The sequence below is a fragment of the Rhinolophus hipposideros genome (genome assembly GCF_964194185.1).
Source record: "Rhinolophus hipposideros genome assembly, chromosome: 9".
Lineage (NCBI taxonomy): Eukaryota > Metazoa > Chordata > Mammalia > Chiroptera > Rhinolophidae > Rhinolophus > Rhinolophus hipposideros.
The window spans coordinates 87,170,339-87,233,530 of record NC_138055.1 but is presented as its reverse complement, the minus strand read 5'-3'; the positions used below and the strand labels follow the sequence as shown (position 1 = coordinate 87,233,530).

The window sequence follows — 63,192 nt, the reverse complement described above, 5'->3', positions numbered from 1 at the left end:
AGCTATGGGTTTATGCTTATCCAAAACACGGCTTCTATTTCATTTGTGGTGATTTGCTTTGGCTCTGGAATTGACTTGTCGCCCTGGTCCCCCACCACCCTCTGACCTTTGTAGGACTCAACATGGAAGTCTAATCATCGGGCGCTTCCTGAGAAGTCCACCAGGTGGCACCAATGCCATAGAAGGTACAACAGAAAAGGGAGCGGTGCAGCCAGCCAGGTGTAGGACTGCCCAGAACCGGACACCTCTCTTCCGCAGAGCAGCAGGACCAGCAGTCCCCTTACCTGCTTCCTTCTCAGCACTGCCACATCCTGACTCCATCTGGGAGTGGCTGCTGTGATTCATGACTTCTTCCGATTCTTTTCAGTGTGTATGTCATCCAGAGATGGCAAACTGGCCGCCTACAGACCAAATCCAGCCTGCAGAGAGGCATTTAGACTCCCACCGTGATTTAAATTGCCTTGGACTTTATTGCAAATGTAAGATGAGAGCTTTCACATACATGTCAGGATTTTAACTACTCGGGAAATCTACGTTCTGGCAACAACGGGCCTGAGAGGCAATAGGGGCTGCAGCTGAGGCCGTCCTGGCCCGTTTTTAGGCTCCCTGCCCCCAAGCACCTACGAACCTGCTTCACTGGCCCGTTCCTTAAGGAGTTTGCATGTCTGCAGCCTAAAACATGTCTCTTACCTCTCTGGCCGTGAAGTAGGACTCCTGTAAGCCCCAGGTGGAGCGGAAGGGCCTGAGACCCTCCCTCCACTTTTCTACCCCAAATATAAAAGACCCGCACTCCCCACTAGGCTTTGTAATCTCCTTTATCTCTTTATGGGTTTTCAGTCATTAGATAACTGGGGCCTGGGCCAAATTTTTGAGATTCCTTTGAGAGCAGAGTCATCAGCTCACATTGAAGTCACCAGGTGGAATGGGTTAAGACCAGTTTTTTTCCCCTCTATTTGTTTGTTTTTGCAGTCGCTTTTAGTTCTCATGGCACCTAATGAGTCCATAAGACAAACCTGTGAGATTTTTGCATCTGTTGAAAAAATACAAATCCCATGGCTATGCATGCATCAATCATCCCATCCATCACGAACGATGACTTCTCGTTATCCTCTTCCCCATATGGGCTCCTGGGCTCGGCTCATTCACTCAACAGAAAAGGGCTGGTTGTATGCCAAGCACTGCACCAGACACCTCATTCAATAAATGTTTCTTCAGCTCCTGCTTTTCCAGGCACTCCTTGATTTCAAGGGCTAACGGCAGAAACACAAGAAATTACACAACGACTGCTACTTAATGTGGTAGTAAAGTGGACTGCCTGCTCTAGACACGTTACTTAGCCCCTCAGTGACTGGTTCCTTCATCTGTAAAATGGGGTTAAATAATAGCAGTACCGCCTGGGTTCTTTCATCTTAGCACTTCCACGTACTTGGATATAGCCAGAGCTGGATAAATGTTACCTGTCGTCACGGCTAAAGCAGAAGGCCAGAGAGGCACCTAATTCAGTCTTTTTAAAAGTTAATTTTATGGACAGGTACCAGTCTTTTAGCTGCTCAGTACTGCCAGTTTAGGCATTGAGGTGAGGGAGTCCTTTTAGATAATTAGCAGCGAAGTGCATTTTGTAGTGTTAAAAGAGCTTTTTCACAAGCATTTCATGTAATAAAACCCCCTGATGAATTTGAGACATCATTTTGTAGCTGAGTAAATTGAGGGTCATGTAGCTCACAGTATGGAGTCAGGCTGGGACTGGAACCCAGATCTGGCTGACTTCAAATAATATGCATCTTGCACCACACAGGAGTGCTTGATTTATTTGTACTTTGTTTACTGAGAATTGAGCCGAAAGAGTGACGTGTTCAGCTGAGGTGGGGCAAACTGGATGATGATATCATTGAAATCATCGGAAGATGGAACATCACCTTCAATGTAGACAAAGTCCAAGAAGAAAGAAAAGAGCCTTACAATCTAAGGAGAAGTTTGTCGGTGGGTTTATAGTCTGGAAGTAGCATTTTCTTTCCCGGCATTTTCGCCTTGCTTTTTGATTATTCTTCACAGTAATTCTGTTCAGGTTTCTTCCAGGACATGTGGCTTATAAATGTGTAGCCACTATGATTCTCAGCCTGATCTCACATGTGCAAGAATGTCAATGTAGGGACAGAGTTCCAGAGAGCAGTTTCCAGGCTCTCGGCTTCACGTGGAAAGGTGCTGGCTCAGGTAGTAGATGGCTGTCAGCTATGATTGGATGGCCATCAGCTGCAAGCAGTTAGCCAATTAGCCACTGATATAACTGCCGCGGCTGCGCTGGTTGGTCAGTCGGTGGTTGGCAGGCAGAGAAGCGGACAGCAGGTTGCAGGTCCTGTGGATCCAGCCTCCAGTGAGACTATAGTGGTATGACTCCCGTACCTATGGCTCTGTGGGTGTTCCTTTTTGGTCTAGCCATATCCTGCATTCTTATGTGGGGAGCGGGACCAGAGACAAATGGCGCAGTGAGCAGCGTCCCCCGCACGACAGTCACTCTTTTCCCCTGAAGTTCTTTTTGACTGGAAGAATCTGACTCTCAGGCCATTCACAGTTTGTCCTCCCTTCTCCCCAGGTCTGCATTCTAGTTTGGGTTCACCTGGCCAGAGCACTCGCAGTGGATGGAGGAGCTGGGGTGGGCATCCACTTCTACTGGTGCCCTTTCTGTCATGTGAGATACAGGAGAAATAGGCAGCCTGTAATCGGAAGAGGGCTCTCACTGGAACCTGACCCTGCTGGCAGCCTGATCTTGACTTCCAATCTCCAGAACTGGGAGAAATAAATGTTTGTTGTTCAAGCCACGCAGTCTGTGGCATTTTGTATAGCGGCGCAAGCTGACTAAAGCAGCATCTAGGGTATAGCTTATCTAAATCACCCACATAGCTATATATTCTGACATATTTTAAAGAAGATTGCAAGCCTGGAGAGCGCCTTCAGGCTTTTGTGTGCTGACATAAGTAAATCCTTAAATTCTTTTGGCCGGTATTTGTAGTGACTGAAAAATTTAAAGTGGGTGAGCATTGGCCACTCCCTCACAAGTTTGCTGTCGACTTATAATGAAAGCAAAGCTGAGACTTCATTTGGCACAACGTCCCTACAGACTTGTAGCGGACCAATGCAGGCCCTACACAATTCACACCGTCTGTGCCCTAGTGCTGTGACAGCCCAGGGCTCTGTCTCCACCACCACCTTGTATGAAAGGGTCACTCCTCCAGGCAAATATATTTCCAAGGTAGGATTCTCTTACCTTCAGAGTCCAGCCACAAGTAACCAGAAGGCCTCCTGGTCCTGTGGCTGGATGGAGGGCTGTTAAAGAGACAGGCTCAGACGGACCCGAAGGCTGCAGGCCAGTGTCCCTAGATTCTTCACCCTGTTCATTCAGAGGTCAAGCATGGCTCCACAATGTCTAAGGAAGCCAGTACACCCATCTTGATTTCATTGAGGCCAATTTCTAACTTGCATCGTGAGAGTTGACGGACTACTGTTTTCAGCAATAAAATCTCATTTCTGAAGTTTAGGATACTAATTAATAAAGTATCATCAATCAAGATACAGATAACAGAAGTTCCTGTAAACTTTTGTTTAGGACACCAGTGGACCATCCTTAGATTGTACATTCTTGGTCAGAATACGTTATGAACTGAGTATTTATGTCCCCCCCAAATTCATATGTTGAAAGCTAAGCCCAGTAGGATAGTGTTAGGAGGTGAGGCCCCTGGGATGTGATTAGGTCATGCGGGTAAAGCCCTCATGAATGGGATTAGTGCTCTTATAAGAAACCAGAGAGCTAGCTTACTCTCTGTCATGTGAGATACAAAGAAAAACAGGCAGCCTGCAACCAGAAGAGGGCTCTCACCGGAACCTGACCCTGCTGGCAGCCTGATCTTGACTTCCAGCCTCCAGAACTGTGAGAAATAAATGTTTGTTGTTTAAACTACGCAGTCTATGGCATTTTGTTATAGCGGCCCGAGCTGACTAAGGCAGAATGCTTGCAGCATTTGGGGTATAGGCTGTGTATTCTGACATATTTTAAAGAAGATTACAAATGTTGTAACGGTGGCTTTCTTGACTTTTTCCTCTTGGATGTAAAAAGCATATTCTGCTGCCCCCACATCATGCTGTGACTGGGAGACCAAAGGTTGTCCCAGTTGAGGATATTACACAGCCACCTTTAATCTGGGGTCTTGCCATCTCCAGGGGAGTGCCATGTGGGAAAGGGGCATGGGTTCTGATTTCCTCCCAAACCGCAACATATGTCATTTAAAAAAAAAAATTGCGTCTCCAGTTTGTCCCTGTTGCTCAGGGGCCCACCAACATCTATGCTCATATCAATTCTTTCCCAACACAACCCCCACCACCATTCAGCCCAGAGACCTGTTCTGGTCCAGGGGGCAGGGAAGCCCCTTGTTCTTCTCATCCCAGTCCCCCAAGCCTTTGTTTATGTCAAGATTCCTCTCATTATCTTCTGGGGAGACAGATTCTTTTCCTTGGCTCTTTTATTGTCACCTTCCCTTGCCTGAAAAAGGGGATACAGAATAAAAGGGTGAAAAAATGCAGGGCAGACATACTGGAGGAAAAACACCGATCACTATTTCAAAAAACATCCTACAGCGGATGTAATATCCTGAGGCCCTGCAAGGGCTCATGCCATTCTTACTTTAGGATCGTCCTGCCCATGGAAGCGTTAAAGTAGTTAGAGAACGCTTGGCTTCCACAGGTTTCCATTCATGACTCAGTTCAATGAGCCTCTGGTCACCTTGGTCAATAGTTTCCTGGAAAGTCTCAATGCCGAAGATGTGTAATAATCGGCGAGCATTCACTTACATTTTCCGTATGTCTCTGTGAAATCAAAATGAAGGCATAATAGGAGATTTGCTTTGATATGGTACTTCCTACCACCTTACTTGCTTTATTCCCTAAATGTTTTCAGGAACTAGGGCCAGGGGATCAGGATTTTAAGACCCTAAAGCTCTTCTCTTTCCTTAGCATTCTGTCAGGGCTGTGGCAAAAGCAAGGGCCTTAGCCTTCCCAAGCAATACCCCCCAGTACATGCTATCTGCTTGGAGTACTGCAGACTCTCTCCTGCATTTATGTATTACATACAAATTGTCACAAATACTGTGACAGGGAGTCAGGAGGCTGTAGTGGAAAGAGAGTTTAACTTAAGCAAGATCTGGGTTTGAATCCCAGAGCTGCCACTTACTGGCCTTAAGAGCTCTGAACCTCTGCTTGTTCTTTTATAAAATAAAAAACCTCGCTGGATTATTAAAAGGCGTAAATGACGTAGTCTGTGCCTCATTTAGTAAAGTGCCTAATACATAGAAAGCTTCCACGAGAATATGTGCAAACACATCAAGTACTGTGTTAACTATTTTTAAAGTAGTTATGTATGCAAACGTTAACAAAAAGGCAGAGGTGGAGGGGATATCGTTTGTCTGCGGATTCTAATGGAGGAGACTGCTTTTGATCCCATGAGAGTAAAGCCATAAGCATTTACTACTTTCGTAGTATGCCCTTCATGCTTTGACCATGCTTCCAAAAAGCAATGAACTTGGGCTTGGGGAGAGATCTTTTTTCCCACTAAGTGACAGGCTAAAAGGCAAGGCATGAAAAGGGATTAGTGGATGCATGTATTCAAATAAAGGGGAGTTCCCCAGAAGCACGTCAGGCCGAGAAGGCATCCTTCGACAGTCCATCAGCAGAAAAGCTGTTTGACTGGCAGATATGAGTTTTTGGAAGTAGCAATAATGGGGAACTATGGGTGACAGATGTCAGATGTTGGCAGGGTGGCTGCCAAAACAAATCTCCCTCCACCTTCAGACAAGAAGCTGATGGAGCACTGGGCACAGTTGGACTGGCAGCCCCTTCTCGCTTGGATCATTGGTCACATTATTATTTCTCAGCCGCTGGACAAAGCAGATGGTTTACCATGTATTTGTGATTTTCTGTTGGCCAAGAAATTCTGTTCTTCCCTCAGAGTACAGCATGTAATCAATTATGACAGTGGGTAGAGCAAGAAAATCCCTGCCAGTAAAAGTCCAAGACTTTCCCTTTTGTTAAATCTGCATAAGCCACTACAATTTCCAACTTAAAAGCAACAGAAGAAAAAAGCAGAGGAGCAGTGTTAGAAATAATTTGGGTAATTGCAAAATCACAATTCTCAGTTGGTCCCAAAGACTCAGTCAATACGAATATCTGATGTCAGTTTTGTCTCCATTTTTAGTCTTAAACTTAAAATCTCTTTGTCTCTATCCTTGTGAGTCTTAAAGAGCTTTACCTTTGGATCATAAAACAACATACTCAAAAGTAAACAGAACAAATGCCAAGAACACATACCCATCAACTAAGAGTTTTTTTGACTATTCAGAGTTGTACTCTATTAAATGGTAATAACAATAAGTTGGTTTGTGTTAGTAGTTATGAGTGGTCACATACATAGAACAATATATGTATTCTTCCCTCTCCATCCTCTAGACAATTTTCTTTGTGAAAGAAATCTTGCTTAATTATATGCATATATCACTGGAAACAAACCCTTCAGTAATAAAACAGCACAAGCCTTTTGAACATTATAAATATTATCTAGAGAAATCCTTGACACAAGTGACGTTTATTTCTTGTCTTTTAAAAAATGTATGTATCTTTTCTTATAAAATCAGCCTCATAGTGAATAGGTTTTTGTCCTACCTTTTATTTTTTCATTTAGTCACATATCTGGGGAATGCTATCATATCATTAAATATTATTTAGAAACATGATTTGCAATGACGGCAAACATTGATTGGGCTCTTACGGTGTGTCTGGCTCTATTCCAGACACTGAAGACATAGAAGAGAACAAGACAGTCCCTACCCTCAAGGAACTCACATTCGAGCAGAGAGACAGACTCTCTAGCAGAGAGACTGTGCAAATAGTAAGTAATTGGCATAATTTAAGATCTAAGTGTATAAAACAGGAAGACAGTGACTGTGCAGGCTACTTTGCTTGAGGACAGGCCTTTTGAGGAAGTGACTTTTGAGTTAAGCTCTGAAGCCTGGCGGGAGATAACCATGCAAATACCTTGGGAAAGAGCTCTGTAAGCAGAAGGAAAAGAAAATCCAAAGGCTCTGAGATAGGAATGATCATGACGTGTCTAGGGACAGAGAGCAGCATTATGTCTGGAGTTTGGTGAAGAGAAGACGTGAAGAAGGAAATGGCACTGGAGACCTCGAGAGGCACCGTCACCGAGGCCTTATAGGAGTTGTGTAAGGAGTTGGGACTTTATTCTGGTTGGCAGCAAGAATCCATTATAGAATTTTCCAGCACATAAGTGACATGATTATAGAGCTATCACTTTGGCGGCTGAGCAGAGGATGCTTTATAGGGCACGAGAATGTGGGCAGCAGAGCTGTGTTAACAGGCTGTCACAGTCATTCAGACAAGAGATGATGGAGGCGTAGCATAGGGGGTGGTAAGGTACAGGAGCAGTAGTGGATTCAAGACGTAGTTTAGTGATAGAGCCCACAGAAGCTCTCTCTCTCTCTTTTTTTTAGTTTATTTATTTATGAATGAAGGTTTGAACACCACAATAAAAAAGCTTGGTTTTGGACATATATAGAACTCCGCACCCAATAATGAGTGAATCACACTTTTCCCACCCACACATGAAACATTTCTACAAAATGACCATGGACTAGCTCACAAAAGAAGTCTCCACAAATTTCCAAGATATATCTTTAAAAATCTTTGAAGTCCTGGAAATATAAGTCTATAATAATTATTTTAGTCTCATGATCGGAATAAGAAGAAAACTTTCAGTTAAAAATGATAAACAAGAAGGATAAAAATTTCACTGACTGTGATTAACCACTAGGCCAGAATTTGGTCACAACAGAGTTAATTTCACCCTTACTGCCATTGTTGAAAGTATTTAAATGCCTGGGGCACTGGTGCCAACCCACACTCTCATCCCCAGTCCCACATTCCAAATAGATCAGGTATTTTCATACTTGGCTTATCTTCCGTGAAGACTATAATTAAATCTTTATTGGAAAACATGAGTAAAAGTCCAGCACTCACTGCATTATTGAACCTACAGAAATCTGTGATGAATTTGATGGGGAGTGTTAGCTTAAGGTGAAGAATCAAGGATTACATGAGCAGAGAGGGAGATGGTTTTGCCGTTTCCCAAGATGAGGAAGACTTGAAGAGTGAGCAGTCTTTGGAGGTAAAAACTGAACTCTGTGTGGACACAGTTAGCTTGGGATGCCTACTAGAGATCACGTGAAGATACTGAGTAGGTCACTGAATAAATGAATGAGGGGATCAGGGGAAAGTTGCAGCCTTTGGCTATAGATAAGATCTATGCACTGGATAGGATCACCTAGGAGACTGCCTGACTGAGGAGAGAAGTGGGCCCAGGGCAGAATCCCACGATGTTCCAACGCACACAGTATTTGTGGCATTGTCTACTCACTGGACATTCATGTGTTCCCCCCACGTCCCATGACTTTTGCAGTTAGGAAGGGCCATGTGAGTAGCTCTGGACAGCAAATAGAGGAAGCATCTAAGGACTGGTTCGAGTCATTCTCCTCTCCTGCCCCAGTAAGTATGAGTCTATGTATTGATGTCAATGTATCTGTCAACCCTAGTCCCTGAGTGACTATGTGGAACAAAGCCTCTTTTTGATCCATGTCAGGCATGTAGCATAAAAGAGAAACAAAATTTTATGTGTTAAGCCACAGAAATTTCAGGGTTAATTTGTTACCCCCGCATAACCTGGACTATCCTGACAAATTCAGATTTCCATCATATGAGGTACCACAACAAAGCACCGTTTTTCATTAAAAAAAAAAAAGGCACGTGATATGATACCTTGCCCACAAAAGTGTATCAGTGGTTATTTCTAGCTTCTATCTAAACAAAATTTAAATAAACTTCCTGGTCATTTTATAAGCTGAAAGAAATCCCTGAACCATTGTGAATAATGCAGGATAATATGCCCTCTTTCAAAGATCTTCATTTCTCAACTACCCACCCCCGTCCCCAATTTTTAAAGTTATGAAGACATTGTTTTTATACATATTTCTTAAATAATTTTTAAAACGAATATTGGTGTTTGATAATTTCCCAAATTTCTCCTAAAGCAATCCTCTCCTATTTTATCAGCTCCTTTTAGATGTATAGTTCACTTGACAAATTGATCATAACAGATATTCTTCATTCATTCATTTAACAAATTTTAATTGAGTCCATCCCTACTATGTTTCAAAGTTTTGATTGGAGCCAGGGAAATAATGAAACAGAGCCAGTACTTAGCCTCATTGTTATAGTTTTGCTACCACCTGGAGCATACTTACCTGGGGCCAAACACAGTTCTGAGATCTTGAGAGATGGGAGATCAGTTAACCTTTGTGTGCCTAATTTCTTCATCTGTAAAACTGAAATAATTCATACCTTGCAGAGTTATTGTACTAAATAAGACAAAGTGGAAGGCTGTTTTTGGTTAGGTTTTAGAAATGCACTCAGACCACCTTAAATAGAAAGGTGTTTTATTGTAAAAACTAGAACTTACAAGGTGTCTGGGCCTCTGGCATCTTGAGGGACCAGGGATCAGGTAGTCTCTGCATTACTCACTTGTATCTGTTTCTATGTGTCTACTCAGATCTTCTGTTACCTTTGCTGGTCCTTACCCTCCACTCTACAAATCTGTCCTCAAGCTTGTATTATTTGTGGTTTCTGTTTTTGAATTGCCTCAGTCTACATGCTCCCTCATAGCTCTAATATGCCTTCTTTCTGTTTTAGACCTCACAGATAACTGCCTAATTAATTTCATTTTTCTAGGTCAAATTTCCAGGAGAATCTGTTTGACTGGTTCATTCATGCAATCATTCAGAACATGTATATGGAGTCTCCACTATGTACAGGCAGTGTACCCCATGGCAATCTGGGCCCTACGATTTAGGGGCCCCTGAATGATCCCTCCACCTGCATCCTGAAAAAGCCTCATTTCCCTAGGACCTTGTTAGAGATGCTGCATTTGGCCCCCACTCCGGACCTCCTAAATCAGAATCAACATTTTAACAAGATCCCCAGGGGATTTGTGTGCGTGTTCAAGTTTGAGAAGCACTGCTTCAAACTTCTAGCTCTGAAAACTGGCTGCACATTGGAAACAGCTGGGGATTTTACAAAAATTGCTGATGTCTGGGTCCCTCCCATTGAGGTTCAGATGTAATTTTTCTGGGATGTAGCCTGGAATTAATAAGGTCCCAGATGATTCCGGGGTGCAGGTAGGTTGGAGAACCTTTGAGTTAGTCCTGTGTCACCGCTGACTGGCTTCGAGCTGGCTTCGAGCTTAGACAAATTGCTTAGTTTTACTCTAGGCCAGATTTCTCGTGTCTTAAGCAAAGATAATATAGCCTGCCCTGTCCTCCTCGGAGTCGTTCTGAGGGCTAAATGGGATTATCAACGTGCAGCTGTTTTGAAATGTGTGCCTATCGAAATGTTCCATGCATCACTTAAATTCTCTAAGCCCATCTTCGCATATAGAATTGGGGATTCAAGGAAACGAATGTATTACTAAATATGAGGATCTAGGTAAAAAACAAATGCCTGGAAGAGAACGTGAAGGTCGCCTTAAGCCTCCCCAACGTGCAGCGCGCGTGATTAAGCTTTACCTGCGTGGTGAGTACGGTTATCCAGTGGCCGACCGTGCAGCTGGGGGTGTCACAGGGTAAGGGACGCTCCCAAGGCCCTGGAAGCCGTTAAAGAGAACTTCTTCACTAGACGCTCTTTGAAAAACGGCAGAAACAGGGAGGATGCTACTCAAGACCACTGCAATAGGGGAAAGAGCGAATTTAACTCCGGGTACCACGGGGACCGGTGGGAATTCCTAGCCAGGGTCGGGGTGAGGGAGAAAAGGGAACCCTACTCCGAGGAACTTGGTTCAAGATCATGGCGGAAGAGGAGTTGGCTTAGACATCAAGGTTTGAAGAGGATCCCAAGTGGGAGGGGATTCCCAATAAGCTGGCTTCGCAGGACTCTTTGGGGAAAACCGGGCTCAGCAGGCCAAGAATGAGGCCCGGTATTTAGAAAAGGGCGCGGAAGAGCCAGCCTGAAATTTGCTCCGGGGCCATGCCCGTCACGGCGGATTGGGGACCGAAACTGGGTCCACGGACCTTGCTGAGCCGACGTGTCCCGTGTTGGGGGGGGACAGCTAACCCTCCCAGGACCCAATTCGTCTGGCGCTGGACACCCACGAAGGAAGAGTACTGGCTGCGTCCCAGCCTCAAATCAGATCACCCCCAAATCCGAGGGTTGGTTTCCGTATCTCTACGGAGCCTCCAACAGACAGGCGTGGTGGGGCAAGAGTCGCCTCCACCGCGGACTACAGGGCGGGCCCCGCCCGCATCCGCCGCGCGCCAATCACAGGCCCGCGCGCAGGGGCGCAAGCGCTACGGCCCTGGGCGGGGCCTCAGCTCTCACCAGTCTCCGACGACCTGCCGGCCCCTCCCCGCTCTGATTGGCCTTCCAGCGATGACGTGAGCGGGCGCCTCGGCCTATAGCAGCGGAGCCGGCTGGCTGGCGGGGGTTGGCGGAAGTGGTGTGGGCGAGGTGAGCCTGCAGTGCAGAGAAGCGGCGCGGCGTGCTGCCGGGTACGCTGTCCGAGCTGTAGCCATTGCTTCTCCTCGCTGTGGGCTCCACGAAGATGACGCGCTTTGCTCTGACCGTTGTCAGGCAGTGAGTATTGCTGTCGCCGGGTGCCTTTCTCTCTGGTGCGCTGAGTGTGTTTTGGAGTCATCCCTTGACTCTTCCTGATTGCGCCCCCCTCGGAGACCTGGCTGGGACCGGCTATTTTCTAGGTGTTTTCGTCTGTGCTATTTCATTTCGACTCCCTCTTTCCCCCAGCAACGCTGAGCGTGGAAGGCACGTGTCAGAGACCATCAGTCCCGGGTTGCAGACGCGGAGGGTGAGGTCTGCATACGTAAATGGGCAAGGTTCCCAGCCACTTGGTGGCAGAGCTCAAGTCCGGACGCTGCCTTGGCTCCGGACTCCTCGGCGCACCATTTTGGTTCTTAGCAGATTCCGAAGAGTTGGCAGAATAGCTCGTCCGACGCTGACAGTTGGGACGCTGGCTGCCTCCACCATCCCCTTTCTCCGTCGCCGCTGCGCCCCCTGGGTTCCCCCTGGTTGGCCGGGGCAGTCAGCCCCACAGACAGGCAGCTGAGATTTACTTCCTCCCTGCAGAGGTTACGTTACTGGAAGAGAGAGAAGGGGCCCTCGCCCTCCTCTCCGCCGGCCGCATCACCCGGGACAAGTAGTTTTCATTATAACATTACACGGAGCTGAATGTGGATGCGTCTTCATGTCTTTTTCCTTCGCAAACAGTTACTTGCCTCCTGGCAATGGGAAGTGAAATCAGGGTGGTTAGGAGCAGATTTTTCAAGCAAGATAGACCTGGGTGAGGATCGGGGCTCCAGCGAGGGCCTTGTAACCGGGCCCTCTGCTAACGGAATCTTTCCGACCTCAGTTTCCTGATATGTAACACGGGGAAAAGGATCTATAAAACTCACTGGGTTAGTGTGAGAATTAAATGGGAGAAAGGTAAAGTGTATGTAGCACAATCGTGGGGAAAAAACATATCTGAGAATTAAATAACTTCTTTTTCTAGAAGGACAGCTCTCGTAAAAATACAGCTAATCTCCAAATATGTATGTGTAGTTTATCAGAGCAGCATTCTGAGTAGGTACTATGTCCCAGTGGACTGGGTTACGCAGGTAAATAAGATGCCATTTTTGATTTCATGGAGCTCACAAAAAACACTAATGTGGTTTAATCTTGTCAAGCTGACTTTAACTGCTCTCTTTTCTGTCCTGTTCTTTTACAGGAAGATAATCTTGGGAATCATCTGAAATTGCCCCTTTAGGATTCACAGGATTTTAATGAGTAAACTAGAAATGGAGTTCCTCTGTATCTCCTCTTCCCCATCCCTCTTCATTTTATAGAAGACTTTCCAACCATTTATCACCTACTTAAGGTCATATAGCTACTGCAGAACAGGAACTAGAGTCCCGATTGCCCTTTCTCCCAAGGTTGGAGCACTTTCTGGCTCCTTTGATCCAGGCAGCACAGTAGCTGGCATATAACTGAAGCTCAGAAGTTGTAGGAAATCTAGGCTAAATCACCCCTTGAAAAAGCAGGTGATCTCTGTTTAGATTTTTAAAGACAATACTTATATGAATGCGGATTTTATTGCCTCCATGATTCTTAAAAGGGGCTTGGTTTTTTTTAATTGATTCATTGTAGGAGTTCTATAGACACCAATTTAAAAATGCCTTAATAAATTATGTGCCAGGCACTGTTGTAATTAAAATTTGACAACAATCCAGTGAGGTAAAGGTTGCTCCTCAATTTGCAGGTAAGGAAACAGGCACAGAAGGCATGTAATTTGCTTAAAGGCAGGATTTGAACCAAAGTAACGTGACTACAGCCCATCCTTTTAACCACTGTACTCTTCTTCCTATTAAGTTAAAGACCAATATTTGTAGATTACTTGACTATCACCAGCCATTTTAGAAGCTACTTTTTATTTCTCTTAATATAATTATGAAGGATGATAAGAATAGTTTGCGATGTTCTGTTTCATTTGTGGGAAAGTGGAACAAAAGTGTTGCTATAACTGATAGGGTTAGGGTAAGCTGCCTTCCTGTCTGGACCATCTCTCTTTTCTCCTGCAGAATGCTCAAAGCTGAAAAATTGATGATTCTTTCGAGAAGAGAAATTATTTAAAACATAATTGATAATCACCATAGGAATAGGCACTTGAGTTTTCTGTTACCTGATTCTGTATAACTCTGTAAGATAAACACCTTGAAATACCATGATGGCATGGTCGATATTTTATAACAGTTGGATAATTTTATTCCACAGTACCTCTTCAGGTAAAGCAAGAAAGCTTTTTAAAAGCAATTTCTTTAAGTTCAACCAAATCCTTTATGAATCTTGTGTTGTTCCTGTATGTGTGTTTACCTTTCTTCATTATACTTGGAAGTGAAAGTACGTTGTGTATCATTTTTGAAATAGAATGCCCAAGATTGCAAACTTTTGGTCTACTAATATTAAACGGTAACTTTTCATCATCTTACAGCATGGCATTGTTGGAAACTCCAGTATGTAGGTTGGCACTTCTTCCATCACCTACACTATGTGTTGAAGGCCCTCGTTCCCTTGAAATGTTATTTGTAGGTGTTTGCAATCAGTTGCCTACAAACCATCCCATTTCACTTCCATGTTTAACTAGCTCTTAAAACTTAAAAATTTTTTACAAAAAAATATAATGACTTAAAGATGATGGATTAGTAAACTTATTTATAGAAAGACTGATGTTTTCCTTACACTAGCATCAGTTCACTTACTTTTTGTTGAATGCTTATCATTGTTCTGGTCTTAATAAAGCAAGCAAAATAAATGTTAGATCACCTGTAAACTATTATAAATATAAATTATAGTTGTTATGTTACTGTGATATTTATGTCCTGCGAATGGGGTTGATCCTAGTTTTTTGCACTTAGGACCCATCTATATATAAACAAAAATATATCATGAATTGGGTATTATGTTCTTTCCCCCTCTTAAAATATCGAGGGAAAATCTTCATGTTACACAGGGCTAGTAACATGAAGATTTTCCCTCGATATTTTAGGGGGGGAAAGAACATTTTATATATGTGTGTGTCTTTTGTTTTTGTTTTTTAAAAAAATTTATTGGGGAACATTGGGGAACAGTGTTTCTCCAGGGCCCATCAGCTCCAAGTCGTTGTCCTTCAAACTAGTGGAGGGCGCAGCTCAGCTCCAAGTCCAGTTGCTGTTTTCAATCTTTGGTTGCAGGGGGCGCAGCCCACCATCCCATAGAACCGGCAACCTTGTTGCTGAGAGCTCTCACTCTAACCAACTGAGCCATCTGGCCACCCTCTGACAGCTCAGCAGCAGCTCAGTAGCAGCTCATGGTCTTCAATCTAGTTGTGGAGGGCGCAGCTCACTGGCCTATGTGGGAATCGAACCGACAACCCTGTTGTTCAGAACTTGCTCTTTAACCAACAGCCATCTGGCTGCCCCTAAATCTTCTATATTTTCAAATGAATTACTTGGTGTAGAGGACTCAGGATAAAGCTGTTCATGATTAATATCAGGTGAGGTTTTACATTTCCATGTATGCTAATGAAAACTTGCCCCAAATATGCACTAACTTCCCATGATTTGTCTCTTTTGGCACACTGAGTGCTTGTCTGTTGAATTTGAATTCTTTAAAAGGATATACTTGGGAAATTAAGGTTTTTATAAGATTTCTAAAGAAATGCCATAGAATATAAACCAGAGCTAACAAAATCAAATACCTTTTTAAGTGAAAAATAGTGTCATAATCTACAAAGTGAATGATATGTATTTGTAACCTATAAATGGCTGGTCATAAGACTTAACTTCTTGGCAGAAGCGTTGAATTCTTGCAGAGTCGGGCGTTCTGTTTTGGAAATGGATCACACTGCAGATTTTGAAAATGAGCGGTGTTATTCCTGACTCCTTCAAAACATATTCCTCTGACCTTTCAGCTCCCTCCACCTTCTCTGCCGCTGTCACAAGCCAAACTTTGGTTAAGGGAAACAGCTTAATAGTAAAACTATTTTATCCACCTACTTTTTTTTCCCATTCCCAAAACAAACTAAACAGTTGCTTCAAGGATTTATATAAACCTCTTGATAAAGCTGATAAAAGGTGTAAAAGTAAACATTTGTGAACGTTTTTGGAAAAAATTCTATTTCTGGATTCCTACTCTGTAATATTTATAAAGTGACTTGAAGGCACAAATGACCAGTAGAATGCTAGTAATTGTTAAAAATGCAATAATGTCTGCAGCAGTCTCTAGTGACTTATAGCTAAATGAAATCCTTCATTATATCATAACTATAGTTTTTTCTTTTTGCTAAAAATGGTTTGATGGTGGGGCAGTGCCGTTGCAAAACTGTCAAAGTACTGGGATTCCATTTTTTTTGCAGGATGGCATTTTGATGATGGAATCTTTCATTCTGAATTTTATCATATCAGCTCTTGGGATTAAATTAAAATCTTGAGTTATCTTTTTGGCAAGCATACAAAAAGTTATCTGAGTTTGTGATTTGTAAAGACATAGGCTGGCAAAATTATTAAATTTCTCCTCACCATCGATTTTAAATTTACAAAAATGAGTAAGAGAGTTTGTGATCCACATAAACTAAGCAAAACCTTTTGAGGTTCCTGTATAAAACTAAATATGGGATGAGGGGGTTCTTTGAATTCTGCTGGACATTGAATTTGGCTACAAAGTCACTGTCTAAAGAGGATGTCACTTGTGTTTAAACAGCAGTTCTTTTATTTTTGGTCTCAGCAAGCTTACGAGGCTGGGACAGGAAGTGAATCCAATGTTTGAGAACCATTTTCTGTATTTGAAATGACAGTTTCTAATGGGATGTTTTATGCGTCTGAATGGTAGAGGTTAATATCCTCTTTCACATCCATTTCACATGGTTCTGAGTGAAGCATAAGAAATCTTTCATTAGTATCAATAGCAATGCTAATGGTAAATCAGTGGTAAATCGTTCTGTGTAATTTCATTTACTTGTCATAATATATTTTTTAAACTAATAAAATCCACATATTTGGAAATCCATACAATTCTCCCTAGTCTTCCTGTTCTCTTGCTCCATAGACTACATTTATTAGTTCCTTGTGTAGCCTTCCAGTATTTCTTTGTGCATATCCAAATGTTTATTCTTATTTCCCTCCTTTCTAAAAAGCTGGATTTTTAAAAATTCTGCACCTTGCTTTTTCCACCTAATAATATATCTTGGTGACCTTCCCATGCAGTCTTTCTCTCCTTAGAGGACACAGTTACATAGTATTCCATTATGTAGATGTACCACTGTTTATTTGTTAATGTAACCAGCTCTGTTAATAGACATGTAGTTATTTATCATCTCTTGTTGTTAGAAGTAACACTGTAACAACTATTCTTTTAAGTATGGATTGATATAGGTATTCTCAGTAATAGGCTTGCTGGATCAAAGGGTAAACAGATTCCAGGTGACCCTCCAATGGCAGAGTACGTTCACTGAGGTTCTGTTACTTCCCAGGATTTTCTCCATTAGGATGATATAGCATCTGGCTGCGTCTTTAAGGAAATGGAGCCAGGTAGACAGACAGGTAGAAAGTGCCTTATCGTACAGATGATAACTTACATTAGTAGTGCCATGGTAAAATGGGAGAATGGAGTTGGGCATTTAAATGGGATGGTAGGTGGGGGATGGGGCCGGAAGGGAAGCCCTAAAGAGCTAGCTGCCTGTGTTGGGTCTTGAAGAATGAGCACATGTGCACATACACACACGCCAGGTCTGTGTTTTAGTAAGCCCATCAGGGGATTCTAATACACACTCCAGTGTCAGAACCACTGCTCCTGGCAGAGGCTGGCAACTATGTTTTTGTGAAGAAGGACAAGGTTCCAGGCAGATCTCAGTTGTGATTCTGACTTTAAGGTCCGTTGGAGTTCCTTTCTGGATCTGAGTAGCTCAATCCCATGTGAGTTTTTTTTTGTTTTTTTTTAAACTAGTGCTTCACTTAAAACAAAGGAGTTACCAGCCTTCATTAGTAATCAGAAAAGTATAAAGTGAATTTAAGGTGAGATCAATTCTTCTGGTGTCAGATTGACACAAATTGAAAGCTCTTACAATATTAACTGATGGTGAGGATGGGGAACACTGCAAAGTGATATAAATTGGTGTAACCACTTCGGTGTTATCTAATGGAGCTGAGTATTGGCACACCCCATGGCCGAGCAATTCTAGTGCTAGGTATGTATCACGAGGCGTGGGTGAGCAAACTTTTAATTAAAGGATCAGGTAATAAATCATTTAGGCTTGGCAGGCTATGCAGTCTGTTTGAACTTAGCTCCACTATTATAGTGTGAAAGTATATATAACCATATAGGTATACACAAATGGGTGTGACTGTATTCCAGTAAAACTTTATTTACAAACAGTTGTTTGCCAGTCCTTGAATGGTTCTCAAACATAAGTAAGCATGCATCAGAATCATTTGGTGGGTTTATTAAAATACAGATTGCTGGGCCCTAGCCTCCGAGTTTTTGGGTCATTGTGTTTGGGTGGGGCCTGAGACTACATTTCCCACAAGTTTCCAGGCAGTGCCAATGATGCTGGTCCTGGGACCACACTTGGAGAACCACTGCCCTTGAGAATCTGATGCACTGTGTACAAGCATATTCCCAAACTGGAAACACTCCAAAGATCTACCAATAACCGACCATATAAAGGGATTGTGGTCAATTCTTACAGTGGAGGATTACACAGTAATGAGAATGTAAGGACTCGGAAATATTGATGTATCTCAAAATGTTGAACAAAAGAAGAAACACACAAAAAACAATATATAGTAAGAAGCAATTCATTATAAAGTTCAACAACAGCTAAGCTAATCTGTGCGCTACATGGGTGGGAAGGCTGTGAATGAAGAAAGGCAAGCACATGAGCAGACAGACATCCAGATAATGGATCCCCTGGGGGTGGGAGGACCCTGTGATTTGGACGAGGTCTGGGAGGCTGGCAGTGATCTGTTACTTCGGGGGTGTTATGTGGGTGTTGGCTTTACAGTTATTTGTTCACTGTTTATTTCACGATTTTTAAAAGGTTAGAGAAATGCATTGTTAAATCTTTGATTTCTATGAAGCTATGAAAATCTTTGATTTCTATGTGCAAAAGTAACTTATAAATATAACAACTGAGTGTTTACTAAAAGCTAAGCAGTATTCTAAACACTTTACCTATAATTCACTCAGTTATTACAAGAGTCCTGTGAGATAGAGACTCTTAGTCTCCTTGTTTGACAGACAAGAAACTGAGGCACTTGAGCTAAACCCAGCTCATAAGTGTGGAGCCAAAGCACTTTTGTTCCTGAGCCCAACATATGCAATGAAGTTTACTTTAAAGATATTCACCTCTCATTGACATAGAAGGCTATAAATATGGGCTGTAGACATTTGATTCCAAATGAGAAAATAACTTGTCCTGAAGAAATCTGTCTCCTATTTTTACCACCCATTCCCAGTTCTGTGTCCAGTGTCTGCACAAAAGAAGCCAACTCCTTTCTCAAGGGCAGCCACGGACCATCTCGTCACCGTGCCTAGCTCTGTGCTTAGCGCATAGAAGAGCTCACTGAGGTTTCCGGGAATTCTCCTTGACAGCTTTTTGTGTATTTGATGATGGCTTTACTCTAGTTCCTCCTGTCATTCACTCTTGTCTGAGTACCCCTGCATTCCTCCCCACCAGCCTCCATTGACTGATTTTGTGACAGTTTCCAGTCCTCTGACCCTTCTGGTTGTTTCAAAATTGGTTTGTTTTTTTTAATTCTTAAAAATGTATTACCCAAACCTCAGTTCTTCAGCGGGGCCTCCAAGATACAAAATAGATGACCTAGGCCCAGGAGGAGAGGAGGCCGGGTCTGCAGGCTTCGGCGCTTCTTTCCCATGCTGCTCACTGTCGCTGCACGTGCTCGCTTTCGTGTGTTGGTCCTGTGGCCTGTGAAAGTCCTTTTGGTCAACATACTTATTTTAACAAGGATATTTAACAAAATTAATATATACGTATATGTTTTTTAATAGAATATTCCACCTGCAAGTCACCTAAGATTGATTCATGGTCTACACATTTTAATTTCGGCAGTTTGAAATTCTTAGCTCCTCAGTGAAGTACATTAAATGATTGCAAATACTAGTTCAGAATAAATTTCACAGGTTAGATTATGAAGCATGTTACAAGGTTAATCTCTATCTTTATGAATATTGTTAACGTTTCATTGCAGATGCTTTTTTCTCATCTCAAAAATAACCTAATTTGGTAATAAAGGTGTTTTTTCCCCCCACCCTCTCTGTTTCAGTGGAGAAACAAGATTGAACAAGGAGAAAATAATTCAAGGTTGGTATACTGTTCTTTTCAGCTCTGTCCTTTAGTGTTAATGTGATATATGAGTTCATCAGATTTGATGGAGCAGGGAGCCCTGGGGGCAACTCTGCATGGTGAGTTGGGACTTACAGAAATAAAGCATCATAGTCACAGAAATACGGTCAGAGCAGATGGTAACCCAGAGAAATAAGACTCCTAAGTTAACGGGATTGCAAAAGCAATAGTCCACGTTGATTATGGGTCGCTTCAGAATGGCCCAGGCAGCTGATTAAACCGTCTTAAAATATAAGTGCCAGCCTTCAAGATGATTTTATATTTGGAAACAAAGTTTACTGGCTGGTGTTAATGGTGTTCTTCTGCTAAGATGTTTTAATTTTAGTAGTAACAGGAGGTTTAAAAAAGAGAACTCCTGTTCTCACATGGGATGGTCACTTTATTCTGAACAGATTCTCCCTCCCTTGTGTTAATTTGGGCTCAGATCTTTTAATCTCACTATGATCCAGCTAATATGGCTTTTAAAGAATATTTTGGTGAACTTTCAGCTAGACATGCTGTTTCTGTGCTGTGATTATAAAAGCGGCTTTTGTTTTACTTTTTTGGTTAGGGGTATCTGGGGTTTACAGAAACCATTTTCATACCCAGAGTGCCTGACTCCCTTTTCTGGAAACTAATAATTACCTAAATGAACCTTTGTTTCCAATGACCTGCGACCTTGCCGGCCTGTTATCCTGTCCTTAGGTACTGCTCACTTGTCTCATTTCACTAGAAATTGGTAGCAAAACATGAGTAAAAGTTGTTGGGTTCACACTTGTATTTTTATTGGATTGGTGCAAAAGTAATAGCAGTTTAAAAGGTTTAAAATAATTGCAAGAACTGCAATTACTTTTGCACCAACCTAATAGGTTTGTTTTGTATTCTTAACATTGTAAGTTAGATGCTTAATTAGTTCTTTAAGTTATAGGCTTTTTTTTTTTTAAAGCTTTTAAGGCTGTATGTTTCTAAGTATCATTTTGGTTGCAGACCTACAGTTTTAATATGTAGTAATTCCATAAGTATTCAACACCAAGTATCTTAAATTTCCATTATGATTTCTTCGTTGACCTCAGTTATTTAGAATGATTTTTTAAATTTCCCAGTGACTGGGCTTGATTGTTACTGTTGTTCTTCATCTTTTATGATTGACTTCCAGGGTAATTGCTTGTATTCTGACAGTATGGTTTATTTGATAATGCTTCTTTGAAATTTCTTAACAGGGTCAGTTTTTATAAATCTACCTTTGTGAGCTTGAGAAAAATAAAATCTGTTTTCTAATTGTTGGGCTTGAAGGTACATATCAAATAGTCAACCTTGATTTTTTTTTTTTTTTGGTTCAAATCTTTTATATTTTACTAATTTTGTAAATTTACTAATTTGCTTCCCTGACCTAAATATCAATTTATGACTGAGGTATGTGGAATTTCTGAGTGTGATGGCCAATTTATCCTTTAATACCTGAAATTTCATTAATTTGAGCTTTGCATGTTCTGTTTTTACATTGCTAGAGGCTATTCTGTTAGGCACATCCAGGTTTAAAGATTGTTACATCTTCCTAGTAGTATTTATGGTGGTCCTCGCATTCTTGCTAAGATTTGGTTGTCAAGTCCTGCGTTGCTGAGGGTCCAGGTGTTTTGGGATTGGAAATTGCCGGGATACATTTTTCCATCTCTTTCCTTTCAGCCTTTCTGTGTACTGATACTTAAGTGTTACTACCTCATACGTACTAGGTAGGTGATTTGGGTTCTTCTTTTAAAAAATATAGTCTGTATTTATTGGCAAGAATCATCTATTGACTTTTGTCTGGTTACTGATATGTTTGGCCTTTTTCCTTTGGTGTTTTGTTCTCCCTTCTTTTTCTAGTTTTCCTTTTTCTTTTTACTTGCTTTTACTTCTTAAGTGCATGTTTCTTTTCCTTATCCAACCACTTCTTATCTTCCCTACTGGCTTTGAAGTAATAAACCATTTCTCTTCTTTTAATGGGTACTTTCAAATTTTTACCAAAATTTAAGTATAACATTAATACCCCCTATCATGAAAAATACAGAGAACTATTGTTTAGTATCTTAGTCCTATGCTTTTTTAACCACAAGACTTAGCTCTTAATATTTAATGTTATTTAGACAGTGTTTGTTCACATTTACATATATATTTTCCAGTTTCTCTTATCATTTCTTTTGTATCCCAGATCTTCATTCCTGAAGTATCTTCTTTGAAAGTTCCCCTAGTGTAGATCTGTTGATGGTAAAGATAGTTTCAATCATTTCTGTCCTACAAAGTTCTGTTTTCATTCTCTTTAATCACTTTTAGTCTAGATAATTCTAGATTGACAGTTCTCTTTGCACTTGGGAGATATTATTCAACTGTTTTTTGGCTTCTATTGTTCCTGTGAAGAAGTCTTGTCAGCCAAATGGTGTTCCATGGTAAGTAATTTGACTTTTTCTATAATTGTTTTTAAAATCTTGCCCTTGATTTTGTTATTCTACAGTTTCCCTTAATATATTTAAGAGGAATGAAAAAAAATTATCTTACTTGATGTATATTTTGTTACCTTTATCTGTAGATTTCTGGAAAATTCTCAACCATGATCTCTTCATATTTTCTCTGCTCCATTTTCTTTCATCTCTCTCTCTCTGCAATTCTAATTAGATGTAAGTTAGGAATGCTCATTCTTTCCGTCATGTCTCTAATATATCAGAGACATGTTCCGTCTGTGTCCGTGAAGCATTCTCGGTGATGACCTCAAGCCTGTCTTGGTGTTTATTAAGCCTCCCTGTGACTGGATCTCCCTTTATCCATTGAGGGAACTTTTTCTCCCTCAGCAGTTCTGCTTTTCATTATTAAAAGATCTATTTGGTTCTCTTGAAAGCTCTCTGGTTGGTTTTGATGAATTCTTATTGTGTGCTTTTTTTTTGATTCTGCCTTTGTGTTGTATCCATAGTTATTTTATAGTCTGTATTTGCTGATTTCAATGTGTGAAGTGTTAGTGGTTTGAAATTTGTTACTTATTGTTTGTGTGACTTTCATTCATGATGGATTAATTTCTTGTGTGTTAAATCTTTGAACTATTATTTGCTCTAAATTAGTAAAAAACTTGTTAGCCTTTATTGAGGATGATTTGCTTTGAAGAGGATTTACATTTCTTTTCACCACTGACCTGAGACTACATTAGCCTCTTTACAGGATTCCTGGCTTCCAGGAATATTGGGTTTGGTTCTCCAGTTTTCTCACCTTGCTGTTTCATGCAGCTCCCAACCCCCACCCAGCAACTCCATTTTCTCATGGTAGTGTTCAGTTTCAGCTCAGGTTTGGTTTTGGTTGCTTTGTTTTGTCTCTTGGAGATTTTCTTTATATCCTGTGAGTCCAGGAATGCAATACACACACACACACACACACACACACACACACACACACACACACACACAGTTCTTTTATAGTAGGAGGAGCCTTCAGAGTATTCTAATCAGCCTTTCTCCTGGAAATAGTGGTTCCAAAGTGTTTTTTAAGTGAAAAATGAAAAGGAAGCAAGGAAAGAAGGAGGAAGGAGGGAGGGAAAGTAATATAATACAGAATGTTTGGACAATGGAGATAAAGAAGGAAAAACTTTCTTAGGTAATGATCCTGCTACCCAAACATCACACCTGAGTTGAGAATATAAGATCAGAGCCAGCATTAATAAAATATAGCTAATAAAGGGATGGGTAAATGTGAAAGGGGAAAGCCTAAGACAGTTGAATTCTTATTATCATCTAATTCCTACTAGGGAAACATTCTGTTGGGGAAACATTTGAATATATGAGCTTTTATAGGATTATAGCTTAATTTTACCTGTCAGTTCTGTGAAAAGTTATGTAGAAAAGCACCCAAGGAAATATTTCAGTAAAATATAATTAAGTGCTATTTATATTCTTTTAAACATGATTTAATTTGCATATATGTACACGTAGACATATATATGTATGTATATATATATATATATATATATATATATATATATATATATTTGAATGGTGTTGTTCCTTCTCTTAATACCACAGGACAAGGAGTAGATGCACCTATTTCAGAAACTGGATTGAAACAAGCAGCTGCTGCTGGTTTGTTTCTTAATAATGTGAAGTTTACTCATATTTTCTCCAGCGATCTCACAAGGACAAAACAGGTAAGTTTAGAGTCAAGGTTTAGGCTAATGAGTCAAAATTCTCAACACTTGTAACTTTGAAAAATCTGCTATCAGATTCTGTAGGGAATTAAATCTCATGAAGGCATCACCTCCAATCCTCTTCTTCTCTTGACAGAACTTACTTCTTTTTTTTTCATTTTACACTATTTTATTTTGGTAATTTTTAAATTAGAGTAGCTTGGGAAAAAATGTCTAATAAAATGTTTAAAGAAAGACAAAGAAGGTGTCATGAGAGAGAGTCATCAGAAACAATAGACAGGAGAATTTATCTTACAAAGACCCCAGGTATTAGAATTACTAGATACCGTTAAACAAATTATATTACTATCAAAAAATAAAATGCATGTTTGAAATATCTTGAGGAACAGAGATTTTAAAAAGAATTAAAGCAACTTCTAAAAGCTGAATGGGAGGAGATTTATGACAACTACGAGGGAATAATAGGGTTGGAGTTTAGCCTCCTGCCATAAACAACTAGAAAACAGGACAGTTCTTTTCAGACGTTGACTTCAGGCAGTGTGGGTATGATCGCCAAATGAAGTAAAATGAATGAGGGTTGTCCTGGATTTCCAACTGAAGCAACTTCCAGACTTTGGTAGGAGAAGCCAGATAGAGCCCAGTGGTCTCAGTGAGTTTAGGAGACAAAGCTTGCAATTTGGGAAGGTTAACTAACTAAAATTTGTGGGGCAGAGTACCAGAGAGAGCCTCATAGAGAAAGAACTCTAGAAATATGCACAGGTTCACCCTTAAATCTTTGGTGGACTATTCACCTGACATATGTAGGGTGAAACTACATGAGTCCAGGCAAAACACAACTTCAGGGGAGAGGACGATTGTTGGGAAATTGTAAGCTGAACAATTACTAGAAATCAATTTGAGTTCCCACCAGCAAAAGTAGAGAGATTTCATCAAATATGTAGAACATACAGTAGAGATGTCACAAGGATTACACCTTAATTATGAGGCTAATCTATCCTTAGGGGAACATAATGAGAGAAATAGACGATATGAAAAAAGAACCAAATTCATTTTCTAGAGATGAAAAATACAGTATGCTGAAATGAAAATTTCACAGGATTGGATTAACAGCAGATTAGACACTGTAGAAGAAGAGGTCAGTGAATACGAAGACGTATTAGGTTGGTGCAAAAGAAATTGTGGTTTAACAGGTTAAAAATAATTGCAAAAATTACAATTACTTTTGCACTAACCTAATAGAAACCACAATACCCTAAAATGATAGGGGGAAAAAAGACTAAAAAAAGGAAAAATGAAGAGTCTCGATGAAGTATAGGACAATGTTATGCAATTTAATATACATGTAGTTGAAGTCCCACAAGGGAAGTGGGGGGTGGGGGATTAGTATAAAGATAAGTAGAGGGACCTAAAACAGACCACACTTACATGGTCAGTTGTTTTTGAGGGTTTTTTTTTAGTCAGTTTTGTTTTCACAGTGGTGCCAGGGTAATTCAGTGATTCAAAGGGTAGCCTTTTAACAAAGGGTGCTGAAACAATAGGCTATCCATATGGAAAAACATGAATTTTGACTCTTACCTCACATAATACACAAAAATTAACTTGTAGTTAATCATTGAACAAATCTAAAAGCTAAATCTATAAAATTTCTATAAGGAAAAACAGGAGAAAAATATTTATAAAGGTTTCTTGGGATGAAGCATATACATATATTCAATAATTTGACAAACACCTCACTTTAAATGGGCAAAGGATTTGAATTTGACCAGGCACTTCATAAAAAAAGATACGTAGGAAGCCAATAAACAGATGAAAAGATGCTTAGCATAATTGATCATAACAGAAATATAAATTAAAACCACAATGAGATATTATACAAACATTTATATGGCTAAAATTAAACAAATAAAAGGATGTGGAAAAACTAGAACTCATACATTGCTAATGAGAACGTAAAATGGAACAACTACTTTGGAAAACAGTTTGACATAACATACACTAACTATATGATCCAGCAATTTCAGTCTCAGGAGTTTATCCAAGAGACATTAGAACATATGTCCACACACAAAGACTTGTTCACAGCTGTTTAATATCAGCTTTGTTCATAAGAGGCAAAGAACAGAAACAACCCATGTCCCCATCAGTAGTGAATGGATAAATGAGCTATGATATATTCTCACAATGGAATACAACTTGGCAGCAACGTGGAAGAATCTCAAAAATATACTATGCTGAGCAAAAGAAGCCAGTCACAAAGGAGTACCTACTGTATGATTCCATTTACATGAAACTCTAGAAAAGACAAATCTAATCTACATAAAGCTGATTAGTGGTTGCGTGGGGCCAGGAATACTAAATTATAGGTTAGACACAGCTGAAATAATCATTAGTTTATAGATAAATATAAATAACCAAAATGTAGCACAGTGTGATAAATAAATTAAAAGTATGAGAGTTTAAAAGACATGAAGAACATAAAAAGAAGGTCTAATATCTTTCAAAAGGAGGTATCAGAGAGACTGGGAAAGAGGCAATCTTCAGAGGTCACAGTTGATAATTCTACAGAATTGTTGGAAGATAAATTATCACATCCAGAAGGTGTGGCAAATCCATCAGGATAAATAAATAAACTCACTTCTACATTTATTATAGCATAATTGCAAAACTCCAAAGAATAAAAAGGGAAAACATCATCTACTAAAGACCAATATCCACAAATTTGTCAGTATCAATAATGATCTCTTTAGTGTGCTGAGAGATAATAGGATTAACCTAGAGTTTTATACCCAGTAAAACATTTTCTAGAGTGTAGGTAAAAAGACATGTCACATAAACAGGCTGTAAAGAGCTTTCAAAGGATAATTAAAGAAGGAAAATAATTCCAAAAGGAAGGTCTGAGTTTCTGAAAAGAATGGTGAGCAAAGAAACTGGTAAACAGCAATTTAGACAAACCTGAATGGAACATTAGTGAAGTAGAAGCTTTTCTGTAAAGGGCCAGATAGTAAATATTTTAAGTTTTGTGGGTCGTATGATCTCTGTCAGAGATCAACTCTGCTGTTGTACTGTGAATGCAACCGTGAACAATACATAAATCACTGTATTCTAATAAAACTTCATTTACAAAAACTAGTCATGGTATGGATTTGGCTTGTAGGCTGTAGTTTGCTGACCTCCGAACTAGAAGAAAGGGTAGAAGGAAATACCGTTTCCCCGAAAATAAGACCTAGCTGGACAATCAACTCTAATGCGTCTTTTGGAGCAAAAATTAATATAAGACCTGGTATATTATATTATGTTGTGTTGTGTTATGTTGTATTATATTTATTATGTTATATTTATTATATTATATTATATTATATTACATTATATTATATTTATTATACCGGGTCTTACATACATTTTTGCTCCAAAAGACGCATTAGAGCTAATTGTCCGGCTAGGTCTTATTTTCAGGGAAACACGGTATGAAAATCTGGCAGGAAGAGAGAAAGGACAAGCAGTACAAAGAGGCAACTTGGCAAAGCAAAATTATTTCTAGTTTTTTTTTTTTTTTTATTTACTAAGAAGGCATAAATGATTTTAACATTTTGGCCAGATGATTATTTTTATGAGAAAAAAAACAGTTGTCATTCGATTTCCAGACTGTGCATGGGATTTTGGAGAAGAACAAATTTTGCAGAGATATGACAGTAAAGTATGATTCAAGACTTCGAGAAAGAGTAAGTAACTTATTATTCTTTACCTTAAATTATCAATAACCACATCCGTTTATCACATGGCTAAAAATTAAATGCATTCCTGCTAGGAATATGGAAACAGCTAACATCTGTTAACAATCTATGATGTAACAGTCACTATTATGTACTCTCATAGACAGTATCTTATTTAATTATTAAAATCATATGATATACATCTTAAATTATAAAAGCAGGTTTCCTTGTAAGAATTTAACACAGTGTAGAAGAGTTTAAACTAAAAGTGAAAATTTCTCTCCCAATCCTACTCCCTGGTTTTAAGATAAATAGCCCTGGTCATTTAAGCATAAATAACCAGAAATGAATCTTTCTGATACTGATTTAGTGAAAGCCATACAACAATTTACATCTGAGATTGAACTCCAAGTCTCCTCCTAGAGCAGTATTTTTATTATGCTCTGTAATGCTCACGTATAAGCTGGTAAATGTCCCTGCCAGCCCTGTGACTCCTTCTATGCAGAATTGTAACAGAATTGCTAGGGCATCTTTAAAGAACAGCTTTTCTTAACTTGCATGTGTTCTCTGTTACAGTTCAACATACGTACTAGAACTGTAGCATAAATACTGCTTGGAAAGGCTCACTCTTCCCGAGAGCGAATGCACAGATGTCAGACAAACACGTTCTGAGTTCAGTGGGACCCTGAACCCGTCGTATCAGCACAGGAGTGTGTTACCAGCATCAGGCAGGGCCATCTTTTCTCTTCTCCCCACTGTGCACTCTCCCTGAGTGGTTCCATCCTCTCTTATGACTTCAGTTAAAGGACTGATGATTTCCAAATAGGTATTTTTAGCTTAGGTCTCTTACCTGCTCTGCACACTCACATGTCAAACTGCCTGCAGTTCATATCAGTTAGAATGCGCGCAGCTACTGCTCAGTGGATTGTACTCTTTTTCCACCTGGCTCCTGACAAGTTACCCAGATGCTCCAACTATTCATTCTTCATTGTCTCTCACACTGCACATCCTACCATCATCTCGTCAGTTCTTCCTGCAAATAGTTCCTGAATCCTTCATTTCTCTGCTGGCCCAATGCTGCCATCCTATTGCAGCTCAGTGTCATCTGTCACCTAGATCAATGGAGCAGGATTCTCCTGTTTCCACTGCGTGCCCTTTTCTAATCTAATCTCCACACCACAGGCCAGAGTAATCTTTAGAAAATGTGGTTGCTACACCCCTGTATAAAACAGTTCACTAGTTCTCTTTGATCTTCAAAGGTTGTCCAGGCTCTTACGTGGCTGTTCTGTGCTATGAGATCTGATTGGCTGCCTCCACCTCTCCCTCCTCTTCCCTTGTGCTTAGCGCTCAGCCTTAGTAATAGTGTTACCGAGCATTTACTCAGTGCTCGCCACATTCTGGCACTGTCCCAAGTGCTGCAGGTTTATTAATCTTCACAACAGCCTGATGTTGTGGAGATTTAAAAACCTCATTTTTTAGCCCCCATTTTACAGATACAGAAACAAAGGCACAAAGAGGTCAAGTCCATGCTCAGGGTCACAGAGCTGGTTTGTAGCAGAGCTCAGATTATAATTGAGGCTGTCGGGCTCTGCAGTCCATGCTCTGGACCATTGGTCACGTGCCTCTCAAGGATCTCCTTAGAGTTGCCCAAATACCCCATGCTCTTTCCTCACTGACCTCCTGAATCTGTACCCAGAACAAGCTGGAATGCTTGCTCCCTAAACCTGGCCCACTTCCACTCAGCCTGAGGCTTTGGCCATGTGTCATTCCAAGTCCAGATTGGACGACTGCTGTGTGTGTGTGTGTCCAGGATTTCCCTCTGTCACGCCACTTTCCCACTACTGTTCCTTGGTTAGTACCCCCACCAGACGGCGATCTCAGCAGGGGCGGGAGACGGCCACCCTGTGTCCTCCATTCTGGCCTCATTGCCTGACGTGCTGCTTCAGCGTAGCATTTGGAATATTTAACCAATGGATGTTTTCATTCTCGAAAAGAACAAAGCAAGTGATGATTATTGATGTTTCTCTTTGTTATAGAGGTTGCTCCAGGTGTAGTTGAGGATGTAAGAATTTGGATTTGAGGATTTGTTAAGAGCACTGGGCGAAATGTGCACATACTCTCATAAAAAATAATATTTTACTATTGGACTCTGTCTGATGGTGGTGTTAGAATCTTCTGGTGTCATTGATGCAAACCGCAAATAATGATTTGTCTCTTTAAATATTTTATTATACAAGTAATCCATTATCATCATGGAGAATTTTCAGTTCAGAGGAGATATAATACAGTAAGTAAAAGGAAACCACACTGCTTTCTCGGGTGATTGTTCCAAATTTGTAATTAACTTGTACTTAATTGTTGTATTGCAAATTCACTGGAGGCACTTTTATCTTCTGGACCATTGCAGAAATATGGGGTTGCAGAGAGCCGGGCGCTGAGTGAGCTCAGAGCGATGGCCAAAGCAGCTGGGGAAGAATGTCCTGCATTCACGCCACCTGGAGGGGAGACCTTAGACCAGGTGCGTAGTCCTGGGGCAAGCTCCCAGGCCGATGAACTTGCCCACGTCACAGGAGCTGAAATCTGACTTGTTTTTTGGTAAAGTAGATGTTCCTGAATTTTAGATAAGCCGTTTGAAAGTTGTTTGGTTCATAAAAGAACTCTGTGTGACATCGTTTTTTTAAAAGCTATCCTACCTTTCTCGTTGACTGTTAGTTGGCAGTCGTAACTGATAATGGATTTAAACGATGTGTCATTAGATGTTACTGTTAAGAAAACTCTTGACTATGAAGCAATACTTCAGCAGTGGTATGATAGTCAGTGAAGCAAGTGTGGTGCTGTTCTAGGAGAATGATGGACAAAACACGTGAGAGGCCAAGTAACTCAAGACCGGAAATTCTCTGGCCTCTCCTGCCCCCCAGCTGTTTGTGGCAGCATCCCCATGCTTCTTTCTTTGGAGCATTCTGCTTTTGAATTGTGTTCTTGGTGATTTTCCCCCCTAGTCTTCATTTTCATAATTTTCTTATAAAGACTTTCTATTCATTTATTAAAGGAAAGATTTCTTTTTGTCCTTGTCACTCTAACTGAACCAAGTATCAGATGTAGTTTCTTAGTTAACACTGTTTTATGGGCTTCTGTTTACTTGTAGATTTCCCTAATTAGACTCTGAGTGCTTTGAAGTCAGAAATTAGGCATTGTATCTTACTCATCTTTGTCCCCAGTGTGCTTCTGCAGTTCCAGAAATATGGTGGGCACTTACTAATGTCTGTGGAACTACTCATTGAATGAATAGAAATATGGAGTTTCATCTGCTTATGTAGCACTTACGTTGACATATTAGAAAACTCCAATCATTTATGTTTTATGTTTATGTTTTAAAACAGCCATTAATGTCACTGTATTTCACCTTTTTTTCTTTGATTGTAGGTGAAGATGCGTGGAAAAGACTTTTTTGAATTTCTTTGTCAACTGATCCTGAAGGAAGCAGGTCAAAAAGAACAGTTTTCCCCAGGCACTCCAAGCAACTGTCTGGAAACTTCTTTGGCAGAGATATTCCCTTTAGGAAAAAACTATGCCTCCAAATTTAATTCAGACAGTGGCGCTCCAGAATTAGTAGCCAGTGTCTTAGTTGTGAGTCATGGCGCTTACATGAAAAGCCTGTTCAATTATTTCCTGACTGACCTTAAGTGTTCTTTACCAGCAACCGTGAGCGAGTCTGAGCTGATGTCAGTCAGTCCCAATACGGGGATTAGTCTGTTTATCATCAACTTTGAGAAAGGAATGGAAGCTAAACCAACAATTCAGTGTGTGTGTATGAACCTACACGATCATCTGAGTGGAGTGACTGAAACTCACTAATTTTAAATTACATCAAAATTAACAATTTTGAGCCTCTGAGGGAGGGCGTGCCTTTGACTCTGTTTATTTCCATCCTCTGCTAGCGTTGATTTGGAAACAGTTAAAAAGCTATGTGTTATAGCAGGTTATAAAGCTCGAATGGAATCATAGCCACATAAAACACTAATGGAAAATCATTTAGAAATGACTTCTTTTGTCTGAGCTCCAGAATATTTTTACCACCCTGCTTAGATACATCTCTGGATTGTAAATGGATGAAGGAACTCAGTATTGCAAATTGGGGGATTAATAATCTGGTTACTCTGTTTTATTCCCTTTTTTATGTTGATATCTTCCTTTCATGTCTGAAAAATCTAGCATATTTTATTGGCTCTTGGTAAGATACTGTATGTTTTGTACTTTCTCAGTCCAGTGCTTGGAAGAAGGAACTATTTATAATTCCCACTGCATATTTATAGTGACAATATGTTGTATTTTAAAAGTCCATTAAATGAAACATGCTTACCCTCATAAGTTTAGGTAAAGCAAAATGACACTAAATTTTTAATATAGAAATCAACTATTGGAATTGTTTACTCTAGAGGGATGAATTGAGATTATGATTGCAGAGTGGTCTGGTGAGGAAGAAGTTAAAGCATCACTTAATTTAAAAGCATTCAAGAAGGAATCTGAACAGAAGACAAAGCCCTTTCTTATCTAACCTGTAGGCGGAAGAATTTAGTTTGAGGGAGGCTCTAAAGAAAGCAGACACTTACTAGTGTACTGCACAGTAACCTCAGAGTAAAAGCCGGCGCTTCTTTGGAAAAGAAATGGTGCTCCGATAACCACAACGGGGGTGTTTTGTGGAAGGTACAGATGAGGTTGCCTCTTTTCTCCACCAGATGGCACTGGAGAAAAGGGATTTTGGCTAACGGAACTACATACGATTGGGCCTTCAAAAGTCCTTAGCTAAATGATAAAGGGTTTTTACATGTGGTTTGCCTTTCAGTTCTCATGTTGATGAGTGCTGAGTCTCAGCTTATAAGAGTATTAATGCTAAAGTTTTTCAGTGAAGGTTAAAATCACGTATAGTCAGCATTTACTTTGAACATGATTTAAATCATATGTAAAGTTCGGCTTTATGCTGTTCTGTGTGTTTAGCACCACCAGTTTTCCTGCCGGTATTGGAACACAGCGTGTGGGTGAGCACAGAGGAAGTATGCTGTAGATGGAAATTTGAAAAAAATAAGCGAAAAGGGCAATTGATAATAAATGTCCACATTCCCACCATCCAGAAGTAATACCACCCCCCTTTTATGAAATAACAGGTTGGGATGTAAGGAAAATTCCTTCAACCAGCTCTTGCAGTCCTGTCCCCCCATCTTGTACTTTAGAGGCAGTCACCACAATGAGCCTGTATGTACAGGCATCCTTTCTTTGTTTTCATCTGGTATCGTAAGGAAACAGTATTGTTTTGGTGTTTTCAAAATGTACACAAGAATCATCAAGCTGTGTCTTTTATTTTTACTTATATCTTGGGCTCTCTGTATGTTGATATGTATACATCTATTTACTGATAACCACTGTATTCTGTTGAATAAATATGGCAAATTTTGTTTAATTAGTCTCTTATTAGCGGACATTTTGGTACATTCAACATTTTCCTACGCAAACAGTGCTGCAGGGAACAGCCTTTTGCATCTCTCCTTACGCTGTCATAAAAAATATGCGTCTTCAGTTTGAGCTAAATGGTTCTTCAGAACAGCTGTACTATTTTTCAGCCTCACCAGCAGTATTCAAAAGTTCTTATTTTCTACATCTTCGTCAACATTTGATACTATCTGATAAGATTTTGTTAATCTGACGAGTGAAAAATACTGTCATGATTTTAATGAGCTTTTCTGTGATTGCCAATGAGTCTGGGCATTTCTTTTTTTCATGTGTATATTGACAATTAGGATCTCTTCACTGGTAAATTACCAGTTATATTTTTTGCCTGGTTTTCTCTTGGGCTGTTGGACCTTTTCTTAGTTTACTTACCTTTTCTAATGTTGCCTTTTTTAATAAGTATTTTTAATTTTTAATTCCTTCATGGTTTGTGGGGTTTGTTTTGGTGTCTTTAAGAAGGCTTCTCTATCATGAGGTCATATAGTAATATCTTTTTCTTATAGCTTTAGAGGATTTTTTGAAAGTTAAGTCTTTATTTAAATTATCTGGAATTTATTTTTGTATGGTAAAAGGTCAGGATTCAATTTTATATATTTTTTTCCATGTGGTGAAACAGTGACCCCAATGCCATTAGGAGTCTTTCCCAGTTGATTGGTGATTCTACTCTGTCAGCCCCCCACGCACCCATATTTGCTGGAGTCTGTCTGTGGACTTCGTTCTGTTTTAGTGATCTGTGTATTCCGCATAGCAGTATCAGATTTAGTTACTGTACCTTTGGAACTGAATATCTTGTCGGGTGAGCACCCCGTCTTTTGTATTTTTTTGGTAGTCTAGCTATGGGTGCCCCTTTATTCTTCGATATATATTTAGAGTTGATCAATTTCCAGACAAATTCTGTTGCATGTTAATTGGAATCACATGCATTTGTTCATTTTATGTAGTCATTCAATAAATATTTTTCAAACATGGCATACGTATGCCAGCTATTATAAGAACTTATGGGAATTGCAGATATACTCGTATAGCAACAAACAGATGAAGTCCCCATCCTTGTGGAACCCATATTCTGTCAGGCAAGACAGATAACTGTAACATGTCAGTGTGGTCAGTGCTGAGGAAAATGAAGCAGGGTACGGAGACTTGAGACTAGGAAGGAGTGCTGGCTGCTTTATTTAGGGCAAGAACAGAAGGGCTTTCTAAGGTAATAGTGGAGGGAGTATGAAGGACCTGAGGGTACTGTGCTGATCTTTGGGAGAAGAGCACCCAGACAGGAGGAGAGAGTGCAGAGGCCCTGACTGAGGAGGGGCCATGCTTTGCATGTTTGACCTGTGCAAGGGGAGTTGGGAGAGTGACAAGAGGGAGGTTAGAGAGCTAAGGGAATGGGGAAGTGTCGTCTACATGTATGCTTAAGATGGGTAATTTGTTGGTTGATTGTCTGATGGGAGTGGGCAGTGACACAGGAAAGGTTTATTGTCAGAAACCTGCATTCAAGTTCTAAGCCTGCCTCTTAAAAATTTTGTGGGGGCCCAGCTGGGTGGCTCAGGTGGGGGGAGCACTGTGTTCCTAACACGGAGGTCACCGGTTCAATTCCCACATGGGCCAGTGAGCTGCGCCCTTTACAGCCAAAATTGTGAACAACAGCTCTCCCTGGAGCTGGGTTCTGAGTAGTCTGATGAGGCCACAGGCCACCTTGTGCCAACTCCTGACCAACTGCCTCTGCCTCTGCCTCAGCTTCAATACCAGCATGGGCCAGGGAGCTGTGTCCTGCACAACTAGACTGAGAGAAACTACAGCTTGAACTGCAGGTAGGGGGCGAGGCAGAAGAAAGGGGAAAAAAATAGTTTTGTGGCTAAGAAAGTCTCAAAAAGCCCAAGCTGTCGTTTCCTCATATTAAATAGAGAATAATTACAATGATGTATGTGTGTGTATATTTTGGTAACCTTTTGGTTTTGATATATCAAAAGTCTACAGGGAACTTGCAAGAATAATACGAGGAACTCCTTCCTGTGTACCCTTTTACCTGGATTCACCACTTGCTTCCATTTTGCCTCATTTGATTTGCTGTTTGCGCTGTGTCTTTCTATGTGTACATATATGTATGTGTGTTGTATGTATGTTTTCCCCGGAGGCATTTGAAAGGAAGTTGGAGATACCATGCCTTTTTTCCCTGCAAAATTTCAGCGTGTTTCCTAAGATCAAGCATAAATACGTAAGATACCTAAGATCAAGGATAATATCAAGGATAAATAAATACCAAAAATTAGGAAATTTGACACTGATACAATCTATTATCTAATCTGGTGGATTTTTGTCAACATGATACTGTCTGATGAAATTTTTTAATTTTTAAAATTTGTCAGTTATTCCACTGATGTTATGGCTACTTTTTCCCCCATCCAGCATCCAATCCAGGACCAGGTGTTGCATTTAATTGTCATGTTTCTTTATTCCCCTTCATTCTGGAACCATTTATTAGCCTTTCTTTGTCTTTCTTCACCTTGTTATTAAAAAAAAAAGTACAGGCTAGTTACTGGGTTTTTTCCCTTGATACTCTTCATTATTAGATTCAGATGATTCATTTTTGTCTGAAGCGCCTCAGAAAAGATGTGTCTGGTGAATCTCGGCAGAAGGGACATGATGTTGTATCACCATAAAACTCCTATTTATCTGGTGTCTCATTCAGTTTTCACCCATTCTTTTAGCCACCACTGGTTATCTCTAACTATTTGTGTGTCCATGTTCATTAGTTAGCACTATGCTGTAAGGAAGCATGTTCCCTTCTCCCCTACTTATTTATATTGTATGAACTCGGAGGTTCTCATTCAATGACTTCAAATCAGTACTATTGTTACGTCATCCATCGGGTTCGTCCTGTGGGAACCCTTTCAAGACGCTTCTTGTATTCTCTTGACATAGTCCCATCATTCTTTAAGCACTTTTTTACTTTCAGACATAACAAGATGCTCCAGACTTGTCTTATTCTTTCCCATCCCCAGTCTCAGGAATCAGTTTTTTCCCCAAAGAGCCTGGTTCCTTTTAGTGGAAATGACATTCAGAAACCAAGATCTGGGTGCCAGGTGTGCTCGTGGCTAATCTAGGTCTTCCCCGTTATCATCACACTGAATTCCAGTCTATGACTACACCACGTTTATTCTATTGGTGAACACATGCACTGCATCCAGTTTGGGGCTATCATGGAAAAAACGGCTATGAATCCTTTTTTTAACTAGTCTTGTGGGCATATGTTTTTCTTTCTCTTGGGTAACCACCCAGGAGTGCAAATGCTGGGTCATAGGGTAGGTGTGACTGTATGCTCAGTATGCGAGAAACTGGTCAGATCTTTCTCCAGGGAGGCTGTACCATTTCATTAGGCTCACCAACAAAGTACGAGAGTTCTGGGCGCTTCACAACCTCACCCACTTTCGATGTTATGAGCCTTTAATTTTAGCCCTTTGTTGCGTGTGTAGTAGTATGTCATGGTGGTTTTATTTTTTCATTTCCTTGTTAAATAATGATGTGGAGCATTTTTTCCACATACTTATTGGCTATTTTATAGCTTCCTTTGTGAAACCTACTTTTTAAAATTGTATTTGTCTTTTTATTGTTGAGTTCGAGTTCTGGAGATATGTTTTGGAGATACAAGTCTTTTGTCAGCTATATGTGTGAGTGTGTGTGTGTGTGTGTGTGTATACATTATTTATAACTTTGTTTTAAAATAAACAATTTATTTGTTATCAAATATAATTTTCCCTTAATAGTGTTTTTAATGAGAAGTTAATTTTCATAAATTTACTATTGTGTTTGTTTTATGGTTATTGCTTTCTAGTCTATCTAAGAAATCTTTGCTACCCTCAGTTATGGAGATAATGTGTTTTCTTCTAGAAGCTTTGTAATTTTACCTTTTATTTGATCCATCTGGGATTAATTAATTGTGTATCGTGTGAGGTAAATGGTTGAGTTTCATGGTTTTTCACATGGATATTCAATTGTTCCAGCGGTATTTATTGAAAACACTTTCCTTTCCCCCAGAATTGCTTTGGTTCCTTTGTCAAAAATCAATTGATTATGTAAGTGTGGGTCTATTTCTGGACTCCTTATTTTGGTTTTCTTTTGCTGTTGAAGGTTTTTTGTATATATACATATATTATGTTTTGTATATATACATATATGTATATATACATATATATTTAATAGGCTTTATTTTTCAAAATAGTTTTTAGATTTACAAAAAAATTGAGACGATAAGAGTTCCCATACTCCCTGCACTAAATTTCCCCTATTATTGACATCTCGCATTAGTATGGCACACTTGTTACAATTAATTAATCAATATTGATACATTATTAACTCTAAAGTACATGGTTTATTCAGACTTTAGTTTTTAACCTAACGTTCCTTTTCTGTTCCATAATGCCCAATCCCATTCCATACCACATTACGTTTAGTTGTCATGGCTCCTTAAGCTCCTCTTAGCTGTGACAGTCTCTCAGACTTTTCTTTCTTTCTTTCTTTTTTTTTTTTTTTTTTTGATGACCTTGGCAGTTTGAGGAATACTGGTCAGTTGTTTCGTAGGATGCCTCCTTATTGGAATTTGGTGTTTTTCTTCATGAGTAGGGTGAGATTATGGTTTTTTGGTAGGAAGACCATAGAGCAAAGTATCATTTTTATCCCATCATATCAAGTATATACTATCAGCATGGCTTATTTGATTTGTTGATGTTGACCTTGATCACGTGGCTGAGGCAGTGTTTGTCAGTTTTTCTATTGTAAAGATGCTTTTCCCCTCCTTTCCATGCTGTATCCTTTGGAAAGAAGTCACTGTGTACAGCTGGGATTTATGCTGCCCTCTCTGAGAACAAAGTGTCTACATAAATTATTTGGAATTCTTCTGCCTGAGAGATTAGACTCTTCTCCCCCACTTATTTGTTAACTCAATTACTTAGGTTTCTCGGTAAGATGTTGAACTTTTGAGTTAATTGAGACTTATTTGTTGGCCCAGCATATGATCTATATTGATGGACATTCCAGTTGGAAAGAGACTATTTTTCAGTTGTTGGGTTTAGTGTTCTATTAATGTGAGTCATGTAAAGTTCATTACTAGTGTTGCTCAGCTGTCTCTATCCTCATTGTTTCTTTAACTGTTTTCTTAATTAATTACTGAGAACGGTGTTCACATTTCCAACGATGATTTGCACTTGTCTTTTTCTCCCTTCAGTTTTGCCAGTTTTAGTTCATTTGTTTTGTTGCTCTGTTTTTAGAAACACAAACATTTATGATTTTTATGTTTCCCTTATGAATTGGCCTCTTCATCATTGTTAATGTTCCGCTTTACCTATGGCAATATTCCTTAATATAAGGCTTATTTTGTATGGTATTATTTCTTATGCTTACCGTTTTCACTGTATATATCTGTTATGGATTGAATTGTGGGTCCCCTGCCCCAAATTCATTGAAAGCCTAGCCCCCAGTTGAAGCCCTAGCCCCCCAGTACCTCAGAATGCGACTGTTTTTGGAAATAGGGCCTTTAAAGAGGCAATTAAGTGCAAACGAGGCCAATGAGGTTCCTAATCCAATCTGACTGGTGTCCTTATAAGAGGAATTAGGAAATTTGGACAGACTGACAGATACCAGGGGTGCACGTGCACCGAGAAAAGACTGTGAGGATACGTTGGGAAGGCCGCCACCTGCCTTCCCAAGGCACGGAAGGAGACCTCAGGAGGAACAGAACCTCCCGACAGCTTGCTTTTGGACTTCTGCCCTTCAGAACTCTATCGTATAAGCCACTCAATCTGTGGTATTTTGTTAAGACAGCCTGAGCAAACTAATGCAACATCTTTCCAGCCTTTTCTTTCCAGTGCATCTTTTATAGACAATATATAGTTGGGTATTTTTACCTATTCCAGTCTGTCCATTCCTGGCTTTAGTTGTGGTGTTCATTTATCTATAATGTAGTTATTGATATGATTGGTATTAGTTGGTCATTTTTCTATTTCTCCCGTTTGATATTTATTCTACTAGCCTTCCTTTTCTGCCTTCTTTGGAGATAATTGAATATTTTCCAGTATTCTCTTTTAATATTTTTATCGGCTTTTTGCCCATATCTCGTTGTATTATTATTACTTTGGTGGTTACTTTACGAATTACCATATGCAATATCCTTAACTTGTCACAGTTTACTTAAAGTTAGTATTGCATGACTTTCACATACAGTGTTATAATCTTGCAGCCATGTTGTTTCATTTACCCTTCCCATCCTGTGTGGTAATTTTTCATGTGTATGACACCTACATATATTACTAACCCCACAGTACAGTGTTCTAACTTTTGCTTTAAGCAATATTTTAAAGAAATCAAGGGAAGAAAGTATTATTTATATAATTTTATATGTAATATATTATAGGTATTTCAATAATTGTTTAAATTTACCCACATTTTTCCTATTTCTGATGCTCTTTTTCTTTCCTGTAGTTTTTCCATATGATGTTACTTCTTTTCAGCCTGAGAGGTTCTCTCAGTTTTTATTTCACCTTCATTTTCTTCCACCTTCATTTCGTTCACGTTTTTGCTGAATATGTAATTCTGGGTAGGTAGCTTTTACTTTCTCTCAACCTTTACAATGTGCCATCCCATTGTTTCATGGCTTCCATTGTTTATGATGACATTACTGAGCAAGGGCTCTCTGCCTGACGCCCACAGAAGCCAATACTACGGGACTGGCTTTTGAGAAAAAAAAAAAAAGCTTTTTTTGTGGGCTCGACTGGCAAGGAGACAGGAGGCAAGGCTCAAATTTGTCTCCCTAGTCCAGAGTTTAGGGCAAGATTTAAGGGGTTCAATACCAGATCTTCCTGGACAGTGGACCCTTTACTTCTGAAATGGTTCAGTGTTTAGGTTCCAGTAATGTCCCAGTCCTTTGGGTTCATTGAGGGGAACAGTTAAGGGTTCAAAAGTGTTACTTGTAAGTGCTATATCCAAGGTTTAAACTTTGGTTCCAGGTTTTGTTAGAAATAAGACCAGTTGGAGCTAGTTCTGTGGTTACAATAAGAAATCAGCCATAATTCTTACAGCTGTTCACCTATGTGTAAAGTGTCATTTTTTTCTGCAGCAGCTGTCAAGATTTCATCTTGGTTTTCAACAGCTTGACTATAAATATTTCTAGATGTGGTTTTCTTTGTATTTATCTTGCTTTAGGTTTGCTGAGCTTCTTGTATCAGTACATTAGTGTTTCATGAGTTTGACGAAAATTTCAGCCATTATATTTTCAAATATTTCCTATTCCTAAACCTTTTCTGCTCCTATCCTTTTGGTGTAGGCGGTAGCCATGTAGCCAAAACCTGCACTGGGGAAGCAACCTTGAGTCATACTTTTCCACCAATAAAAAACAAGAACGGTTGGAGTGGTAACTGCAAAAGAGATATAATCAGATTTAGGAAAGGTCCTCATAACAGCACCCGAACACCAGTGAAGGAGCTGTCCTCTGGGTGACCTGTCCTCATTACATACTAAATAACGCACAGAGCAGCGCCATGACAGACCTGGAGCGACCCATATAAGACCAAAAAGAGGATGGCAACCTAATTCTCAGAACTCCCTGCCCCATTCCAGGAAAACTCATGAATATTCCTCCCCTCAATCAAAGCTAACCCAGCCCCTAATCTGAGGGCACCTACAATGCTATGCCCATAGACCTCAGGGAGCCACATCTATTCTCTTTTGGAGTGTGCCCCCTTGGTGCATCAAGCTTTTGCTTTAAGAAACTTTTCTATCTGCAAACTGTCTCACCCACTCTCTTGATTTCTATCCTGAGAGGGGCAAGGAGCCCTGCGTGGGAAACACGGGGACTCCACTTACACATATTTTGGATGGTTTGATATTGTCCCACATTCTGGTCATTGATTTTTAAACTTATTTTTTTCTCTTCAGATTAGATTACTTTCTTTATATTAAATGGCTATATTTCTTCTATATTTCATCTCCAACCTGCTATTAAGCCCATGTAATACATTTTTCATTTCAAGTATTGTATTTTTCAATTCTAGATTTCTATTTGGCTCTTCTCTATTATTTGCTTTCTCTCCTGAGATACCTAATTTGTTTGTTCATTATGATCAAACTTGCCTTTAAAATCCTTAAGTTTAGTTATAATAGCTGCTTTAAAATTCTTGCCTGTTAATTCCAACATATGGGTCATCTTATGGTTGGTTTCTAGTGACTATATTTTCTCTTGATTGTGGGCCATTTTCCCTTATTTCTTCGCATAAAATGTGGATGATACCATGTACCGAGTCTGGATTGTGTCATCTTTTAAAGGAAGTTCAGTTTTGTGCTGGCAGACAGTTAAACTAGTGGAAGATTGTTGTGGTCATGCCAGGCTTCCTTATTTATAATTCTCTGTTAGAGCAGGTCAACTTCAGTTTTGAATTTAGTTTTAGGGTGCATTCCTCTTTCTGGGGCTTAGGCCTTCCTTCTAGGATGTGGCCTTTCTGCAGTCTCAACTAAATGCTGATGCACGCAGTAAGTCTCTTCACCCCGGCTTAGTTGGATTTCTAATGTTTCTCAGCATGTTATGGCCTCCGGCATCACTCCCTGTTCATCTCCCAGTCCTGTAGCAGATGATCTTTCTTAGGCCTTGCTGACTCCTTCCCTGTGCATGTACAGCCCAGTCCTTGGCCAGGCTTGCAGTGAAGGCTCACTCACACTTTTGAAATCTCCCCTTTGCACAGCTTCTCTTTCTCAGCTACCCTACCCCACAAACCCAGCTGCTTTCTCAGCTGGACAGGGAAATGTCTATAGAATATCTTTTTTTCTCTACAGTGTTTTATTCTTCTACAATGGAATGAAGTCTTGTTTATTCCCAAATGGTGATTTTGGTATTGTTCCATTCCTATGGATTATCGATTTTAAAGTCCCCTGGGTGAGAAAACTGAAATGCTATGGATGGATGAACCTTACAAGCAGAGGCCAAGTTATCTGTTAAAAAGATAGACTGGATAGAACTTTTAAAACAATAATCTTCCTTTGTTAAATCTGTTTTGGGTGATCAAAGATATATAGCATTTGACCGGCTCTCCTATGTATATCATGATGGCTATCCATCCCCTTTCTCTATGGGACAGTGGACTTTGTTATTCAGACTCTTAAAGGGACATAATCAGAAGACAATCCCCTTTGTAGATTTTGTCAGAAGGTCATTTGAACAGCAGTCAAAATAGTGAGTCTTATACTAAGTTCTTTTACATTAATTGTTGAAAGGGAGATGCTGATGGCTAAAGTCAGGTAATGAAAAATTGTAAGCTTGACTGACGTAAATTTGAATGCAGAGAGATGTAAATGTGTAATAGGCATCTTTGCTTCCTGTGTTTGGTAACTGATCAGATACAGATTAAAGAAGGGCTTCTGGGGACACCAATTTCAAAAAGAGAAGACATGTCTATTCGTTATTTTCTTCTGCGATCAAGTCTCAAAGGGCAGTAACATTGTGCTAAGTACAGAGCATCCAGTTTACTGGGATTGTGTGGTTGTGTCTCGGTCGTCTTCAAATAAAAAAAATGTCTCTCTTTCAAGGAAACACTTTAGAGGTAAAGTGATCAGAAAGCCAGTATCAATGAAAAAATCTTTATTTTTAATAATTTTTAATAATTCATTAAAATTGCTGTCTACTTATAAATGGAAAACACTGAATGTCTTAAACTGCTGATATTCTTTTACAACCTTGCCTTCTCTGCATTTTCCCAGTGCTTTCCTCCTATAACCCCTTTATTCTCACATTCTGTAGTGTTACAGAGTAGGACGTAGTGATACAGAGAGGAGAAGCTAACAGAAGTTGAGGTGAATTTTATTTTTCTTTTAAACAGAAGAAAGGAAAAAGGTGAGCTTACATTTTTATAAATATACATAAATATAGAGCGATAGGCAAAATCTTCCAAATAAATAAATAAATATTGCCACATGCTAAGGGGCATAGGAAATTGTGGGGGCTACTTTGGCTCTGCCAAACAGAAAACCCCTGATAAATGGTGCTGAGTTTGTTAGGTTACAACCAGTTTTCTACCTAAATCATTTGGGAATTTTCCATCTAGTTATCAGTATTGAGGAGCTTCCAATAGCTTTTCTACAGTATTATATTCCAACGGGAAACAAAAACTATATAAAGAAAATATTTGCCATGCACTGCTATATAATATTAGGATCTTAGTGTTTCAGAATAGGAACTAATCCTTCAAGTTCAGTTTAAAACCATCAGTGAAAACAGTTGCCCGACGTTTCTCTCATAAGTAAAAAGAATGGATCAGTTTCTAAGGTTGTATACATGGTAGCACTGGGGGGAAAAGGTGCCTGGGGAGAAGCCGTTGTTTAAATCTACTTTGCTTCTTAATATCCTTCTCAAATAGAGGTAGGAAAATGGGTCCCCTTGTGGGAAGACCCTAAGTCACAGGGTAAGGGGAGGGTGAGGACTGAGCAACACCCCCACCTGTGTGGTGCTCCTCAGCTCTTTGGCAAGTGAGGTTTGGTTTTCCTCAGGGTAGTACTGGGGCTCCTGGGCCTGAAAGCTCTCTTCATTTAATGCCCCCAGAATTTCCAAGGATTAAGACTCAGACCTGCCGGCCTAGGAATGTTTTAACTAATCCCCTAGCCACTGCTGCAAGGTAGTAAAGAAATCACAGTGAAGAGCTGACAGTGTGGTCTTTGCATTACTCCTACCATGTGGTGCCCTGGTTACCCAGCTGTTACTGCCCCAGGTCAAGGTCATACGCTCAAATGTCACCAGGGCCAAGGTAACCACTGCAAGGACAGTCGAGAAGCTGCTGGCGTTGGCTCTTCCTTCACTTCCAAGGTGGTGAGCTCCCTAAGCCATTGCTTTGTTTTTAGTGCTACACTGATTAAGAAGAGAGGCATACAGAAGGGAAACAAGGGAAGGGGAAATCCCACCTCCCTTCCTTAGTGAAGGGGAAATGTCTAGTTTACCTACGGGGGCTTCTCAGTTCAGAAAGGCGGTATAGGTATAGGTGGGTTGAGGAAGGCGGTGAAACTCTCATGTGTCAGGCCTCAAAGGCAGATTCTCAGGGCCTTTCCCGGGAAAGGAAATGGAGACAGGCAGCTAATTCCACACATAAGCCCACCTTCCCTTCCTGGGCGTGTAAAGGGAGTTGGTCCCTTTCAAAACAGTTTAGTTTTGTGACAGGTGGTGGGAAAGGATTCCTTTCTGGTGTCCCTAGATGAACTTCGGGAAGGGGCGGCACCTCACCCCTCCCAGCCCCCCACCGTGTGCGCTGCCCCTGCTGCCTCTGAGCACCCCTAAGGGGTCGCTGGCCGCCACGCTGTTGTCCTCGGCGCTGGGCAGCTCCTGGGAGCAGGAGGCCGGGGCGGGGGTCGCCCGGGGCCGGGGCTTCAGCACGTGCAGCGGGTCGGGCTCCGAGTCGTCGTCCTCGGCGCTGCGCGTGTGCCGCCGCGGCCGCGGGGTGTTGAACTGCAGCAGGGGGATGTCGTTCCTCCGCGACAGGAACTGCGAGTAGGGCGGGGGGTTGGTGCCCGGCAGGAAGGCCCTCTTCGCCCGGCCCAAGCTGACGAGGAAGCGGTGCTGGGGCGAGTGGTACACGTCGTAGCCGTTCTCCAGCGTCCGCTGGCGGAACCTGCAGCTCTCGGGGCTGAAGTGATGCTGAAAGGGCAAACGGCCCGGTGAGGGCCCCAGAGCGCGGCCAGGGCGGCCCTGCGCCCAGCCGACCAGCCTGAAACCCCTGGGGGTGAGCTGGAGACGCCAGGAGCTGCACCTCTCCGGACAATGCTGCTAGGTCGCTGGGCGCGGGCCACCCCTCGGGGCCCTGCTGCGGAAGCGTGACTTGGACCAGAGCTTTCCAAACCGCCCCCTTCCCGGGACGCCTGCTCTGGGCTCTCGGGACAGACAGGGACAGAGCCCGTGGCCTGTGCCTGGTGGCTGCAGAGAGGGCTAACTTCAACGCAGCCTTGTGCTTCCCGTTTTCTACCTTTGGAACGCTCTTTTGGCTGGCAGGTGGCTGGGGTCTGCCTACTTACCTGGAGAAAGGAGGTGGGATGGCGTTTGCAGGATCCAACATGAGTGAGGGTGCTCACATGAGAGAGGTAAGGCAGTCTGGGAATCAGGGACATGAACTTTGGCAACAGATTGTCCTAGTTCTGCGCCCTTCCTCTGCCACGAATTAGTGCCAGCTTTTATGGAGTGCCTGCCAGGATCTTTGCATATTACTTCCCTTAATCCTCAAACTCCATGAAGTAGTATTTCACAGGTGAGATCTATAGGCCTGTATCTGGTCAACAGGTCTGTCTGTCTGTCTGTACATATGTATTTTTTGTCCATATTTCTCCAACAGGTATTTATCTGCTCTGGGCCAGATACCACTACCCACTACCACTTACTGGGACACAGCAGTAAGCAAGATAGAAAGTCATTGCTCCTGGAATTTCTAGTCGGTCTGTCTGGTGTAAAAGGCTCCTGAGATAAGCGGTCCTACTATTGTGCTATCTCAAAATCCTTTGGGATGTGCTCTGCAACCTGTAGTGTGGGAAATCCTTTGCTTACCAATCTGAAGGACCAGCCATTGCAGTTGGGGCAGATAATGAGTTAGAGATCTCTAAGTGGGAGGTTGAGGGAGACCCACAGGGCCCTGGGGTCCATCCCATTTCACTTTTCCAGGTGAGGAAAGTTTAGAAACGTGAGGGGAGTTATCCAAGGTCAAGGGGGTGTAATAACAGAATCCAGAAGAGGCCAGGGCTTCTCACGCTTTCTAATGCATTTTGCAACATGCATTTACCAGACTAAAGGACACACCGGCTACATACAGGTGCTGTGCTAGACACAAAAATGGGTCCTAACGGGCAGTTTATAATAGAGGTTAAGAGTCTGGGCTCCAAAACCAGACTGCCTGGATTCAAACCCCAGTGGTATAAACATGAGTGTTTAATACTTATACCGGAAAAAAGTACTCAGTGAAAACAATCATCAAAGTATAATGCAAGTGGAATCTTCAAGCTATAAACATCTATGAGCTGTCAAAAAAATAGATAATTATTTGCGAATGGTGACCAGCACTAAAAGAAACTCACTGATCCAAAAATGTTGCCTCTGAAGTCCATGCAGAGGTATCTTCTACTCATCACACCTCTTATCACCACAAAGCCAGCATCCTCTGATCTGATCATCAGGGCACCTGTGGAGAAAATCATTCAGGTCCAGTCTTTGCTGCACGCCCAATTCTCACCTTCAAGCACTTCCTGAAAACCCACCGTCATGAATCCTCCGTTGATTTATTTTAATGGCGGTGATGATTTCATATAACCCTTCCCTTGTACTTACTTATTCAGCATCATTTCTTCTGATTCCCCCTCCTCTCCCTCCAAATGCCTCCTTCCTCATCCTCTTGCTGCATGGAGCACTCTGAACTCCTGAAGTTCTTTTGCCTGCAGTGTACATGTTTCCTGGACTATTTCTCCCTTGCCTGGCTAATTCCTCGTTATGTTTGTGGTGGTGGTAACGTTCTCCCAAGCCTTCTGCCTTTGTGATTTTTGAACCTGTACCCAGATGTCTGTCAAGGGTCTGGCTTGCATACAGAGCCTGCTTTCCCACCCAGCTAGCTGTGCAATAGGCATTGATACATCGGTCAACACCCATCATACGCATACGTCAAGAATCGTATTAGAATTGTTCTTCCCCGCCCGGTTCTGCTTGTTGAAGTCACTCACCCTTCAGGGCTAGGCTCAGATGTCATTATTTCTATGGAAACTTTCCTAATATGCCTAATTAGCTCCCTCAGAACCATGCCTACCCCTCTGTTGTATAATAGCAAGCATTTCATTCACCTTGCTTAATTAAGTTCACATGCCTAGTACTTTCCCTAGAGGGAGCTACTTAGAAGCAGAGGGTTTATGTTTCCCTGTTGAATAGATACCAGGGATGGATGGAATTTATTCTTGGGTCTTTATCACTGTTCTTTGTCTTTTTTTCACTTAGTGGTGTCCCCTCCAGGTTCAGTCCCTCCTGGTCTTTCAATGCCCCTCTCAAAAATAGTTTCCTAAAAGGGCTTGAAACCCATTCATACTACCTACACCTTAAATAATCGATAATAGCTTTAAGTATGACCCCCTCACCCACTCCCATGGAAAAGTGTGAGTTTAACAAGTGCCAATGACCAGCTAAGTAAAGTCTAAAGCTCTCTCTTTTTGTGGCAAGGGTACAGTTCAGCAAGACTTCTGCCCCCCTCCCCCAGTGCTGTTTAATTACCTGACATTTTCTGTGGAAAATCATTTCCTAAAGTCTTTGGGACCACTTCCATTTGCCTACCACAGAACTTCCCCTCGCATCTCATTTGACCTCACAGCTTCAAGTAAGGAGCCTAGGTAGGGGTTTGAATCCCTTTTCTAGAAATGTCTTGTGCTCAGTAAGTGGTGGAGCCTCGTGGGGTGACTTACAGCCTGTCTCCTCCCTGACCCCATGTAGGCTCAATACTGGACCTCCTAGGAGAGCAGCTGGCAGTACTTAGACGTGAGCTGAGTACAGGTCTTGATATGGACGGAGGCCTGAATGCTGTGGGACAGACGGAATGAGGTGGGAGCAAGCCCAGGAAGAAGAGAAAGGGAGCGGCCAAAGAGAAAAGTTCATTTGTTTCTAAGTTTGGATGAGGGTTAGCTTTGTGGGAAGCTTCTGGAAGTGGGGTGGGGTATGGGTGGTGTAGAGGATATTTAAATTACTCCATAATGGGGTCTGCCTGTATATCTCATATATGTGGCTAATTTTGTGGTAACATAAGCCCTGAGAAAAATATCAGAAACGTGTGGGAAGTAGTTTCTGTCCTAATAAATGTTCAATCTAATCAGGAAAAAATCGCACTGAGTAGCTGTTTTTGCGTGATTGTGCTCTAAGTACTTTATGTATTTTAAATTCTCAAAACAACTATTATGCTGTTAATATTAATAGTGGCAGTAGCAGCATCCCCGTTTAAATGATAGGGAAACTTAGGCAGGATTCAAACTCAGATCAGTGAGTCTAACATCCTCTTCCTGCGACCCTTCAGCTTGCCTCCAACAGAAATTATTCCCAGCATGAGAAGTGCCAGAAAACATGCTGCAGGCCATGAGAACCCCATCACCATACCCCGAGTGGGTCAGGGAGAGGGCACTGAACTGGGAACGGGGAACCGGGGTACCCGGATTCTGGTCCCAGTTATGCCCTTTACTAACTTTGTAGCCTTGGGCAAGTCATTGCTCTAGTGTCAGTTTCCTCAGATGTGAAAAGAGAATAATAATAGCTGTCCTTCCAATGTTATAGGGTTATGATTAGAATCAAATGAGATGGTGGCTGTGAAAATGATTTGAAAGTGTTGAGCAACTGGAAGGCATTATGCGGTAGGTACTGAGCTGCCACGATGACAAGCCCATACTTTGGCAGTCACGCTGCCTGATGCTTGGGGTCACTGGACAGCATGCATGGTGCACACACTCCTGCTCTCTGGGGCCAGTCCCCACAGAAAACAGCCTGCAGAGGAGCAGCGAGCAGGTGCTATGGAGCACACCCCAGCTTGCATCAAACCAACATAAGCCAATGTGAAAGTTCAGGAAATGTAAGAGACAGAGTTCCTTCCTTCTGCAATTTCAGAAGACATGTTTTCACAGTCTGCACAGATTCAAGGGCAGAATTCATCGGAAGGAAGGAACAAATCACGGGCTGCTTGAGCTACAACCTGTTGGAGCAAGGCAGACTTAATGGTTGTTCCTTTCAGTGACGGGAGATGGTGCATTAGAAAAGCAGAGGTTTGGGGTCAAGGTGTCCTCTAGGTCATTTACTACCGATGTGACCTTGAGCCAGTTATTTAAATCATTTAACCTTCATTTTCTCATAGTATAGAGTAGAATCATTTACCTCATTTGGTTGTCTTGAGGATGTAATAAGATAATATTTTATCTTATTATAAGAGCACTTTCTAAATGCTGGTAATTGTTATATTACCACTTTACCTCCACCTCTGCTGTCAAAGTGGAAAATTATCTGCTCCTGTTCAAGTGTCACAGCCAGTCAATGACAAATGAGATGATGGATATGAAGTGCTTCGAACTCTCCAAAAGAAAGATAAAATTTTGAAGGATTAAATAGCCTGAGGACAATTCAGCTTCAAGTAAAGGAAAAGCTATGGGGAAGCTGGAGGAAGTAAAAGTACCAGGACTGAGGAAGTGACATTAACCAGGGGTGAGAAGCATCTCTTCTCTGCTGCCTCCACAAAGTGGGGATAGTGGGCAGTGGGAGGGCGGTGCTGTTCACAGTAGGACAGCACATGGGGGCACGGGAGAGGCTCCCAGACATGAGCGCTGTGAGTCTGAAAGGACATTATAGAATCTTGTGGGCAGATGATTTCACAGTGACCAGCAACCCAAAGATCGGTTGGGCTCTTGACTATTAATCAAGACTTTACTAAAAAGCACAATAATCAAACAAAACATTTCACTGGAACTCTATAAATAATTAGGAGAGGAGAAAACCATTCCACACCTTCCCGTTGGTTTAAAAGTATTGATTTATGCTCACTGAGGAGGTAATTATAAATCCTCTGTTAATTTGTTGTGCTACCTATCTATATGCACCAATGTTTCCTCTCTCCTATTTGATAACTTTATTTCAGTACATATATATTATATATAAATTATATATATATATATATATAATTTTTGGTAATGCACATGATAACTGATTTGAATAGCACAAAAGAGTATATAAACTAAGAAAACTGTCTCCCTCCACCACCCTGACCTGTGTTCCCCTCCCTAGGTTTGTGTTGATATCCAGAGGCACAGTGCTTAGCTAGTATCTATATCTGACAAAATAAAGTCACTTCTCTGTCAAAAAAAAAAAAAATCTGAAATCAATTCAATTAATTTTGCTTCTTTTCAGTCATTTTATTATGTTGATGCAAAAGTAATTGCAGTTTAAAGGTTTAAAATAATTGCAAAATCCCAATTATTTTTGCACCAACCGAATAATTCTAATAATTAATTCCAACTAGTACTCAGTGCCTCCTCTGGGACTGATGTCCATGGATATTTGAGGGAAGTTCTACAATTCTGCTTGCCTGCTCCCCAGTGCTTGCCTGGGCCCCACACTGGAGCAGTGAGCCCATCACAGCTGGCACACACTGTTCCTCTCTATGTCGTGTTCAGGACATGTCTTTGGGGGGATTCCTTTCAGTGAAGGGAGTCCATGATTCTGGACAAGTTTCATCAGTATGTTCTAGTTGTATGAAGTCTTTTCCATCTATGGGAATCAAGATAATTTACCATAATTCACTGTCATGCATTTTAAATCACCTGTCACCTTGCAGTGGAAGTAAGGGTGGCCCACTATGCTGTGTCTTCCTTTGTAGTCACAGAGCTTTGTACGATGTCACACGCATTGTAGGTTCCGTCAAATATCCACTGGATAATATGACTGGCACTCTGGATGCATCAAGTGTATCCAGGTTTATTGCAGATTTTTGCCGTTAGACTCAAACTTGGCTTTCAAGATGTTGACTCCTGAATCCTACTATATCTGTGTGAGTGCTGGAATCTGTTTGGTATTTGGACAGACCTTTTCTCCTTCCTCTCACCTCCTATCACCACCCATCGAACACTTGCAAAAGTTTGAACTGTTGGCTTTGCATATGCATGTAGCTTGCTACCAGGTTTAATAAGGACCTTTGATTCTTAGCAAAATTAGTGTCTTGTATTATTGCCAGAAAGTACATATTTTCATAAAATAGAAGACCTTGTCTCTTTCAATACCCATCCTCCCTCCTACCCTGTTATCTTTTATAAAGGTGCACACCAACAGACCCTCATTTGAATAATAAATAATTGACTATTGTGGAAGGGTGAACCAACTTTCCAAAACTTAATTTTTAAAAACATTCCAGTTGTCTTGTGTAGGCAAAGAGTTCCTAACTAGCTCAATCTGCTACTGAATGGACCTGTCAGGTCGACAGAGAAGAATCAGCAATTCATACCAAATGGGGTACCTCGAAGCTCCCAGTAAACGTGTTGGATGGATGCATGCATGCATGCATGCACAGACAGATGAGTGCATGAATGGCTTGTATACTTGATCAGACTCACCAAGACAATATACCTGGATAGCCTGTCTTTAATACATTTTTCCTGATAACTTTTATAAGGCCAGAATACAAGAAGCTCAGAGTTGGAGTTGGAAAGAGCCGCTGAGTTCATCTATCCCAAACCTTGGTCTGGAATCTTCTTCACAACTCCATTGCTAACCCAGTCCAAAGTTCATGAGCTAAAACTCCTCAGTCTTTATTGACCTATCTGGCTTTTTCCTCTCAGCCTTCTTGCCATTCTTTCTGCACATTTTTTGACTCTTTGGACAGGACAAAGAAAAAGTGGCTGCTATTGTGGGAAGAGGGATTTTAGTTAAGACAAATTATTCGTGTTGGGAGAAACCAGTAAATACTAATTAGGGAGGTGGCAGAATCTTCTCCCAAGGTTTAAACACACACACACACACACACACACACACACACACACACACACACACACACACACACAGATCCTGGGCAAGAAGCTAAGAGGCTGGATTAGCCCTCTGACCTAGCGCAAGGTCTCCCCAAGTCCCTTGTAGATGGATGGACAGAAGAACCCCTTTCTCCACAGCCAGAATGAAGCCCCTACTCACTGTAGATGGTCTGATGGGGTGTGCCATCCACATGGCCGTCTTTGTGGATCTGCAGGTGGTAGCTGTTCCTGGCTGTGGCCGTGTACAGGTGGGTCAGGCCACCCAAGCTGGAGCTGAGCAGCGGGGAGGCATCAGGAAAGGCTCTGACGGCACTGCACAGGACGCAGAACAGGAGCCCCAGGCTGGGCCCCGACATCACTGCTCTCTGAATGGCTGGCACGGAATTGAAACCTGACACTGCCCCCTGACTGTGGGCTGGCCTCCTGGGCCTTTTTCTCCTCTTCTTCTTTGTGGGTATCTGGTGTGAGGATCCCAGGCTGGGTTCCCTCCTTTTTCCCCTCGGACTTTTAAAGGGTAGCAGTGTGACATCAAACAGGAAAAACTCCACTGTCCACATCCTCTGTGTTGTAATCAGCCCATTTGAAGAAAGTGCAGAGACCTCTAGGGCTCACGGAAGGCACGTCGGTTCCAGAAACACAGGCACACAAACCCCTCAATTTCAAGCCAACGCTCCAAAAAGTGAATGATGTGTGGGCAAAAGTTATCTACGACTCTGGGTTGTCTGTTGTTGACCTGTCCCACTTCCAGCAGGAAATGTGAAGGCAGCCAGTGGTTCCGAAAAAATCCATCTTCAGTCATGCGGTCAACAGACTCCTGTGCAATTAATCTCCCATTGAGTTTATTCATTTTGGTTTTCTCGGTTCTTTTAATGCAATCAGCAACTATGCGTCCAGGGCTTTCTCTGTGCACAGCACTAGGTGGGTGTTTTGAAGGCTACAGAAACAACACAGGGCACCATCAGGCAAATGGTACCCTCTGAGACCCATCTCCTCCTGAAGACAGGGGAGCTGTGAGTTGAGGTGCAAAAACCAAAGTTGCCATCTTGGGAAGAGTTCAAAATGGGAAGAAAGAAACAACGCCTTGAAGTCACGTCTGCTCTACAAAATGCTGAGGTTTGATTTCTCAGTGTCCCTGGTTTGGACTGTCTAGGGCAAGTATTATGGTCTCCCCAATAGTTTGGAGACTAATTCAGAGATCTCATGAGGATTGGAAGACTGTTGGCTGAGCAAAGGAGGTCAGAGCCCAGGAAGGACCCCGGAGTGCAGTGGCAGGCCAGGCTGTCCCCACAGTGAGTGTCTTCTGGGTGCCTGGCTCCTGGGACTGGACTCTTTCTCACAGATGCTGCTCACAGGTGTGTCCTCTGGGAAGCTACATCTGATGTGGGGGAATAGTCCCAGTACATGCAGTCCAATGGGGAGCAAGCTACTGGAATGCATGCTCGAAAAACATACACAAAAGGAGGTTGCGGCTCTTCCAATTTCCCATTTGCTGCGTCCATGCCATGTGCAGGCACCAGGCTAGACATCATGGTTGGTAGAAGAGAGAACAAGATGGGATACCTACAAACAGGACCGCACAGGCTAATGGAAGAGGCAGATAAAAATAAGTAAACACATCCAAAACATGATGGGTTGTGCAATGATATAGGAGCAGGCAAAAGGAGGTGTCATTTGTCACAGAGTTTTTATAATTTACAAAGCATTTTCCCTGTATTAACTCATTTGAATCTTACTGCCATTCTGTGAGACAGGCACACCCAGCATTAGCAACATTTTCATTTTATACATAAAGAAATGGAGATCTTGGGGTTCATATGTCCAAAGTCACAAAGCAAATAAATGGGGGAATGAGGACAAGGTCTTCTGATGACCAAAGCTGTTTCTCCGATAATAACCATGGTTGCTACTAACACGTATCGAGCACTTAACTAAGTGCTCTATTGTAGTTAACTCATTTAATCTTCATAATAACCCGTGAAAGAGATGCTGCCATTTCCTTCGTAGAGATGAGGAAACTGGTGCACATAGTTTAAGTAACGTGCCCGAGATGTACAGCCGATATGTGGAAGAGGTCCAATTGGAATCTGGGCCGTCTGACTCCAGACCGTCTAAGCACTTTGCTAGAAGATGTATAAACCCCACAACAAAAGAGAAAAGCCAGAGAGCTAAGGGCTTGGTAAGAAAGTGCAAGTAACAACGAGGCATAGTATGCTTCCGTTTTTCTCTAGCAAACCCAAGCCTTTACTCAGGACGTGTGTCTACGGGGCAGGGTGCAGTCTTCTCAGGTTAGATAGGAGATTTAGGACATTTAAATGCTCGTGGCTACGACAGTCTTCTTTAAAGATGTTCACAGAATGGTTCTAGGGGTAGGACACCGTCTTGTCTTCCAGCCCCCCACCCCCCCCAGTGTTTGCTTTGTCACCTGCTACATCTGACCATCCACCTCCCGGCTACCCGCCTGTGAATGGTGCCTGGAAGGGTTAAATTCTCTTCTGGCTGGCTCGGTTCTCTCCCCCTGCCTTGCTTATAATGTCCACACTGGAGTAGGGATTAACTCAAGTAAGGCAGATGCCTTTAATATAATATTTAATATCATGTGTATAATTATATATTTTATAATTTAATATTATAGGTCACTATAACATCAGTGTCAGCCCAACAGATGTAGTCAAAAGTAAATCTAAACATATAAATAGAGCCCTTATTATACAGTCTGAAGTGAAATACAAATGACTTCTGTAATATTACAGGATCCGTGCCACTGTTATCTTGCCTCTGGTGCCATAACCAGAAGCATATTTTGCCGGACACAGAGGGGTTACAGCACTGCAGATGCTTTCACTGGGGAACCCCAATAAACTAAAGGTCATAGAAGAGCTGGAGGGCAGAGGACACAGGAGAAGTCCAAGCGATTGATCCCCAGCTGCAGCCCCAAGCCCCTTTCCTTCCCTCCCCACTCCTCACTCTCCCCACCCCCACCCCGGTCTCCACTAACACCCTTCTCACTCACTGGGAACCCTCTCCTGGCCTCCACCTCTACAGCTTGGGGGAGATAAGGCAACATGTGTCCCAGGCTGGGGGAGGCCAAGCCCATGTGAATGATTTCACAAAAGTTTCACTTGGGTTATGCTTGTTTCCTCAGAAGAAAGCCACACGTGGGGTGGAGGCAGCGTGTGAGACACAGCTTTTGAATTAATGATTCTCAGTGTAAAGTTTATGAGTTTGTACCTTCTTCCTCAAACCCTACACATACTCACATTTCCAGAGGGCTCCTTGACTCTCCTTTGTTTCTCTTCAACACTATTTAGCTTCCAAGAAAATGTTTTTTACTTTATAGAAATAGCACTTTTTAACTTTTCAAAATACTCTCATAAGGATCATCTCACATGTCCCTTACAGAAATGGTCTACTTGGAGGGGGACTGCTCCCAAACTGTTATTCCTGCACATATCCCTTTGGTTTGCCAGATCTCATAGCCTGGGCCCTTCATGGCTTTTGCTGGGGTAACTGAGGTCCCAGCTTTCCCTACCCAGTCCCCTCTTAAGCCCCCTTCTCCTCTTTGTGCCTTTCTGAATCAGAACCCCGCCTGGAGTTTTCCGAGCTTGGGAGCCTTATTCCTCTTCCTCCCCAGCGTGATCAAAAGGTCTCCTTTTCCCTCACTTTCCTCTTTGTGTGGGTCATAGAAACGTAGAATCTCATAATTGGATGTTGGGAACTTAAGAGATACTCATTATTTTCTGTTTTTACAATGACGGAAAACTGAGGACCAGAGGTGACTTAGCCAAGGTGACATTTAGTATCAGAATCAGGCTTCTCACTGTCAGCAAGAGTCCCCCCACCACACCACAGTGACGTTATTCATTGGAAGGGAATCAGGCCACCTGGATTCTGAGCCTGCCGCAGGACCAGCTGGGTGACTCTTTTCACCTGCTTTGCACAGTTCGCTCCTGCCTGGTCTGTAACACTTGGAACATGGGGTGCTATGGAGAGAAAGGAAATGCCATTTGGGCATTGCAGGAGCCCTTTGCACACACATGCCTCCCTGCCTCCCTAGTCCTAGCACTGGCCCAGGGATGGGAATGTTTGGCTTCCCATAGTTTTATTTTCCCCGCCTTGGGATGTTAACTCCTCTAAGTGTCTACAGTGAAGGTGTTGGAATCATTCCTGGCACAATTGTTTTGTCTCCGGTCTGGGTCTTACCCTTCCCAACTCATGTCATGTAGTGGAAGAGCAGACCCTGGCGGCAGAAGTCCTGGAAGCCACCTTTGGCAAACTCACCTTCACCTGAATGGATCTCATTTCTGTTCTGTGTTGAAGAAAGGGACTCAACTAGAAGATACCTGCTCTCTTCTAGGTGGGCGAAGAAGGAACAATGTCTGATTGCTCTGCCTGAAGTTTTGTCAGGCTGTTTCTCCCATTATCCCGCTCTGTGCCTTTGACCAAAACGAGAGGGAAGACAGTGATGATTCCAAAGCTGGATTCTGCCCAAGGAAGGAACAATAGACACTTTGGATACACACCGTCTGTCTGACATGATTGGTGCTCCAAGCCCGCCCTCTCAGGATGCCTGGGGCTTGTCACGCTGCCCACGTCAGGGAGCAGACATCCTGGTTCCCACTCACCTCCTTGGAGCCTGTGACCCAGGCCAGCCCACCATGTTTGGAACTCTACACATCCGGACCATGTTATCTCAGGATCCTGGGACTCCTTGGCTCCCCTGCCCTGCCTCCTCCCCTCCCTGTGGACACGTAGCCACCACACACTTCTCGGAGGGCTATTTCTAGCTGAGGGGCCGGTAATTCAGCCCCAGCCTGTCAGGTCAGGCCGGCTGTGTTCTGCAGCTGGAACGGGCGGCCTGACACATTGTGGGTTCAGCAGAGTGCAGGATGTGGGGGCTTCCGGAGGCAGGCATCCCCCAGCCTGCTGGAGGTCATGGTTGCTGAGACGTGGGGGTGGGGGGTGGACAGGATGCTCCTGCCACATGATTGGGAGGAGCAGGGTGTCTAAGGAGAGAGGCGAGAACTCAGCCTCCTCACACCTCCCGCAGTTTGCTGTACTCTGAACCAATCTAGTCTTTTCCCTGGCATGAATCATTTTTCTTTAGCACAGCTCAGAGTTAATACAGTCCTGTGGTTGAGTGCAGGTCCTGGGTTAGACAGACTGGGTCAGAAACCAAGTTATGCCCCATATCAGCTATGCTCTCCTTATCACGTTGCCTCACCTCTTTGAGCCTCAGTTTCCTCATCTTCAAAAAAGGAGAATATACTCGTGCCTGTGTCAATGTAAGAAACATTCAAACCTGTAGAGGATTTTTATGAGTTTATTTGAGCCAAACTGGCAACAATTGCTGTGAAGCAAAATCTCAACGGATGGAGAAAATGCTCTAGAGAATGGCAATTTATTAGCTTATTTTATACATTAGAATCAAAGGAGGGTTACATGAAATCCATGGTTGGTAGATTAAGGGGGCAGGAAAAAGCAAAGCGAGGATATCTCTGGGGTTGGATAAAAAGTAAAACGGAGAGATACGTCCTTCTTTTATATTGGTGGGTACAGGAGAGTTAACAATTAACATTTACAGCACATGGAGATGGTATGTGAGGAACAAGCTACAAGGAGGGGTTCCTGTGGTGTGTTACCCATGGTTGTGCCCTGAGGGGCCTGGAAAAGATGACTCTGACATTTCAAAGGTATGTTATCTTAGATGCAAAAAGGCAATGGAGGGGCGCACTTAAAGTAAAGATTGACCTTTGTCAAGGAAGTTACAGGCCTAGGACGCAGCCGGGACCTGTCTTTCATTAGGAAATTTTATTCTCAGACCATCCTATGTGGTTACATTCGGTCTCTGAGTTTGTAGCGCCTGCCAGGCTGGCTTCCCCTGAGCTTGTCAGGTTTAGTATGTGGCTCCTTTTTTGTCCACTCTTGACTTATTAGATTGTTGACAGAATCTAATAATATGCGCATATAATATTAATACTTCATCTCATGTAAAGTGGTCATGTAGTTCTGCTTGGCATATGGTAAATGCTTATTGTTGTTGTTCATGTTCCTTTTCCAAACTCCCACCTCCTACCACAGCTTCAGGTAATTTCAATATGCCTCTCACCTACCATCAACACTCCTTACAGGAGACTTTCAGAGTTGTTATTTTTGATGCCTCACACATTTTAAGTGCTTAATAAGTTTATACTGAATGAAGGAATGAAACCTTCCCTTAGCTTGATATGATGGAAGAACACTGAACTTGGAATGAAAACAAAAACAAAACTAAAAATCTGGGTTCAAATCCCAGCTGCACCCCATGGCTAGTGTTGTGACCTGACCAAGTAAGCGTGGACACTCCCCAGCGTCCTCCAGTCTCCTGTCAAGGAGGGATAACGGCTCCTGCCCAATCTTCTTCCCAAGGTTGTGGGGATAAATGTACAAAGGGTCTGACACTGCTTTGGAAGCTGTGAGGGTCTGTATAGTTCTAGGCAGACTATTCTTTACCTCCAGTTGTTTCAGGTTTCCTACTCCAGAGAATAGATCTGTTCTGTTTAGTCCCCTTTTCATGTTCTCAGCGCTGAGGTTTGCCTTAGCTGTGCCACATTCTCTTCCTTCCTTTTCCCTTCTCTCTCTCAAAACATGGGACTTATTTCCTTCAGAACTGAGCCAACTTATCCAAACTCATGGGCACCATTCAACCCATCACTGCAACATTCCCTGCACATAGTTTTTCCTTTGGGCATGTTCTCATATTTTTGAGGAATTCATCCATTCGCCGTGATTTTATGGCAACCTTGGTGTCTTTCAAAGGTCACATTATCTCACTTGACTTGATTTCAGCTCTCAGCTTTATGAGGGAGGTGAGATAGGTTATTACCTTCATTTTATAGATGAGAAAATTGAAAGCCAAAAAGTTATTCACTGATTCAAGGTCTCATAGCCAATTGGTTGTACTCAGTTCTTCATTCTTTTCTGTGTCACAGCTGAGGAATCTTGCAAATGAGGTGGTATAACTATGGTTCTTCTAATTGACCACATGGCATGGGAGTTCTGACTTCATGTCTAATAGACCTGGGGTTTCCAATCTTTGCTTGCCCTCTTACTAGCTGTCATCTGGAACAAGTTACTTGGAATCTCTGAACTTAGCCAACATATCTGTAAAATGGGGACATACTATCTACCTCATATGCAAATACTTGACCCATAGGAGGTACCTGACACTCCCTTCCATTCCTTATATTTCCTCAAAGCACATAACAGCCTCTAATGAGTGCGTGCATATTATATTATATTTCCATTCCTATCCCCATAAAGGTCTCTCAATGTGAGGAACACTAATATTTATTCAATTACTCAATGAATATACATTAAGTGACTAATATATGATAATTAGTGTCCAATATACGATAATTAAGGTCGGACAATTAAGTTCGCGAACTCATCCTAGAAAAAGTGCTACATACCTCACTGCTGAATATCACTATAATCACCTTCAAAGTACTCCCCTTGGGAAGCTATGCACTGATGCCAGTGCCTAGTCTACCCTTCAAAGTAATTTTGGAACTCTTTTTCTGGAATGGCCATCAAAGATGTTGTCATATTACACTTGATTTCCTGAATGTCATCCAAATGTCTTCCTTTCAATATTTTCTTTCTCTTCAGGTAAAGAAAGAAGTCACTGGGGGCCACGTCAGGTGAGTAGGGAGGGTGTTATACTACAGTTATTTGTTTACTGGCTAAAAACTCCCTCACAGACAGTGCTGTGTGAGCTGGTGCATTGTCGTGATGCAAGAGCCATGAATTGTTGGTGAAAAGTTCAGGTCGTCTCACTTTTACATGCAGCCTTTTCAGCACTCCCAAATAGTAAACTTGGTTAACTGTTTGTCCAGTTGGTACAAATTCATAATGAATAATCCATCCCTCTAATATCAAAAAAGGTTAGCAGCATCGTTGCAACGAGTTTGCAAACTTAATTGTCAGAACGCATATACCAGACACTGTGCTAGATTCAGAGATAAATGTGCGAAAAGTCATGATTCTTGCCTTCTAGAGGCTTACAGTGTAGTGAGGACAGGCACCTGCTAGAGTGTGATTTGTGCCATGAAGGCTCTGTGTTGAAAGGACTCTGTGAGCCAGCAGGAAGACTCTCCCACTGGCCAGGGGAAGTCAAGTTGGGCTTCACAGAGGGGTTGACAGCTGAGCAGAGCTTTCAAGAACTAAGAGTTAGCCATGGGAGCAAAGTGTGATATAAGGGAGATTATTTTAAAAGGTAACATGGGGAAATACAGAGTCATAAAAGAAAATGATGTCCTTGGAGAGCTGTAAGAATTTCAATGTAACCACAGTATACAATGTGGTGTGAAGTACTGAGAAATGGGGGGGGGGGGAAGGTGGGCAGAGCTGGACCACAGACGGACTTGTATAGCATGTTAAGTAATTTAGATAATGACCTCAGCCGGTGGAGATACCCTGGGAATTCTGAATAGGGAATCAACAGGATTAAACTTGTGTTTCAGGATGACCACTGGTAGCAGTGTGGTGAATAAATTTGAGGAGGAATAAGACTATGCACGTAGGAAGACCAGTTAGACAAATTTCAAAATATTGAGATGTGAGATGGTAATAAGCTAAACTAAGGCAGGGGCCATTTGGGGCTAGGGGGAAAAAAGCATTATGAAAAATATTTAGAAAGAACTCACAGAAATAAATGATTGATTGTACATGGAGATCAGAAGGAGGAATCAAGGATGATTCCGGGTTTCTGAGATGAGTACCTTCAGAGGCTGATGATACCAACGAGCTAGAGAACACCAGACAGAAATAGGTCTGGTTGGAGTTCAATTTTTTGGGTTTGTAGAGCATTAGGGCATGTGTAGTTCTTGGGAGAGACATCAGGCCTGGTGGTAGAGAAATGGCAGTTGTTTTCATACAAGAGGTAGTTGAAGTAATCTTAAGAATGGATCATCCAGGGAGAGCATATGGACTAACAAAGAAAGGTCCTGGATATCCAGGGGAACATCAGCATTTAAGAAGAGAGTGGAGGAAGAGGAGCCCTCAAAAGATTTTGAAAAATGTTGTTCATAGAGTTTTGGCTGAGACTCCTCAGTACTTGATTCCCGGTTAACTACCGTTGATTGCAGGGGATGCCTTTAGAAGACATACAGAAGATACAATGGGCAAATGCACCATCTTTGTAATGTGCCAGAACTTCTACCCTAGTAAGCTTTCTAGGTAGTGTGTGACTCCCAAAGACGACAGAGGAAGCTTCTTTTTGGCCTCTTTCCTCTAAATTTCCAAACTTCTCTTGATTCTTGGGGTCTTACTCCTCCAATTCCCAAAGGAGGAAATAAATAAAGACATTTAAATAAAGAGAAGAAATGAAGGCTCCTTTCCAAAAGGCTGGAGCAGAGTTGGTGCTGATCTAGTCTCTTCTCCATCCAGCCCTGCCTTAGAAAACCATTGGGTTTTTAAGGAGGCAGAGAGAGAAGGAAAGGAATAAAAGGGATCTTAGTGGCTGAGAAGAGGGCATGGTGAGATTTTTCCCCATGCTGCTTTCATATATAATTTATTTATTCCTCCTGCTTCAAAGCCTCAGCCTCTCATATCAGGACCACAGTGTATACCCCTCAGAGGAAGAAGCCTATTTTGTCATTGACTCATATCCAAGATTCCCTTCCCAGGGGTGGAGTGAAGAGGAAGTTGTAAGGTCCCTATCGAGATCAGAGTGTCTTCTCAATTATCAGGAATGGCAAAAAAAAAAGGGGCGGGGGGGAGAGTGGGGTCTTAGTAAAGGCAGAGGCAGCAAGATTTCCAGAAAGAGGATGTGACTAACCTTGTGGAATGCTGCAGAGAGGAGACATGAGCTAAGGAACCAGAATTTGCAATTTTTCATTCATGATTTTGCAAAGAGCCATTTCGATGAAGTATAATTGGAGATCAGATTGTGTGGATTGAGGATAGAACAAGGAATGAGGAAATGAAAAGCGAGGGCATGGACACTCTTTTAAAGTATGGAGAGCCAGTAATAGGAAGGGTTACATAGGATGATGTTCCAAGCTAATTAATGAAGAATCTCAAAATGAAAATGCTGTTATTCGGACCACAAGAAAAATCTTAGAAAAATATTATTGTTACTCCTTATTTGTTTTATTTATTCTAATCATAAAACTTTTAGCTTTGGGAGGACATACAGGACTAATATGTGACTGACTTCTCCAATCAGGGAAATTAGAAATCAGAAACTACACTGTGAATTTAAAAACGATTTCCTCTGCAAAACTTGACAACTCCTAGAAGATAACATAGGAGAAAACTCTAGATGGCCTTGGGTGTGGTGATGATTTTTTAGACACAACATTAAAGGCTCGATCCGTGATGGAAATAATTGACAAGCTGGACTTCCTTAAAATTAAAAATTGCTCTAAGAAAGACAAAGTCAACAGAATGAGAGGACAAGTCACAGAGTAGGAGAAAATATTTTCAAAAGACACGTCTGATAAAGGACTATTATCCAAAATATACAAAGAACTCTTAAAACTCATCAATGAGAAAACAAGTCGACTACAAAATGAGCACAAGACCCGAGCAGACACCTCACCAAGGAAGATATACAGATAGCACATAAGCATCTGAAAAGATGCTCCACATCATAAGTCATCAGGGAAATGCAAATAACAACAACAATGAGACACCACTACACATCTGTTAGGATGACCAAAGTCCAGAACACTGACAACACCAAAGGCTGGTGAGGATGGGAAGCAACAGGAACTCTCACTCATTGCTGGTGGGAATACAAAATGGTACAGCCATTTTGGAAGACAGTTTGGTACTTTCTTAGAAAACTAAACATAATTTTACCATACAATCCAGCATTTGTATTCCTTGATATCATTTATCCTAAGAAGTTGGAAACTTATGTCCCACAAAAACTCGAACATGGATGTTTATGGCAGTTTTAGTCATAATTGCTAAAATTTGGAACCAACCAAGATGTCCTTTAGTAGGTGAAAGGATAAATAAATTGTGTTTTATCTAGACAATGGGATATTACTCAGTGCTCAAAAGAAATGAGCTATCAAGTCATGAAAAGACATGGAAAAATCTTAAATGCATATTACTAAGTGAAAGAAGCCAATCTGAAAATGTTATCTAGTGTGTGATTCCAACTCTGTGACATTCTGGAAAAGGCAAAACGATGGAGATGGTAAAAAGATCAGTGGTTGGCAGGGATTGCGTGGAAGGTGGAGCAAAGGAAACCTTTAGGGCAGTGAAAATACTTTATATGATAC

At 41.5% G+C, this 63,192-nt stretch overlaps 2 protein-coding genes across 2 annotated transcripts; one reads left to right on the top strand and one right to left on the bottom strand.

Annotated features, from left to right (window-relative positions):
- The first annotated feature begins 11,582 nt into the window (after positions 1-11,582).
- On the top strand, positions 11,583-33,350 carry TIGAR (TP53 induced glycolysis regulatory phosphatase). Its single transcript, XM_081060820.1, has 6 exons — positions 11,583-11,733; positions 19,968-20,005; positions 24,064-24,185; positions 27,827-27,904; positions 30,303-30,413; positions 31,319-33,350. The coding sequence occupies exons 1-6, from the start codon at positions 11,702-11,704 to the stop codon at positions 31,748-31,750; spliced, it is 813 nt and encodes a 270-aa protein (XP_080916946.1). The 5' UTR covers positions 11,583-11,701; the 3' UTR covers positions 31,751-33,350.
- Positions 33,351-44,606: 11,256 nt separating this feature from the next.
- FGF23 (fibroblast growth factor 23) lies at positions 44,607-52,272 on the bottom strand (the record flags this gene model as incomplete). The annotated part of the gene is made up of 3 exons (XM_081060265.1): positions 44,607-45,050; positions 46,472-46,575; positions 52,077-52,272. The coding sequence occupies 3 exons, from the start codon at positions 52,270-52,272 to the stop codon at positions 44,607-44,609; spliced, it is 744 nt and encodes a 247-aa protein (XP_080916391.1).
- Positions 52,273-63,192: the final 10,920 nt, after the last annotated feature.

Excerpts from the sequence above, each read along its gene's own strand:
- TIGAR (XM_081060820.1), top strand. The coding sequence starts at position 11,702 with ATGACGCGCTTTGCTCTGACCGTTGTCAGGCA. Across the intron at positions 27,905-30,302 it reads ATTCAAGACTTCGAGAAAGA|AAATATGGGGTTGCAGAGAG; the intron begins GTAAGTAACTTA and ends GGACCATTGCAG. Across the intron at positions 30,414-31,318 it reads GAGGGGAGACCTTAGACCAG|GTGAAGATGCGTGGAAAAGA; the intron begins GTGCGTAGTCCT and ends CTTTGATTGTAG.